This window comes from Epinephelus lanceolatus, chromosome 5, assembly GCF_041903045.1.
Source record: "Epinephelus lanceolatus isolate andai-2023 chromosome 5, ASM4190304v1, whole genome shotgun sequence".
NCBI classification, from domain to species: Eukaryota; Metazoa; Chordata; class Actinopteri; order Perciformes; family Serranidae; genus Epinephelus; species Epinephelus lanceolatus.
Genome location: NC_135738.1, coordinates 41,305,962 through 41,378,050, shown reverse-complemented (window position 1 = coordinate 41,378,050; position 72,089 = coordinate 41,305,962). Strand labels below are relative to the sequence as shown.

The 72,089-nt window shown below is 40.2% G+C and overlaps 1 protein-coding gene across 1 annotated transcript; it reads left to right on the top strand.

Moving 5' to 3' along the window:
* The first annotated feature begins 32,209 nt into the window (after positions 1–32,209).
* Positions 32,210–67,724, top strand: sf3b3 (splicing factor 3b, subunit 3). Its single transcript, XM_033635337.2, has 27 exons — positions 32,210–32,333; positions 33,009–33,149; positions 33,680–33,835; positions 34,109–34,279; positions 34,544–34,716; positions 35,596–35,737; positions 36,916–37,028; positions 37,403–37,540; positions 37,829–37,932; positions 39,405–39,570; positions 39,725–39,820; positions 40,396–40,468; positions 41,033–41,184; positions 41,329–41,484; positions 41,966–42,121; positions 44,394–44,537; positions 45,071–45,193; positions 45,414–45,568; positions 46,995–47,169; positions 49,483–49,688; positions 52,707–52,863; positions 54,905–55,030; positions 56,310–56,522; positions 56,811–56,909; positions 64,851–64,994; positions 65,129–65,233; positions 66,250–67,724. The coding sequence occupies exons 2-27, from the start codon at positions 33,080–33,082 to the stop codon at positions 66,388–66,390; spliced, it is 3,654 nt and encodes a 1,217-aa protein (XP_033491228.1). The 5' UTR covers positions 32,210–32,333; positions 33,009–33,079; the 3' UTR covers positions 66,391–67,724.
* The last annotated feature ends 4,365 nt before the right edge of the window (positions 67,725–72,089 follow it).

Here is a 72,089-nt window from a genome sequence, read left to right as displayed (position 1 = left end):
TCATCCTGTTTGCCTCGTCAAAGGTAACAAAACACAACAAACAACAAATTAACCTAATGAGAACCCAACCAGCCACTTATGGTCTGTTCTTTATTTTGCAGTTCATCAGTTTTTATTACTCAGGCAATATTATACAGTCGAGACCATTATTAAAATAGTAATGAGCGAGAGGCTAAAATCAGCAGAGCTAATGGGGCTTCTCTGCACAGGAAAGACACCTTGCCTTCATCATTTCTCTCCTTCTGTTTGTCTATTTCAAGTGTAATACCTGTTTTGCATATTGTATGCTAACATCTCACAGACATATGGCAATAACACCCCCAGCCTGCTTTTGATCAAGTTAGATTTAACTTTATACAAAGCATGTGAGACACAGTGAAGCCCAAATGAAGTGCAAACGTGTGCACTTTGTGTTTAACTTGTTTTCAGTTCCCACCCATAAGGTGACAGTTGATGATTCACTGTAGTATATAACATGCCCTAGTCTCTTTACAGAACAGTTAAATGCTCTAATATAAAAAGCCTTCATTAATGTATCAGTGCATTTATTATCAACAGGTTAGTTGTGTGATTGTGTATTGTGTGATTACATAATAATCCCACTCTAATAATTTCAAAAGTGACAGCAGCTACACTGGCCGGGGTGTATTACAGGGGTACCATATAAACACAAATACACAGTTACCCATATGCAGTGCAGTTTGTGAACCACAGAGAAATTCAAGAAAAGCCATTGGTGCTTGACATACTGCTGTGTAAGTAAAAGGAAGTGGCACTGGAAGGATTGGACAGGTATGGACAGGTTGAAGTATGTCTATATATTCCATAAGGGCTCTGTTTGTACTGTAATTTTGCCAAAACCCCGTAAGCATTTTTCTGGTGATTCGCTGGTGAAAAACCTATTAAGCATTTAGGCTAAAACCAGGACCTTCTTACAAAAAGGTTAGATTATTGGGTCCTAGCAGGACTACATGGGACTTTTGTTTTAACAGCAGTGTAATTAAAAGGAAACTTTGCAGATTTTCAACCACCTCAGTGTCATCACAGTGTGTGCAGTGTGTGCAGAAGAACGACGACACCACCTGTCATTAAAGTCCACTAGGAAATGTGCGTGCAGCTCTGGACTCTCGTGGCACAAGGGGAACAAACACCGCTCATCAGCACACACTGTGATGACACAGTGCTGGTTGAAAATTGGCAAACTTACTCTTTGAGTCTAAGTTTGACAAGACTAGTTAAAGTTAGGATTTTTGCTTTAAAACAGTGCTTAACAATGTTTCTCACAAAGCTGCCAAGGAGCTTGAAATGCAGCATTAATTAGTACAATTTAACGGTAACCTGCAGTTATCTTGTAAACAAACAAAGAGAATGTTTACATTTACATCCTTGTTTGCTGGCTAGCAGTCTTCTTTTTTGAAGCATTGCTAAAGTTTGCACATCACCACAATCAATTGTCAGTGGTTAAGCTTGAAACCGGTGGCATCACCCGTGTCATAGATTTGTCCAGTGTGAGCAAAACAGGAACCAACTTGCAAAAGACATTGCTCCATAGCGCTCCTAGTGAATAATCACTTGACAAACCACCAAAAACAAGAGCTAGACAAATCACACAAATAAAGTATGAAGACAGGCAAACAATATCTCAGAAAATTGGCATGGCCACAGGTGAGTAGCAAGAAATTTCAGACATAGCTAGTTAGGTTAACTGGACTAGCTTACCAAAAAGTTCCTGGATTCCTAATCAATACACACATTCTAGGCAAGATTAAGATCTTTGTATGCTGGTTAAGTTGCACATAATTTTTCATGTTACTAAATGTGTCATGCTATGCTGCTAAAATGTGAGGTTTGTTGTTAATAAATCTATATTCGGGGATGAAGATAAAAAAAGCCCTATTTCTTGAAGCAATCAAATCCCCAGAAAAAAATTTGGCATTGTCCATTTCTTCAAACCTAGGATATGTTACATTTGCACGTTATTATGTAACAGATGCGTTGAAACTTTGTTTCAATAACACTGTGGTTAATGTGTGGTTGGATTTGGGCACAAAAACATAAAAGCTGCTGGAAACACAGCAATAACTCGCTAAAACACAGCAGTTTTGTTGTTTGTTGCTGTCAAACAGAGGTCTGCAGCTCTGCAGTGTGTCTCACACGTCTACCACCATCACCTCCACCTCCCAACGACCAAGTCAGCTCATATATACTATGTCACTTTCGAAATGTTGATATGAAACATACAAATTTGACATTCCCCGAGGTTTTCAGAAATGTACAATGCCAAAATTTTCTTCAGGCGACTGGGCTTTTTTTTTTGCAGCATGTTGTGCAAGCAGTGGTTAAAAGGCTGTCCATTTTCTGACAGCAGCATTCTGCTCTGCAACCTCACTTCAACTTTTGGAATTAAACAGAGTCCACCAGCTAACTGGGAAATGCCAGCCTGTGTGCTCTCATTGTAAAGCAACCCAAACCCCTGAATAGTGGGAGTGTACAGCAGAGCTGGTAATGAAACATAATGAAGAGAAGAAGAGAAATGTGGCAGAGAGTTCAGCTACGGCCAAACGAATGGAAATCCTGTTACTTGTTAATTACTTCTCACGGGATACCATTTAAATTAATTCATGAAACAATACTGATGTACCGAGTTCTTAAAAACAGATTAAGTAAAACAAGGCTGTGATTTCAGCAGCCTATGGACTTACTAAATTAGATGTACACTAATGCGTTCTTGTCTTCCTTTAATACTAAAAAACTGTCTCTATGTCCATTTGTTTAACTGTACAGTGCTCACATCCTCCCCTCTCCTTCTTATTCCACAGTCTGCCTTCTCTCGTCACCAGTGATCAATAATTATCCTAAAAGTTTCCAGCTAAGTGTAATTTGTGTGACTGCCTCGCTTCCTCTTTCTCATTCTGGTCCTCCCCTGAGTATTTGTCCTTTAATTCATTTCCATTTGTCCCTCCTCCCTCTCAGTGCTACTTTACTGTCTTAAATCTGGCAGCACAGATATATACTTGACCACCGTGTCATTACTTTGAAGCAAAAGGACAGGGTTTCCTCTCTTCAGTTGTTCACTCACCTTTCTTTCTCTGGATTTATGAGTCGTTACGCCCTGTATCTGAATTAGATAGCATTGCATTTGTCCAATCACTGGAAAAAATGGGCGCACTTAAAGAGCACTTATAATATTTCTTTCCCGACAGCTGAATAAAAGGTAGCGGTGGCTTATCACCAAAAACAATCACCTCTTTCTCCGGCTTTCATATCGCAGCTCGATTTTTCCTGCCTGATCTTTTTCTTCATCCACCTTCTATCATCTTTCCCTACTTTGCACACTTTCAGCCCTTTCTGTCCTCTCATAACCTCTTTGTATTGTCTTTCATTTTACAGACATGCTATGTGGAAAAGCTTTAAAAAAATCAAATCCTCCAAAAATGGGATTTTCATCCCTTCATTCAAGTTCATGCTTACTTTGGATTTGTAGCACTTCTTGCCTCTCTCTCTCTCTCTCTCTCTGTCACTTTCATTTCTGTCACATGTTTCTGTGGATGTCAGCTATTTGTTTTTAACACTGCTCATATTCACACGCTACTGTCACACACACACACACACACACACACACGTGTCTTATGCCAAGACTTTCTCACACACACACACACACACACAGTCAAACGCTCCCTTGTTATATCTGCCATACCGCCTAACATTTAAGTCTCGTTTGCTCTCTGCATCTCAACACCTCCTCTTCTCTCCCTCACTTTCTCTTCAGGCTTCTTATCATTCAAACCCCTGCTGTCACACGCAGATTTTTTCTCACACGCCCTCCCCGCTCGCTTTTTAATCTTTGCTCCGTGCTGTAATTTTCCCTGTAATTTGCATTTAGGTGAGTGCTGCGTGACCTATATGCAACTTACAACACAGCCGATCATTTCCATTCCTTTTAAACTGGCCTGTTCACGGCTTTCATGCTGTCATGAACTAGTTCTGCTACACTGGCAGAAACTGTGAGCGTGAAATCCCAGTTGGTGATATTATATGACTGTTAAGCAACTGGGACATTTAGTGCTTAACATCCCTGATGTCCAACAGAAATTGCTGTTAACAAATTTGAGATGAAAAACAGTTTTTGGCTATTTAGAAAATGGGAACAGCCCTTACAGTTGCTGTGTTGTGTGTGTGAAATAGTGCAGCATCTGAAGATTGAAAATTTTCAGAAAAAGCTGCAATCACCCGAACAGGCCTCTAACTAGGACTGGTTTAACAAAAAATATTATAAGGCCTATGGAGGACAACTGACTGTTCGCTAAACTCCTGACCTAAACCACAATAGTCCAATCATAGCTTAGTAACCATAACTCAACATGTGAAAACAGCATGCATGGAGCTGTGGCAATGCACAGCTGCGCTCATTAGTATGTCTAGTTAACCAGCTTAGAACACACAGTAGTAACCAAGTGTTACTTAAAGGGATACTTTGTCAATTTTCAATTAGCTTTCTGTCATAATGTGGATAGTATGTGTGAACGAATTTTGCTAAACTTCCCTCTATCTTGCCAGCGCCCAGATCTCCCTGCTCATTGGGCTGTTGCTCAAACTACAGATTGTACTTCTTCATTTTTGTATGCCCACCATCAACAGGGACCAAGCCCCCAGGAACAGTGGCCAAACACGGAATTACAATGTCTGGGTCCGTCCCATGATGCAATGGGGCCCAGAAAGACTTTTTGCCATAGCCTTACGCTGTAAAAAATGTCATGTAAATCAGTGGATACATTTTTTGAGCATCACAATCCCCACAAAATGACTCATATCACTATCAGGATTTGAGCGATTTGGTCATTTCTAAAGTCTAGAAGAGCCACATGTTAAAATCATTTTTATTCCCATTCAAGTTAGCAAGCTAAACTGGAGGTTAGCCACTCAGCCGCTGGAAGTCTACTGTGCACTTGCTCTATGGGCCTCATGCCGAAGATCTGGGTAATTTCATACCACAAAAATCAAGATTTTTTTGGCTTCCAACTTTCATAACAATAAACAGGGGGCGGCAGTAGCTCAGTCCATAGGGATTTGGGCTGGGAACCGGGCACTGCCGAGGTGCCCTTGAGCAAGGCACCGAACCCCCCAACCGCTCGGGGCGCCTCACCAAGGGCAGCCCCCTCACTCTGACATCTCTCCACTTTGTGCATGTATAGGTCCTGTTTGTGCATGTGTGTGTGTCTTTCGGACCTGTGTGTAATTGACAAGCAAGAGTGAAAACATTGAATTTCCCCACAGGGAGATTAATAAAGTAAATAAACTTAAACTTAAACAGCGCCCTGCCTCAGACGTACTGTCCAGGTCTCTTTATACATTCATGCCGCGGCAACAAAGAGTATTGAAGCAGATTGAAAGAGAAAGCAAAACCAATCTCTCTCTCAAACTCAAACTAACTCTGATCAGTTAATAACACTAGGCCATGCCGATCAAATATGAACAAAGATTCTGTTACTGTATTGTTGATTTCTTGCCTTAAATGTTTTCATAAACATATTTTAGTGTACTCTTTAGTAAAACGACATTGTTCGTTACCAGCTGGCCACCAAATTGTTTTTCAGACATGCCACTTGCATTATGTTACCGATCAGCGGGAGCATCTATTGGTCTGGTACGGTGCACTGCATTCTGGAAGTTATAGGTTTTCTATCTCCTGAGCAAAAGCAAAAGTCACAGTCATTTTTCTCTGTTTTCTCTGGTCATGTAGCACCAATTTCAAAAGTATTTGCTTCTTTCTACTGACTATACAGGCCAGTTCAATGAAAAGACCATCTTTCGAGCAGTGAAACACTTCTTTAAAGCCAAGGAGCATATCATCAACTAACAAATTAAGTTTGTGGGGTTGCAGGTTGCCACTGTGTAGAATCTACTCTGTGTGTGGAAGTTAGACCTGATGCTATCAGAGTTTAGAAGCAAAGTGTTAGCAACTCTGTCCTGCTCTTTATTGGATTTGGGCACGTTTACACTCCAGCAACCCCAGCTAAGTTACCCGAGATCACATTGCTGGTTTTCATCCTAAAAGCCTTTCCCTTGTAAAAGTGGAAACATGCTATGTCCACATTACAAATACCTAAGCAGGCAAACACAGACATGTGCAAGCGAAACAGAAGTCTAATGTGCAAGCGAAACAGAAGTCTAATCTTAGCAGTTACATTTTTCCTTGTCATACTACTAGGACAAGCTAGCTCTTCCCTGCAATACAAGAATAATGCTGTGTCTTAAGCTGCATGTATTCTAAATGGATCATTAACCGGTGAGGTTTTTTTTTTTTTTTTTGGCATGGGACACGTAGCTTTAGCCTCAAGTCTTTTAGTACAATTAGCCATCAAATGCATATTTAAGACCCATTAGACAGGATTCTCATTTTAAAAGGCGTCAGCTGAAAAAGTTATAAAGCTGCCGACAGCATTTTCAACCAATTTATGGGGCTAACGCTAGCTTAATTAGCTTGCTAGCTATTGCCATTAAAATTATTTAGCAACAGTTGTCATTTCAGCTGGCAAAATTGGCAGTCGTCAGCTAGAAATGTGGAGCCTGCTGTTGTTTAGCATTGCTTTCAAAAATTACTACAAATTTAGAGGGTAAATTTGCCACCATTATCACAGTAAACTGAATATGTGTGCTTTGAGAATGAGCTTGACAGTCATGGCAGCAGTATTTATAAGAGGGGTGAGGATCAGCAAACGGTCAGTTCTAGGAGATTTTTCTTACGTACTATGAACGTTTTCAGGTACTCGATCATCAATCATGGGAGGTGCAAGAACAAAGACTGCCAAAGTACACAGATGGCATGTCTGCATTCGTATGGTGCTCTGTCATTTTTAGCTGCACAGAAAGAATGAACCAACCACTTGTCTCTCTTCCCTCGCGTCTCCCTGCCAGCCCTGCTAGTGTCTCTGGGCTTTTCCTTCACTCCCCTCCCTCCCTTTTCTTTCCATTAGTCTTCAGTCCTAAAGAGAGAAGCGAGAGGAATACAAAAGGGAAGACGAGAAGGAGAGTCCTCCGTCCTGAGGCCCAGTGCCAGCTGCTACCGCTGCAGAGACTATCCATCCAAATGCAGGCAGGCAGGGATGACACTGCTTTGGAATTCAACCCTTGATGCAAACTCTGGTTGCTGTGTGACTCTCTGCCCTAATGGTGATAACAGAAGATACCCCGGTCTACGCTCTATAAACTATGTTACCATTACAAGTTTGTCTATCCCTTATCTGTCTCGTACACAGATGGTAAAAAGTCTTTATCTTTTGTTCTACACATCCACATTACTGTGTACAGAAGAAGTAATCAAACACCTGTATGTATGCTCAACTGTTTTTGGTGCTGCCACTTAGTGCAATCATTTCTCCATGTAACATACCTCTGTGTATAAATGGACAATAAAAGGTTTTTTAGCACTATATTGGAAGGCCTCTGCAATTCTTGTCACTGTGCTACAACAATGAGATAAACTTGAGTCAGCAGCACATCTGTTGTGTCACATTCATCACAACGCTTGCCCACAACTCACATGAGAAAAACTGTGCACATAAATGTGTTTATTAAGGAGACAACATGGCAAATCTTGTCCAAACAACAACGAAACAGTGGGTATCCAACTTTCTTCCATTTCAAACAGACAAAAGACATTCAAGTAACATGTATGAACTAAAATGACTTGTCTATCATTAATCAGCTTTCCTATCAGCCCGCCACAACATAAAAGCTGCACTTGTTAACAGAAAACTGCTGTATCAGTTCGATCTGAAGTAAATAGATGCGGGAAGAGAAAAGCAGCTTTAGATTAACAGCTGTAATTACCAAGAATGAGCTCTGTGAGCCAGGAACAGTGTCAGCAACTGAGAGAATATATTTCACCATAAGATGAAGGAGTATAGTCAACATTTTGTGGTATGGACTCTGAACAATGAACAGTTTACAAAGCAACTTCTGCACTTCAGGCAAATTGCAATAATATACACTGAGGCATGCCTGACATTATTTTGTAATGGCTTATTTAAAGAAAACCACCACCATTATGTCCCAACAGGCATATTGTTCTTATTAACAATTCTGCTTAGCCAAACAATTAGAAATAAATTTACGACGTCACATTTATTGCACAACGGGGGTTTAATGTGTCAAAGCCATATGCTATAATTGCTATAATAAAATCAGTATTGGCTATTACTCTATAATACAGTTTATGATTTAATTTGCCTCAAATCTTTTGTGAACAGCAAAAAGCTGCATTCTGGCAACTGTATGTGTTACACTCAGATATACTACCATTTTTCAATCAGAATTCAGGGTTGCCATGACGATAAGTAATCCTTACACTGTGTCCGAAATCACATACTACAAACCACAGATGGGACCAAGTTATTGTTTTGCAAGTCACAAGTAAGTCTCAAGTCTTCAAGTCCCAAATCTTGAACTTAAAAGTTTTAAGACCTAAATGAGTTATAGTGCACTGTTGAGCTGTGATTGAGTCATAATGCACTCCTCACTAAATGTAATGCCTTTTAACAGCAGATTAATTATCTAATAAATTTACAAGAATTGTTAATGCTTTTTTTAAAATTGGTCCTTACAAATTTGCCTGAAGTTGTTGTGTCTCCATCTGTAATTTTTGACACGTTTTGCATAATGCAATTTATTTTAGTTGACCATTGTGTAGTTTTTGTACACCAAAAAAATGATCTTTGGTCTGATTTTTTTCCAGCTGTCACCCCGTAACATTACATTACCTCTTTTTGATTCTCTCCTGCAACTTGACTAGATGCTGCTGGATTGATTCAAACAAAGTGGATCTGGAGAATAAAGTTTTGACTTCCCGGCAGTGAAAATGTTACTGTGGTTACTTCTTTTTTACATCTTTTACCTTGTCAATCTCTCTTTCAAACTTGCTGCAGACTAAATTTGAAACAATCTCAGAGTGCTGCTTGGACAGAGACAGGCAGAATTCTGTGGCAACCCTTTAAGTCAGTGTGCCAGTGAAGGGGCTAAAATTGGATTGTCCAGGATATTGCATTTCCTTCACTGCCTATCGAAGCTGATCAATGCTGATCGGAGCCGTAGCCGATAAATACCCGCGACTGCTACAGGGGCATTTGTTCTGGGAATGAATGCCGATGTAACATTTCCCATTTCATATAAAATTTTTTGTCTAATGGGAAAGGGGCTTTAGTAGATTCAGGAGATGAAGGGAAATTAATTTATGGCACACTTTTTCAATAACATACTCTTTGGGCTTGGGGGAAGGTATTAAGTACTTTCAAGTCATAAGGCTCAAGTCCAAGTGAAGTCCCAAGACACTGGTGTTAAAGTCCTAGTCAAGTTGCAAGTCTTTTTGTCAAGTCTAAAATCATCAAATTTGTGATTCAAGTCTGACTCGAGTCCAAGTCGCGTGACTCAAGTGCGCACCTCTTTTACCTTCTACATACCTCATATGTATACTATCCTTCAACATACTTTTGTGTGAATGAACAGTAGTATGTATCTTTTTGGACACACAGAGCTGTAATTACCACGTCACTTCCTGAGAGTCTCCTTATTGGTTGGAGACCCATAACCATGGTAACTCCTGCCAACCTCAGCTCTAGCTGGAATTTTTTAAATAATTTCAAAAATATATTACCCGGACCAAAGTGAAATCTTACACTTACACTTAAATAGGAGCATTATCAAGATTACTGAGGTGTCTTGGTCACGGTCAAATATGAATGTTGTTGTCATTGCATTGTGGGATATTTTGTGTGGCACAGTGTCCAGTGTGTGTAAACTGTAATATTTTATATGAAAATAACAATTCACGTACAAATGTTTCAGCATATTAGCATGGGATTTGGGAAACTGCCTCAGATCATCTGTCAGCTGTTCTGGTTTTGATCAATTCTTTTAGAGGAGGGGGGAACCTGGTTGCCACAGTGTTGCAAGAATTGAAACAGTTGCACTGGTAACTGAGTGTCAGGAAAGTCACATCCAGTTATATGAACTAGAGGGGGTATAAATCCAACCTGTCTCCATACACATAAAACATGGTTGAAATTGCTGCAGCTTTCATGTCATACGTGCTCTCTCACAGAAATCTAATGAGTACATCTTAAATTCAAGTCAGGTGGGTGCTCAGAGCAAGCAGAGTCTCTCTGGTTTTAGGGGGAAGTCAATTAACTAGGCCTCGGCCCTGCACATTTCTTGAAAAGAGGGCAGGAGGGATCCCTTTGCTCTTCCTCATTTTCTCCCCTGGGTGCTCTTTCTTACTCCGTACTGGGATGTGAGGGTGAGAGGAGACAGAGATGAAAAGGTTTTTTGGGAGACAGATGAGATGAAGTGAACACTTGACAGACAGCAGCCCTGAGAACTGTTCCTGTCTGTGTTGCGGTACAACAGAGAGACAGACAGAAACGAAGCTCACTCTTTCGACACTTGGGGAACAGAGCTAGCAGCATATTCTTTACGAGTCGGATTAACTGAAAAATACTGTAGAGGAAGGCATGAAAATCAGTGACATGAGCATTTCTGGTGACAATATGTTCCTAAGTGATCTGGTCTCAGATCAGTGCCATGGTACCAGTAATGACTGCGACTGTAGGGCTGTGACCAAAATAGCAAGAGCTACGTCAACTGCCTGCTCACTGAAGCTCCAGGATGGGGCGTTTTCAAAGCTCTAAATCTGATAATCAGTGAAGTGAAAATGTTATGATGGCTGCCTGTACATGTGCTCCCAGGTGAGGACAGCTCATTTAAAGAAGGCACCATAATCCTGAGAGAACAAAGCCCTTAGATCACCAGTAAGCTGATGTGATGGACGGCTGTCTACCTTCTGGCTTCCACCCATCTGGAACAAACAGGAGGCTATAATAAGTGTGACATACAGTACAAACACACATGGGCTGACCTGAACCTGTAAACACGTATGTATACACAAATACTGGGAAAACACAGAGATGCTACTGTGAGTTATGTCGGACTGATGAGTAGATGTGCAAATTGACTGATTCATTTGTTCATACACGCACAAACACAAACAAACAAACACACACACAACTAATAAAGATATGCAAAGGCCTTTATAAGGAACAATAAAGTCGCATTTTCACACAGATGTAATTTCTCCAAGCAGTGGTATTTGATCTCTGGTACAGCCTTTCTTATTGAACAGACTATGTGGTTCCTGTTCAGGATAGGCATGAGATTCTTTTAACATATAGAGCATGTAGACTACCTTTTTTTTTGTGAGAAAATAGAAAACAAAATATATATACACCTGTATTCAACCTCTGTCTGAAAAGGCTCCATTTAGAAGAATATTTTTTAAAAGAAAAACAAAGATATGGGTGAGAATTCCTACTCTGCAGTTAAAAAGGTCTTCCCCTCTGTTCCTGAGATATGAAAGAACATTATGATGTCACAGTGAAGGTGACCTTTGGCCTTTGGGACATAAAATGTCATCACCTGATCATTTTATTCTTTTAGATATTTGTGGAAAATTTTGTCATAACTAGCAGAGGAATTTTTAAGTTATGGCTGAAAGCATGTTTTGTGGAGTCACACTGACCTAGACCTTTGACCTTCAACTACCAAATTCTAATCAGCTTATTCTTCAGTCCAAGCAGACGTTTGTGTTGAAAAAATTCCTTTAAGGTGTTCTTGAGATATCACGTTCACGGGAATGAGACAGATGCAAGGTCACAGTGACCTTTGACCACCAAAATCTAATCAGTTAATCATTGAGTCCAAGTGAACATTTGTGCAAAATTTGAAAAAAACAGACAGACTACCCGAAAACATAATGCCTCTGACTACGGCTATCGCTGGCATGAAGGCATAAAAAATCAATAATAAAAGTTTCCCAACAAAACCAGTCACATTCCTGCAGGAATATGATCCGAAACCTACATCCACAACTAAGATTACATGTTTCCCCTATGTTAGCATGTAGCTTCATATAGCAGTGTAGGCTACATAGTTGCAGTAGCAGGCCTGGAGCAGATGATCATAAGAAGTCTGGCACACTATGACGACATACAGTTGCAAGAGTAAAAAAAATAAATAAATAAAAGGTTAGAAACAGAGCATTTAGAATGGTAGGAATCCCGAGGTTTTTGCTCACAGGGATTACTTCTACATATGTTAACCTTATTACTTGAAACTCTGGCCATGTCTAATAATGACATCCTTCTTTGTAATACTCTATCTAAGACACAAAATATGGAAAAGCATAATAGGTCCCCTTTAAACTTGTATATCATAGCTGTTTTTTATAGTCTGTGCAGCACAGACAGGTGGTCTAACTCTAACCTCTACACACATTTTTGCTTGGGTGTTCATTCCTGACCCTATTCTTACATTACATCCTTTTTTTTTCTGAGAGCACTCGAGTACTTGATCATAATTTAATGCAAGTGCTCGAATACTGAAATGACTTAAAAATGCCCATCTCTAGTGCCTGTCACACCTAATCTCCCAAACTAATGCCTGAGCTTTCTAATACAACCACAGTGACACACTGTAAGGCACCTGCCTGATATTGCACCACATGAGATAAAATAACTAGATCCTTTGCAGCAGGTTGGAACATAGCTGGTAGTTGCTCTTGCTCAGGGGCTACTTGGGGGGATCTGAGACTGTCACCACAAGTGACTCAACAGCTACCTGGAGACATTCCTAATCATGCTGTCGAGTGGCATTTTCCTCTTCTTACCATGACGCGCCAGCAGATACAACTACACACAGATATGATCAGAGAGACAGAGAGAAAACACACCACACATCAGTGAACAAATGCCATTACCAATTTGTGGCAGCACTGAAAAGTCTACCATTTTCTTAATTAACTAGCACCCATGGCATCCCTACAGAGAAACACAAAGAGATCACTTTATAAGGTACACCTGTCAGACCTAATGCAATACAGAAGCTGATCCATGAATTCTACACATACAAAGATAATAATCTTCAGTTTGTATTGACACTGTTAGAGAGGTGTTGCTTTAACTACAGATTTGTAACTGAGGCTATAGTTTGCAGTGTTGAACTGGACCGCATTATACTGAGGTGTTTTCAGTTTTGCCCACCCCATGAATCCCCTCCAGCTACCTCCTACCTGCTTTACTTCTCTCAACTCTGCTCTCACACTTTATTGGAAAAATAGCCCAGAAGCAGCAAATGTATATTTATATTACTATTAGCAGTCAATTAAAAATTAAAAAGAAATGGATGACACCCAACCAATCAGACGCATCATGGATAAACACCAGGGGGAAGCCTAGAATAGGATTTCAGATTTTCTAGTAATTAGCCAAGCCATTACGAAACACTGCTGTTTTCAAAACATAAAGACCAAACTCACATCCCTTAAAGCATTATTGTCTCGCTATTAGTACCGATACTTACTTCCGAACTGCATCTCATTCAGTATGAGGTATTACATGGAACACGATATGATGGGACTTGAGAGATCAGACATGTGCACACACTGCTTACAAAACAAAGTAGATGCTTAACTACACGCCAACTGGCACTGTCTACCTATGAATCACTCTTGGCACCAAGTCACTGATTAACGTATGCACATACTTGGCTGCCACATCCTTCTTACCCCATAACTCTGAATACTAGGTACCTTATCAGCTTTTACAGTGAACCAATAGTACTATGAGAAATCTCCTCAATGCCTCTATAATCAGCAAGAAGACCACATTCCTAACAATAAATCGAAACAATTATAATTCCAGGGGCAATGCTGTAATGCTCAAACTTCTCCTACTGAGAGCTATATAAATATTTCATACTTACAATCATTAGGGTGCTCCAATTTATTGTCCGAATATTGGTATCAGCCGATATTTACCTTGTTGACTCCCACTGTCCTATCGGCAGTGGCCAATGTTTTACTGTTGATTTACATCAATTTTGCGCAGGCTAAAAAGAAGGGCTCGAGACTAACAGTGTACAGTGTAATCCAAGGGACAATAGATAATGTGTTTGGGACGAACAGAGATCTTCCCCGGGACTGATTTGGGACAAAAGGACACATTATGCTGCACTGTGATCTAAAAAATTTGAGTTAAAGCCATTAGAAGGAGAGCTAGTTAACGTTAGCTATCAGCAACCGATGGCCTGAGCTAACAGAAGCTGCACTGAGTTATATTATGATGTACTGAAGCTCTGTTCAGTAAAAACTGGTACTGAGTGAGGGAAAATTATAATGTTATCATGTTCAAATGTATCTTTGGTATCAGCTAACAGCCAAATTGTGATTTTAATCATCGGTACCAGATTATAGTAAACAAGTACCGCATCCCTAATAATCAAAAACAGACATTTCACCTGTTCAAGTATCTGATGCTTTTTTGGCTACCAATGACCTTTTGCATTGAAACTATCTCTGAAAAACAGCATTGGGGTGATTACAAGACTGAGATTAAAGTAAATAAATGGAAGGAGGAGAGTGTCTGTAACAGCACTAATGTCACATAATTTAGACTGTATGCAAAGACATTTTCCTGGAGCAAGGGTAACATACGAAAAATGCTGGGGACCGAGCCAACAGTGTGGCATTCTCACACCCTGTACTTTTTGGCTCCATCTCACCAGGTGTTTCTCTTAACATATAGGCCAGCACGCAGCTATTAGACCACACCTGTTCATTTATCAACATATCCAATGTTTGGTTTGCTTATTTCCATCCATGACCTGCGCATCTGTCACCAAGCTCATTACATCCAGCACGTCTGTCACCACGGCTCTCCTGTCACTGAGGGGAACATCAGTCTGACACCTCGATGCTGTGTGTCTACTTATTTATTCTGCAAACGATGCTTGTGAATGTCTTGTGCAATTGAGCTATCTCCAGTTGTGAGTCACAGCATGTGTCTGCATGTGGAGAGCGGCAGGCAGAGGGAGAGTGAGAATGAGACAGATGGAGAGAGAGAGAGAGAGAGAGAGAGAGAGAGAGAGAGTCACCTTTGTGAGGTTTGGCTTCATCAATAGGATGACCTGTGTGCCTTAACCCCGTTTAAAATCCCTCTGGAGCAGAAGTGACAGTAACTGTATCATCGAAAATTTCAGAGAGGAAAGATACAGAGGGGAGAGGAGAGGAGAGGAGAGGGAAAATGTGAAGAGGCGAGAAGAAAAAAGAGTAACCCAGTTAGGTTTGTGTGGCTCGATTAAACTTCTGCTCCCTAGGTATCAGATTAACCTAGTTGAAGCTTTTCCTGCTGAGTTAATTAGACAAGATTGGAGAGGGCTTCTGAGTCCCGCCACTGCAGATTTCTAATGATGTGATGAACATCAACAGCTCTGGCCTCAGAATTGGGCTTGTGAGCGAGACGGTGATCTATAATTATATTATTCGGCTGCGTTCGAATTACAAAGTACCCTCTGCAGTGCAAAGCATGTGACTGCCTGGAAATCTAATCTGGTATTTGGGCATTGATTTCATCAAGCGGGAAAACGCTGGAATGCTTATTGTATTTTGCTGAGTGTTTCAACGTTGTTTGGTCTTGAGGGGCAGCTGCAAACCGACTGAATTTTAATTGTATTTACTTCTGCTTTTGGTCCACTTGCTTTCCTTGACACCTTCATGAAATACATCAAAAGGCAAATATTTCAGTTGCCTCCAGTCTTCTTTTAAATAAGCACAGCGAGAGAGACAGAGGACCAGAGCAGACAATCATAAAAACCCACTTCACTTCTACAGTTCAGTTACACAATACTTAACAGAACCCAATAAACCTGTTCTCACCAGCATTTAAGACAGGAAATTACTTCATTTCAATGGAACTGCCGCTATATGTAGATTTGCTTGAAGGTGCAGGGGGAGTTCAACTCTGGGGAACTTTAATGTACGAATTTGCTCGACTGACCAAGAGCAAGCCATCTTGAAACAGCAAAGAAAAGAGAAAGAAGCTTGGGCAGCTATGGTGACCGGAGGTGTAAATCAAAAGTTTCATTGCAATACGATATTATATTGATTCTTTGGAAAAAAATAGGGATGGACAATTTTTTCTTCTTATGGTGATGGCCCACCAACAGATGGAGACATGAAATGCAATACTTTTCAGTGTATGCAATATTCATTCATTGTGCAAAATAAGAAAAAGCATGTAGGCCGATTCTGATGGTGTACCGATATTATCGTGCATCCCTACTTTTTAATGTTTTGGTGTATTTTCTTATCAGCATCTCTGTGTCTGCACTTCTCCAAATACAGACACACGCATACAGCACAGAGTGAGGTCAACAAACAGCAGAGCAGAAAGGTCACAGCAGAGACAAAGTAAAGATAACTTGATTATTACTTGAGCTGACCACAGTTGCGCTCCTTACTTAGTAAAAAGCCAAAACTTTCTCAATACGCCTGTTTAACCAGCATGAACATGCAGAAAGCAATATTTAAATCTGCTCTGTTTATATTCTCTCATCCATGCCATTATGTTACACACAAGCATAGCATGCTAGCTCAGCTGACAGCAAACTGTTACAAACAAGCTAAAACGAAAGCTGTCTGTATATAGTCTCACTGTTAAGCTTAGTCTGCCAATCTTAAAATTTAGCAGCAGTACCTGCAGGCAATAAATCACATCAGCAGCAGAGGGTGGAGGACAGAAGACAGGAGGGAGGACTGATACTGACTGATGTCTGTGTTCTTCATTCTTTCTAAACCTCACTCAGGAGTGTGATGGCAGGAATATGATTTATTTAACTGACGTTTATATTTAGTATAGATATTACTGAGTTTATATACTTAACTGTTGTAAACATTACTGTTGTTGAACTAGAAACATTCAGTTATATTAAAATATTCAGTTATAATCCAGTTTGTAATTTATTCTTTTTTTTTAAATATATTTTTAAAAAGCAAAGTACTAATAGGAGTATTGATGAAAGTGGTAGTATCGATAAAATCCTAAAAATACCCATCTCCACATGCTTACCATTATCGGCCTGGTGCTAGGGTGCTATCACAGTTGGTTAAGGAGGAGGTGCGCTTGGACAGAGATGGCACCAAAGATGTGCCATGGGAATTCCAAAATAAAGGCATATCTTAAAGATTACAATATGTACTGATGATTTCGAAACGGAGTATTGATAATAGAAGTATCGATTAATCTTAACGGTACCCGTCCCTACTACTTACCATCATCTGCCTGAAGCTGGGCTGCTAGCACTGTTTAACTGTTTAAGGAGGAGGTGTGCTTTGACAGAAATGGCGACAAAGACGTACCATGCAAATTTCAAAATAAAGGCATTTCTTAAAGATGATGACGTGTATAGATGTTTTCACTCTGCATCTATGATATTGGATCATTGATCATTGAATCATTATGTCAATCCAGATCAATGCACTGTTACAGCCCTAATGGTGACTGAGAGGCCCTTGCATTTTTCTGGCTGGTAAGTCACAGTAGTTCATCAACTAGCCCTGCGAGAAGTCACTTGTAGAATCAAAGTTTTGATGAAGATGAGCAGATAATTACTGCTGTGCCATTTTATGGTGCGACAAGGCCATAATAAGACAGACAGAAAGAGACAGAGTGGGGATATGAGAAGATTGTGGGTATGTTTGCTAATTATTATGTAATCAACATAACCAGAAAACCTTTATATTGAACACACTATTTGCAGTTTTCTTCCCTACAATATCTGTTCCTGTCAACTAAAGCATGATTAATGTTTGCACAGGTAAGGGCAAAGCACTAGGTTGATGTTAGAGATAGACTGTGGTCTTGGTTAAGAGCAGTATGGTTAAGATGTGATTGCTTAATGTCAGGCAAGGCTTTTTGTTAAGGTTAGAGAGGGACTGTGGCCTTGCTTAAATTAAAGTCAACACTGACTTAAGGCAGTTCTGGTTCCTGGTATCAAGGACGTGATTTGTTCTTTTATATGGTGCTCTATTTATCTCTGCCTCCTTAAGCTAACCAGCTTCATATTGAACAGACAAATATGTGAGTGTTATCGATGTTCTCATCTAATGCTCTCCTAGAAAGGGAATAAGTGTGTTTCCCAAAATGTCAAACTAATCCTTAAAGTGATAAAGGTCATACTGGAAATGTAGACACTGTTGTCTGGAGGGGGTTTTGCTTGAGTTTTATTTGCTAGATAATTCCAAGATGTAGGAGGTGTGTTAAAGCGGGCACCCAAAACAGTATTTGCATGACAAGATGAGTTAGTCTGAATTATCACAAAACATCATTTACTCAGCTGACCTTCCTCTTCAGCTCTGTTCTGATATTGATTTGATTTAAATGGCGTTTTCCTCTTTCCGCTCCGTGAGCACAAGTGGTGCAAAATTTTCCTGCCATTCATGGGTGATTGTGTGTGCTTTTATCAGCGGTAACATGAGCCATTGATTAGTAAACAGAGTGGAAATAAATGGACTGACATCGCCCGTGTTATCTAATCTGGAGGTCTGACTGTCTATTTGATTTCTACTGGAGGAATAATTAGAGATAAACAATAATACCGGGTAACCGTCGATGATGTGGCAGACAAATGAAGATTAGCACAAACAAAAGTCAGCCTGAATTGATTTCCACTAATTCATCTAAATAACTGTACAGTGTGCTGTGAAGTACAAGGCTTTCTTTGGTTTTACACTGAGTGGTTTTTAACGTTGATTCAAATACCTGTGTAAATAAAGGAGTTAGATGTGTGTGAGAAAGTTAAGTAGTTTACTGTGATAGGATAGAGTGTGTGTGCGTATGTCTGTGTGAGGGAGAGAATAAAGTACAGTTACTGTAAGTAGTTTAAAATGATAGGATTATGTGTGCTATTCCATGTGCGTGTTTGCGCATGCATGTGCAGAGAAAAGACTTTTTGTATTAACACCATGTTATCTGCATGATGTCATGTCTTGTTCATTTCCTTCCTATGCTACTGTGCAGTATGTGGTTTCACAATCTGAAAGGGTTATCGCATTATACCCTTCACAATGTGAAATCTGCCTGGTGCCTTTTTGCTATCACAAGTCTTTCATGAAAGCCCATAAACTTAACTTCACTGGGGGCCTTTTACCTCAAGGCAGTGTTTAAACTGGATGCACATCATACAATTTCTTCAGCTCATTAAGCGCTCAATTTGCTGCCACAGCCAAATTTGCACACACACAGTGCCCCGAGAAAGCTTTCATGAAGAAGTTTGGAAGTTCCAGATCTGTTTCTGATTTTTAAACTTCTAACCTTGACTATAAATTTGTTGTGCAAAGCATGAACTTAATTCCCGTCTTTTGGACAACCGCCCACAGACTTTCACCACAGAACCAAATTTCATTGCAGCCAAAGATTTTGGACTTTGGAGTTTTTGTCAGTGTTTTTTATTTTAGGATGCCTTGTTGCTGAGGGTACACACAGACGCACTATCAGAGTAAGGGTAGTAAATTAACGGCAGCCACCAGCAGCTGAATGCCGGGACATTTTTAGTAGCAGCTGGTTAGTTTGACTTTGTGTTCAGATGTGAAACACTTTCATTTTTGTAGTCAGCACATTAATAGTTAGCCTGCTGTGCACTGACTCTGTGGGCACTGCTGTGGTTGGTCAAAGACCCTGAGAAGACTCAAGGCGTTCAACAGAGGGGATTTACATTTCAAATCTGTTCTCAGTATTCTCAGACTGTGTGTGTGTGTGTGTGTGTGTGTGTTCGCACGCCCTCTCGCATGGTTTAAAGGTAAGAATCCTATTAGCAACCTCTTGGCTCAATGCTTAGTCTGTCAGCTGACATCAGATGTTCTGAGGTAGATGCTACAGCCTTGCCCCTCTGTGTGTGTATTACAGACTTGCAGGTTCTATTTGATTTCTAAACCATCAAAAAAATATGTTTGTGTTGTTGATTAGATTGTCAAAATATAGGCAATCGTCAATTCATAAAAAATTACAAGCTAGCCTTGCAACTTTAAAGCTGCTCTTAAATGCTAACATGACAATGCAGAGTTTAGCATGTACAATGTTTATCATATTAATTTAGTGCGTCAGCATGCTAACGTTTGCTTAACAGTGTAAAACACTAAGTACAGCTGAGACTGATGGGAATGTCATTAGTTCTGCAGGTATTTGGCCATACACCAAAGCATTGGAAAAAATACTATTTTGACCTGATGGTGGTGCCATAGACTGTATACTCCAGTTTTGAAGCCTCGAGTTTGGCATTTTGGCCGTTGCACTTTGGATTTTTGGAGCTAGAAGTGACTATGTTTAGATGAGAGGTGGAGACACCCCTAATGCTAGTGTCATACTAATTTTCACTAACGAAAAACAGACTGAAAACCATTAAAATAAAAAAGCAAAGATGCAGTCTGTGCAGCAGGTAAACCCTCACCTCATATTGGGGTTAATATACCTAATTTTGCTGATGAAGATGCACCCGAAAACTCAGGGGAAGCTAGTACGAGGACCTTGAGTTGAGATTATGTCCTTGAGTCCATGCACAATACTTCAATTAAATGGATTTTGTGGTTTTAAACAGAATTATTTTGAAATGTTTTGGGATCCAGAACAGAAAACATGTCTGAAACACGTGAAGTGGGTTTTGCCTTGAACAGTTTCCATTAAATGTCCCTTGCTCAGACCTCCAAGGTCGCTGTCGCATCTTAGTGTTTTATGGTGTGACACATTTATATTCAAACCTCTTCAAATTTTATTGTCATTGATACCTTAAAAGCATTGTTGCCTTGTAACAGTGGCTGGGTGTTCGCTTGTTACAGCTTGTTCTAACTGCATGAAATGTAGTCTGGTCTGAAGATAAATCATGTGGTGTGATTCATCAGTCATTTTAATGTACGAACATTTGATTTCATGTATTAAAACTACTCAGAAAACAGCACTCTCGTTAATAAAACAAATTCAACATTTTCAAACAATTATTCCTTTGTGATTACCATTTTAAATACATGGAAGACATTCAAATGAAAAAATGTAATAATCAAATACCTTTTGGTATATATGACTGTAGGAGACAACACTACAAATCCTTCATGAATAGTTTCTTTTTTTTTTTTAATCCTCCAATAGAAACTTCCTGCATACTGTATGTATTGGCACAAACTCATGCTGTGTTTGTTTTGTGCCTGTATGTATGTATGAACAAATATTAAAAATGTAAAATATTAAACATAAAGAATTATAAATGAGTCTACTTGGCACATCAGTTGTTTACATCTAGTTTTTTAAATCAGTGTGCAGATTTTTTCTGATTTACAATTCTCTAACATTATATATTATATATATCTTCACTGCAGAACAAAACATGACATAACAAATTGCTGTCTACCTGTGAGGAACTGAAGTTAAACGGAACAACAGGAACACTTTTTTTACTCGTCACTTAGTTACAAGCATTACTACATCGTTGCTTTAGTATGGCTTTCCAGTTTTGCTGTTAAGAATATAAGAAAGACAGAGAAAAAGAAAAGTTAGAGGTTGATAAAGTCCACCATGAGGACAAAGTTCCCTCTGGTTAAAGGGCTTTTCTCAGATTTTGGGTTTCACGCCAAAATGAAAACTTTTAGAGTTGATTTAAATAAGCACTGAATTCTGACAAATCGATGGGTCTGCAGTGATTAGTTAGCCAATGCTAAAAGAATGTGTCTATACAAGCACAAAATTAGAATAGAAGTGGTTTGGGTGATATATTAGCCAGGATCACAACACCAGGCCTGCTTTGTTGCTGCAGCATCTAAGCCTCTTTTAAAGCCAGGAAAAATCCAGAAGGGAAATTTGAGCATTGTGCTCAATGCATTAAATACACACAGTGTGTGGCATCTCTAAGGGACCTTATTAAAAACATGAAGTGCCTTTAAAACTGGGTCCTGAAAGTGAAAATATGTGGGGAAACAAGTACAAGATGGAGGCAGTTGTATTTAGCCTGAGGGACTTAGAGTGTGTGACCTGAGAGAGGCAGTTCATAGAAAGAGTGGAGGAGTGGAAGGGTGGAGGGGTGGAGGGGTGGAGGTGGGTCCTGTACAACTGTAACACACTGTTGAGATATTGAGGGTTGTTGTTGCTGGTGATTTTACTGCGCTGGGTGACAGTCTGCTGACGTTTCCGCTGATTTTTAACAGTTAGATGATTAAAGCAGAAGGCCGGGTTGAAGGTTATGACACTCAACGGATTGCTAAGCTAGCGTGAGAACGCCCCCGCTTACATTTAAGCCCCTGGGTTTTCTTAGAGGATGAAGCGCCGTTGTGCTCCTTTTAAAATGTGACCGCATGGGATGAGAGGAGATAAAGAATATTCTGACACTTAAGATAAGGTGGCTATTTAAAACTATTAGGGACACATTTAACGCACATGCTAGGGAGTGTTGTGTCATGTCATCAGCACAGTTATACAATAAGTTCTGGGGTTATTGGGAATAAAATAGAAATGTTAATCTTTAAGGCCTGAAAACTTATTTTCTCAATCAGCTTCTTCCTACATAGACACAATACTTTCTGCCAAAGTTAGAACAGTTTGGGATATTTCCCATGAGAGGTTTCTACATTTCTTTTATCTGTGTACTCATGATTTAGTCATTAATGTAATGTTGTAGAGTCATGCTTAAGATCTGAAGCTGAGTTTTCAGGGACTTTAAGATAGCTCTGATTCCAGCGTACCTTTCTGCTGTATCGTTGATTATTCTTTCATTTCAAGCACCTATTCCACTGAGGTTTTGTGGATGTGCACATGACTATTCCAGCCTATTATCACTCGTTTACCATATTATTTCATTTGTGTAAGGAAAGACAGACCATTGATAAGGTAAAGCACGTGGCATACTGGCATGAATATAAGCCTGTCAAATAAAAACTAGAATTACCACCTCGTGGTTGTACGCCTCTATCAACCATTTAAATTGTATTTTACATCCACGTCTGTCCGAATTCATACGTAGCCATCACAGTAGACATTGCCTCAAATATGGATGTTGCTGCAAAGAAGCTACATATTCTTAAACATTGTTACTTCAGACATATCGTCCCCCTGGTTGCACAGAAGATATATTCAATCAGCACAGTTTCAAGGTAGATACCCGAGATTAATGTCACTAATTCAGTATGTGACCAAATGTCTCCCCTTCTGTTCCTGAGTTATGATGTTGAATAATGGCTAGAAAAGTGTTTATGCAGAACATTATGATGTCACAGTGGAGCTGACCTTTGACCTTTTGAATATGTCATCACTTCATTATTTTATCTTAATAGATGCAAGTGTGAGCATATGAATTCTTGAGTTATGGCCATAAATGTGTTTTTTGAAGTCACAGTGACCTTTGACCTCCAAAATCTAATCATTTTATTCTTTAGTCGGAGTGGATGTTTGTGCCAAATGTAATGAGATGAAATTCCCTTCAGATATTCCTAAAATGTAGCATTTATGAGACTGAGACCAGTGTGAGGTCACAGATACTTTGACCTTTGAACACCAAAATCTAATTTGTTCAGTCTTGAGTCAAAGTGGGCATTTGTGCCAAATTTGAGGAAATTCCCTTAAAGGGATAGTGCACCCAAACATGAAAATTCACCGTGATGCAAACACAGATGTACAGGTAAGCAAGCGTGCGCACGTGAACACGGTGCCCAAAGAGGCAGTTAGAGCTACAGGCTACAATGAGGCTAAAAACAGAGCTCAAATGACGTTTTTCCAAACAACTTTTTATGTCGGGGCTTCAGGACACCTGGATCACTACGGACGAGCAGTATGGAGATATTTTGTGGTTTCAATTATGTGTTTTTGGACGTTTGAATCTGGGGCTCCATAAGCCTCCATTAGGTGGAGTTTTGTTGCTACCTCCTCTCCCCTTGGATTTCCGCAGGTGTTGTGAGGACTCTAAAACTTCACCTGATCCTCCATCGTCATGAGGGTGAGTAGATAATGGGTGAATTTTCATGTTTGGGTGCACTATCCCTTTAAGGCAATGTGTTAGACAGCGAGGCGACCCAAAAACATAATGCCTCTGGCCACAGCTTGCACCAACACGGAGGCATAAAATCAACTTTGATTTTGGCATGTTGTAGCCTATTACAAAGAAATTAAATCCATATCAATGGATACCAATGAACTGGTGGGAACGATCACAGAGGAGCTGTAATCACATTTCAGGGCGCACTGTGTTAAAGGGAGAGGAACACCGGTTAATGTATCTAAGTGCATGAGACTTGCATCCTTCATCCTCTGTTTTATCTGGAGTATCTTCGATGGTAAAGGATGCGTAGCTACAGGGCTGAAACTATTAGTCAAACAGTTGATTAGTCAATAACAAAATCAATCAACAATAATTTTGATAATGAATATCTTTGGATTTTTACTGTTGGTCATTTTCCACTATTTTTCCACTTTACATAGTAATCAATTACTAAATCCTAGAAATAACTGACAGATCAATGGATGATTAAATGAGTCATTAGTTGCAGCCATATTTAACTATAAAAGACCACGGACTCAAACTGTTTTTTTAGTCTCTGTTTTTTTTTCTGTTTGTTTTAGTTACAACTTCCCTGCACTGCTAACCAACATTGTTTGATGTACAGGAGGAGCAGACATGGGCATAACATGTGATTCTCGGTTTGTGTGCAACAACTTCTTTGTGAGCTACAGTTACCCAGAATCCCTTTCTCTGTATACCGGTGCAAAGTTGTCTCCGTGTATTTTGCAAATGCATGTTTCAGCACAATCTCTCCACCCTTTCCTTTCCTACAGTACAGATAGTTCTCCACCAAAGCAGATGGGAAGATGGTTGACTGGTCTTATCTGCATCTGCTTGACATTAAAATGTTAGGTAGCCACTGATTTTATGTCCATTTGTGAAGAGAAGAGAAGAGAAGAGAAGAGAATCTCCCCTTACAATCTTCACCTTTTACTGAGCAGACGAAGCTGCCCCTCCATCTACTCTATCCTTCACGGCACTCAGACTGGTGTTGTCTCTTAGCAACGCCGCCAGGCAAATCGATGGAGGGGAAAAGAGAGCGACAGAGAGATGAATGAAGGGGGGGCGAGAGGACAAAAGGCGAGAAAGAAGTGGAAAGAAGTGGGGAGAAGGGCAAATGGGTGTCAAGTGTACAAAGAAGGGGACAAGAGAAGGGGAATGCAGTTGAGAGGTAGGGAGGGAGGAGAGGTTAAAAAAAGCACAGCAAGGGAAGGAAAGGTAACTAAAGGAAGACGGGGGAAAGAGGAGAGGAAAAATGGGGAAGAGGGGAGGGAGAAAGAGGAGGGAGAAACAGTGGGAAAGAAACTAGGGAGGGACGCTTAAATGTCAAGCCCTCACCAAGTTGCTGCATTTAATGTCATTTGGGACCAAAATGTCAAAACGATAAAGCAGACTACATTTTGACTACATTTCTAGGAAAATACTTCACTAAGAAATTGGTTATAAAATATACAGAGGGCTCATTTGCCCGGAGAACTCTCCGACTTCAAAGTAGATGTCACACATTTTTATAGCAACTTTTCCCCCTGATATTATAATAAAAACTGCAAGATTAAATGTGGGAGACGGCTTGGGTAAGACAGAGCCCACAGTTTGTCAAAGTGCCCATACTTTGTGTTGCTAAACTGACGCCCATAGGACGGTAAAGGGTTTTTAGCCCTGTCAGGCAGGTCAAGGACTACAATACATCTCCAGCCGGGCAGAGGGAGATGTAAAGAGCCGATGGCCTCCGACACCAGCAGCACACACAGGAGGAAGAGAATGATGCCTGCCTCTTCATCATTATACCACAATGCACGATTCACCGAGCTGTGTTGGTTTCCCACTGAAGCACCCTGTGTAGAGACAATTTGGCTGCACATAAATGATATTCCCACAGGCTCACCTTGCTGTGCCGGTTGTATTTCTGGGTGAAGTCCCAAATCAGCGTTCAGCCACCGGGTCCTTTTCAGCCGTGCTCGCTGCTCTTGCTGCTGCTGCTTATTTCAAGCATCTAGCGGCTCGTCGTACACAGCAAGCAGTCACGTTGTCTGGACCTGAATGTGTTTGCTTTTCCTCCACTCTCTCAGGATGCAAAGTCAAACGAGCAACGGAATTTAAATGGACCTCGGATAACGAAGACAAAAAGATGCTAGCCGTTACTACCTAGCTGTGCAAAGGCAACGACAGACAGATGTTGGAGAGGCTAACACCTGCTAACCCGCTCGCTGAATAGTAATTAGTAATGAGGCAGCGTCCAACGCTAGAAGAAGACCGCGGACTGTGGTCCAGGACGGCCCTCAGCGACCAGGCAGGAGGAGCAGGAGGCGGTGTCGGTTGGTGTCTTCCTGGGAGGGACGGTCCTCGTAAACCCCGTGGCCACCGCTGTCATGCTAACTAGCATAAATCTACAACTTCCTGTTTTACCTTTTCACAATTAAAATATTAATGCGTGTGTTTTAATCATAAAACCGTGTCACTAAGAGAATGCATATGGTATATCATTTTTTATTTATTTATATTATGTTCTGCTCCTTCATTGTCTCTTTTACCTTTATTTTTTTACGTGTGTGTGTGTGTAATAGAGATGCGCATGCAAATACATACACTGCTTCAGGCTATTGAAGCACATACGTGCTATGAACTGATGTATTGCCGCAAAGAAAATATAACATACGGCAAGTAGAGCATTGTATATATATCAAGTTAAAATTAAATCAAAATTAAATTAATAAAATACTTTCAAACCATGTAGACTAATGCATGCGGAGTAACTTTTTTAGTTTCATTTTTTTTGTCTCTTTTACCTTTATTTATTTTTTTATCAAATTGTGTTGTTTAAATCAAGTGCAAATCACACACACACACACACACACACACACACACACACACACACTAAATGAATAAGTATATTTAGTATATATACTAAATGCATAAATACAGAAATTAATAAATACATTAAATAGAGATTCATGCATACATAAGGTTCTGCGCAGTATCTTAGCTGTTCCTAGGACTTCACCCTTCTGGACTGGGCTTCAGATGTTGTTCCTGGAATCTGCTGGAGCCACTCCCAGTTTGGAGGTCACAGCCCCTAATGCTCAAATTGCCACTGGGACCACTTTAGACCTCACCTTCCACATCTGTTCCAGTTGTCCTTTCAGCCCCTGGTACTCAGTCATTTTATGCTCCTTCTTCTTTGTCAACAACCACTATGTCTGGTTGGTTTACTTGCAGCTGCTTGTCAGTCTGAAACGTAGTCCTGCAGGATCACAGGATCCTATTGTTCTCAAGTACTTTGGATGGTTTGTCCCTCAGGACTTGAGGACTTCTAGTCCATACGTCCGTGCTGCTTGGTGGACGCTGTTCCAGCTCACTGTTTACTGCTGGTTGCCCAGCCTGAACCAGGGATACATACATACATATACATATATATTCCTACATATACATATGGTTAAGTTATTTAGCCTATACATTGTCCTTTTTGTCCTACATTCTGTTTTGTTGTAGCAACACATAAGTTCCAGCCCCTTGACAAAAACCTGTTTTCCCACCAGAATGCAAAAATGGATCATCTCTGAAGCCCCACAGTCCCCTAAAATAAGTGGTTTACCTAATATATACAGTTTAGGAGTGAAATCAAAATTATAACTTCAAAAATCATATATACATTCATGGATATGCATAAATGTTTCTTTGGTTCCTTGACATTTCCAACAATCCTCATTATCTCTGAGCCTTAGTCTAAACATTTTGGATCATAATCACTAAAAACTATTTGCTATCTTAACTAAAATCGAACTAATCTAATCTTTATTAGACTTTATTAGAACCAGTTGTTTAGCCTATAAATAGGCTAAAATTTTGAGTACAAGAGGGGGAAAAAATGCAATTCTGATATTAAACAGACCAAAATATAGTAAGATAGAAAGATGTTGAGGGGATCTGTTCACATTTAGTAAATATATTCTGATGTTGCCAATACCCATTAGCACAATGTTGCCGCTTTTACTTTGAAAACAAACTCACAGGTAGCCTCCTAATCAAGTGAACTCCCCAGCTTTATGCTGACAGTTGAATGAATCCCACAAAGAAGATATTCAGAAGAGCAAAACTACCACAATTACATTGCTCTGACACTACAGCTGCACAAACAGGCTCAAAACTTACCTTTAAATATTTGAGTATTGATTATAAATCATTCATATTTATTGTTTTCCTATCATATCCACACACTGTAATAGATGCACTAATTATGGGTTGCACCCATGTGGCTGACAAACTAACTCCTGCCTCCCTCATCCAAATCAATCATGAGAATATGAACCCACTTTTACTCACTTCATGCTCTTTATATTTTCAGGACAGAGTTCACTCATCTCTGGGCTGTGTTGTGGCATGCTGTCCCCCCCCTCTCTGCATTCCTGATGCATGCAAAGCATTTTGGAATTTGTAGTTTTTACACACACACACTGAAGGTTCTTACATTTTCAGGGACTGATTGAGAAGTCAATATCCTCTTGAAATATAATACAAAGACATTTTCACCCACAGATCACACTGAAGAATGAGTAAAAAAAATAATGTCCATGCTCTGCTCCAAACATTAAACTGAGAAGAAATCAATATCCAGAATGAGGAATAAGGTCGGCTACTCTTTCTTCATATGTCACATATGGCCGACTACTTCCCTATGATTAAATCATAAATATTCATTATACACTGGCACTAAAATTAGTTCCTAAATAAGAAACCAAGTTCAACATGGCACTGCTGAGGTGATTTTTCAGTGTGATGGCACCACCACTCACCAGACTGCTAAAAACAATTGGCTCAGTTGTCATTTTCTGGTCCACTCAGCACATTAAATGGACCAAGGAGCTGTGAATCCATCTGGGCTGATATTATGTATTGTCAGAAAGACTGGTAGTGTTCTTAGAGTGTGTCCAGTCCAAACATAAGTGAGGCCAGCATGGCAGGGAAAAGTCAAAGAAGTGTTTCCATAGTCCACCTGACTACTAATGACCTCTTTCGTGTGTGTGTGTGTGTGTGTGTGTGTGAGAGAAAGAGAGAGAGGGCCAGACAGAGACAGCATGCGCAGTGACTGTGCTTATTTCCAGACATCAGTGTCAGCTGTGGTTTTGCACCATCATGTCCACCACACCACCCTGAGGACACCTGATAGTCAAGATGGGAAAAAATGCTGCTGCTGCACAGACAGACACACACACACACACGCACACACACACACACACACACACTTCTGGTGTAAATTACATCTGACCACTGACTCGATGCATTTAAGCTCCCACAGTATGTTGTTCAAATACAACTTAAGAAAAACAATGCACAAATGTATTCAAGCCTTAAACACTTAACTTTTATCTTAAGTTTCTTTTCATGGCATTAGATGAAAAAGGAAAATCCACACTATCAGACAAAAACAAATGTCCTGTATCTTCTTGTCCCAACATTTCCATAAATCTATAGTGATGCTTACCCTGCTACTGTAAATACTGTAGCCTATTGTGTAGATGTAATTTTGTGATTGACGTAATTGTATTTACTGTGTACATAATTATCAATGAGTGGGATTTTACAAAAAAAGTTTCTTATTTTCCCTTCTTTTTCTCCTTCTTCTTCTTTATCTTCTTTACTTGTGTTAGACTGCATGACATGAGTTTGTTCAGATGGCGTCACTGGTGGACCTGTCGGACTTTAGCCGACAGCATTAGCATTGAGCTAATATTTATTGAAATTGACTATATACCATGAATAACATCACTTTTGATCATTCGATGTTGTTAAATGATACATTAAATGTCATCCAACATACATATGATGAAATAATTTTGTAAGTGTGTTCTTTTTTAGTATCTAAAAGCCTGCTCAACCAGTTGAACTGTCCTTTTATGGTAAAGGTAGTGATGCTAAGATTTTTTTTTTTACAATATTTCTAAAATGAAACAGGATGCATATTCACTGTTGTTAATACCATGTATTCAATGTTATTCTATTATATATTTGATGAAAAAAAATTACATCAGTATGATTTTTGACCATTTCCAAGATGTTTTCAATGTACTGTAATGCTAAATATCGAGATTTAAAAAGTGGAAAATAGTACTAGCACTGGTAATACTACTTATTCCATGGTAACAGATTGATATACAGTACAGGCCAAAAGTTTGGACACACCTTCTCATTCAATGCGTTTTCTTTATTTTCATGACTATTTACATTGTAGATTCTCACTGAAGGCATCAAAACTATGAATGAACACATGTGGAGTTATGTACTTAACAAAAAAAGGTTAAATAACTGAAAATATGTTTTATATTCTAGTTTCTTCAAAATAGCCACCCTTTGCTCTGATTACTGCTTTGCACACTCTTGGCATTCTCTCAATGAGCTTCAAGAGGTAGTCACCTGAAATGGTTTCCACTTCACAGGTGTGCCTTATCAGGGTTAATTAGTGGAATTTCTTGCTTTATCAATGGGGTTGGGACCATCAGTTGTGTTGTGCAGAAGTCAGGTTAATACACAGCCGACAGCCCTATTGGACAACTGTTAAAATTCATATTATGGCAAGAACCAATCAGCTAACTAAAGAAAAACGAGTGGCCATCATTACTTTAAGAAATGAAGGTCAGTCAGTCCGGAAAATTGCAAAAACTTTAAATGTGTCCCCAAGTGGAGTCGCAAAAACCATCAAGCGCTACAACGAAACTGGCACACATGAGGACCGACCCAGGAAAGGAAGACCAAGAGTCACCTCTGCTTCTGAGGATAAGTTCATCCAAGTCACCAGCCTCAGAAATGGCAAGTTAACAGCAGCTCAGATCAGAGACCAGATGAATGCCACACAGAGTTCTAGCAGCAGACCCATCTCTAGAACAACTGTTAAGAGGAGACTGCGCCAATCAGGCCTTCATGGTCAAATAGCTGCTAGGAAACCACTGCTAAGGAGAGGCAACAAGCAGAAGAGATTTGTTTGGGCCAAGAAACACAAGGAATGGACATTAGACCAGTGGAAATCTGTGCTTTGGTCTGATGAGTCCAAATTTGAGATCTTTGGTTCCAACCGCCGTGTCTTTGTGAGACGCAGAAAAGGTGAACGGATGGATTCCACATGCCTGGTTCCCACTGTGAAGCATGGAGGAGGAGGTGTGATGGTGTGGGGGTGTTTTGCTGGTGACACTGTTGGGGATTTATTCAAAATTGAAGGCACACTGAACCAGCATGGCTACCACAGCATCCTGCAGCGACATGCCATCCCATCCGGTTTGCGTTTAGTTGGACGATCATTTATTTTTCAACAGGACAATGACCCCAAACACACCTCCAGGCTGTGTAAGGGCTATTTGACCAAGAAGGAGAGTGATGGAGTGCTGCGGCAGATGACCTGGCCTCCACAGTCACCGGACCTGAACCCAATCGAGATGGTTTGGGGTGAGCTGGACCGCAGAGTGAAGGCAAAGGGGCCAACAAGTGCTAAACACCTCTGGGAACTCCTTCAAGACTGTTGGAAAACCATTTCAGGTGACTACCTCTTGAAGCTCATGGAGAGAATGCCAAGAGTGTGCAAAGCAGTAATCAGAGCAAAGGGTGGCTATTTTGAAGAAACTAGAATATAAAACATGTTTTCAGTTATTTCACCTTTTTTTGTTAAGTATATAACTCCACATGTGTTCATTCATAGTTTTGATGCCTTCAGTGAGAATCTACAATGTAAATAGTCATGAAAATAAAGAAAACGCATTGAATGAGAAGGTGTGTCCAAACTTTTGGCCTGTACTGTATGTTGGTATATTTTTTTCTTTGTTTTGCAAATACCATGAAGTGACTACACAATCGTTTGATAGAGGCTTATATTTTTAAAAAAACTGTCACATCTGTTAAAACGTAAATAAATAAATACATTTTTGTTATTATTGCCCCAAGGAAATGACAAAGCAATGCTTTTTTCTTAGTCTGGACAGAGTGTATGTAGGCTATTCATTTTGCTGCCATATTAGTCAGTCAGCGGGCTTTGTTTTTAGAGTTAAGCAGCGTAATGTTAATGAATGTGAAATAATATCCATCACAAGATCACTTATTGCGCATGGATGAAGTGCATAAAAAGGGGGGGGGGCAAGATATCTAAACAATGACTGTAACTGTACAACACTGAACATACCCTCCACCCTGTCCGCGTGTTTCATTATATTTAGGTCCGTTATTAAGGTCTTTGTTGGCATCTGCTGGAGATTCAGCGCTACTACCGCATGTGTCAGGTTTCTGTCAGGCACTGTGTGGGCCACCTCACGTGACGTCATTTTGGCTGACGAAGGACCCACTAACGGCGGCTCATCGTCGGCTTCCCACAGTTTCATGGAGACTATTTAGTTTATATGAAACTTTATCCGTCTGAAATCAGAATCATCCTAACTAAGACGCCGGTAAATATTTTATTGTACAAATATATAGCTTGTTAGTAATCAAATGGACGTGATATGCATGTGAAGTGCGCACCGTCTGAAGTAATATAGCATGAAAAATGGGGGATAGCGGCAGGCAAAAGTGGCGCTTTGTATGAATGGGAACTCAGTCTGCTGAATTCAAGTTGATAAGTCAGCGGTGTAGGCTCACTGTGTGCGCTGTTGTGGCCAAGCTGAATTATTAAGGCTAAAGATAGGTAGCTTTGTGCTTCTATGGTTTTATAACAAAGGAGCTAACTTTGCAAACAAACCTACTTGATAGTTATTTAGACTTGCTAAGCGTGAAGTCCGTCTTCCTGCTTGCTAAGCTAACATTAGCATTGCTCTCCGGGTAATGACATGTAACTAACTTCAGTCACTGTGTCCAACAAGCATGCTAACCCTCTGCTAACTCTAAATGGTTATACTGCCATGAGATTATTTCGTCTCTGGAAGGTAAATCACTTTTACCACAGTGCTGCTTCCTCAACAGTGCAGCTCAGTTCAGTTTGAATACGTTACTCTGAAACAGCCAACACACCAAAACAACGACACATTTAAAAGACTGGTCATTGAAAATAAACTGGTCTTAGCATAAACACAGATACTAATGTTCACACTTAAACATCTCTCTTTGTTTTTCTCTGTGTCCCACAGTTCTAGGCCGAGCTAAGTGCTCTGTCTGCAGCCCCTGAAGAACCTTGTGGGGAAGCCAGAGAAAAGGAGCCATGTTTCTGTACAACATCACCCTGCAGCGTGCCACGGGCATCACTCATGCCATCCATGGAAACTTCTCAGGTGAGACTACTGCCCGCCTTCTTCTCCTGTGTGGCTGTGTTATCATTTTTCACTTCTGTTGTCAAATTTATTAAAAGCTACAGTAGGAAGACTACCGCTCGATGGTCAGAGAAGTTTGTATAGCAGCTGTAACTCAGTTGTCAGAGGCGGATTCTCATTCATTTTAGGGTTGGTGTAACAATACCCAGCTTCTCTTTTCCACATGGCAACGTGTCCTTGAGGAAACACCAAGCCCCAGTTTGCTCCTGATGTGTGTGAAAAAAGTTAACTTGTACAGAGTTGTAATTAATCTTCTTCTGTCTGTTGAAATTTCTGTCTTTTAAAATGCATACTTTTGTGTTTCTGTGTTGGGATCTATTTATCAAATGCTCATGCATTACTTTTTAAGTGCTGGTGGTGAGTTTTCAACGTGTCATTTTCCCCATGTATTTTCTCTAAGAGAATGCAACACCTCTGAATGTTTTTCTGCAGTTGATAGCTGAAATGTGACAAATGCTGAATGCTGAAAAGAGATGTTTTTGTCTTTGTAGGAACCAAGATGCAGGAGATTGTTGTTTCCAGGGGAAAAATCTTGGAATTATTGCGGCCAGATGCCAACACAGGAAAGGTGCACACTTTGCTCACAGTGGAGGTGTTTGGCATCGTTAGATCCCTGATGGCCTTCAGACTAACTGGAGGAACCAAAGGTACGTAGCCAAGGGTGCATGCACTACTAACATGGATTATAAAAGAAACTACTCTAAATGTGTTTTTTTCCCTCGGATGGATTTTCATGAAATAGATTTCCATATGTGCAGAGTTATACATTGGTTTGACATTCCTCTGTGGAAGGGAAAGGGTTTCCCTCTTCAACCAGAATTTTATTACCTCAGTGATTTAAAAAATGATAAAGTGTAAGGGGGAAAAAGTGTATTTACTACCTTTGTGTTTTATATTTATCTATGTTCTTGTGTTTGTAGACTACATTGTTGTTGGGAGTGACAGTGGTCGTATTGTCATCCTGGAATATCACCCATCGAAAAACCAGTTTGAGAAGATCCATCAGGAAACATTTGGGAAGAGTGGCTGCCGGCGCATCGTCCCTGGACAGTTCCTGGCTGTCGACCCAAAAGGCAGAGCTGTTATGATAGGTACAAACTAATATCCAAGAGTTAAAATGTTTGTATAAATCTAATGGTTGAACCAAACAAGCTAAATTACAGTATGTGCTTGTGGTGATGTTACACAGACAGATGAGGTTAGTATACCTCTACAACACAGTAAAATGTGTCAGTATTATACTGTAATCTTTTATCGAACACCTCTTACATACATATGTTAGAAAGGATTTATTAGTGCAGTTCAATAAAACATTAAGTTAAGCGTTTTGGATGCCTTGTCTTTTTCCTGTTTAGGAGCTATAGAGAAGCAGAAGCTGGTTTATATTCTGAACAGAGACGCAGCTGCCAGACTGACCATCTCCTCTCCACTGGAAGCCCATAAAGCAAACACACTGGTCTACCATGTAGTGGGAGTCGATGTCGGCTTTGAAAATCCCATGTTTGCCTGTCTGGAGATGGACTATGAGGTAAGGTCAAGAAAAGAACATTAAGCCTTTAACATAATGCAGCATTCTCACTCCCAGCTCGTCACATATTGCAGCCTGGTCAGCGGACTTTCACATCTACATATTACCTGCTAGGTATCTTGGGTGTGTCAGTTGTTGATGACCTGGAGCGCCATGTCAAGTTACATGCATTGTGTTTTTAAAAATACACGTTTATTTTCCCAGGAAATGTACAGTTTCTGTTTGTTAGATACATACAGTCTTTTTCAAAATAAACTTACTTAGATACAACACAGAGTATTAACGTTTATTTCCCTGTGTTACAAACGCACGTGGCTAGCTTTAGGCAAACAAAAGCACGTGGTTAGAAAAAAACGCCATGGTTTGGCTCTACATTCGTACAGGAAGCAAACACCAGGCTCCTGGGTGAAAGTCTGGTGTTGTGGGACCTGCCCAGACTTTCCAGCTTCTTAAATTACAGTGTTGTCCTGTGGCGTTATAAATGGACACCGCCTGATGGTGTAACATACCGCATCTGTGTATGACATAGAAATCCATGACCGAGTGGATTTTACTACGTCTGAATGAGAATGGGTTGGATAATGCAAACTGTTGGTGTTGTTGATGTGATGAGTTTGTCATGTCTCTTCTCTGACAGTCACTGGAGAAAGATTTAACACCTCTGATCTCAGCACATATATTTGATTTTCAAGCACCATTGGTAACAAACATTGTTGCCCACCCTGATGCTTTTTTCAAAAAACATTTTTACTCTTTTGTTATTTAATGTTATAAGCCGCCACCACTCACATAGTGTCTGGGAGTGGGGCTATACTGCATCTAACATAGGACTCATTTTGAAAACCTCTGATCCTTTTTGCTGATATTTGCTCTTTACAGGAAGCTGACAATGACCCGACAGGAGAGGCTGCCGCCAACACGCAGCAGACACTCACCTTTTACGAGCTGGATCTCGGCTTGAATCATGTGGTGCGCAAGTACAGTGAAGCATTAGAAGAGCATGGAAATTTCCTCATCACCGGTAAGCATTTGTGCACATGAGGTTGCACACTCCAGTAATCAGTTGCTACAATAGTTGTCAGGAAGGAAAGCATACACCCAGCTGACAGTCATGGTTGGAGACTGTTAAAAATGGAGCCAGGGACAGGCAGGTGTGTCAAAACACACTAAGAGGAGACAGTAGAAACAAAACTTAGAAACATTTAGAGTCTGCAAGGTTTTAGTAGGGATGGACCGATTGTGAAATTCTGGGCAAATATCAGTATTGATGTTTAAAATAACAATTTGACCGATATCGGATGCCAGTGTTTTATTGTTGAGTTTGGAATTTCTTCCACCTTTTGTGCCAAGGAACCAGCAGTAGCTCGTGGCGAAATTGGGTGGGAGGGCTAAGCATTAGGCCTATGGCCTATACTGATCAATAGTTCAGCTGCAGCAACAGTAACATCACACCCAGATACAGTACCAGGCTACAGCAACAATGCACTACAACAAAACTAGAGAATTAGGCTAACTACAAAAATGTTCTGATGCCAAAAGCTCTCTCTGTCTCGCTCTTGCTGGCTTGTTGGCTCGCTCACACACACACACACACACACACACATACACACACACTGACTATTTTCGGCTGTACACACAGATAAGAAAGGTAAGGAAAGGAGTAATGCTCCTTCAATAAGAGGTTAGGGCTTGGGCCTACCTTATTTGAAGAGAAGCTCACATCGACGGCCTTTCTGTGATGCAAACAGGTTAATCACCAAGTCATTTAAGTCTGATGATGTATGGATGAGGTCCTGCTCGATAGACAGCATTTAAAATAATCCACCTCGTTCAGCATGATGCTAACGCAGTTCGCAGAATTTGATTTGTTTTCATAAGAACCAGTATACGGGCATTGCTGTTAGATAATGTACATTGTTGGTTTACAAAGTATTATAAGTACCCACATTGAAGTGTTGTTGGTGTGATGAGTTTGTCATGTCTCTTCTCTGACTAACACTGGAGAAAGATTTTACACCTCTGATCTCAGCACGAGTTGACCAATGCAGTAACCCGCATTTAAGAGTGAGGCAAAGTAGTAAAGGGAAACCTTAGATTGGAAAACAGAGCCCATCCTGCTTTTGGATTCCAGCTGTTTTCACTGTAGTCGTCATCATTTTGAAAAGAAACTTATTCCACTGAACGCTCCTCTCTGTCTAGTTCCTGGTGGTTCAGACGGGCCCAGTGGAGTTCTGATCTGCTCTGAAAACTACATCACTTACAAGAATTTTGGAGACCAGCCCGACATTCGCTGTCCCATCCCACGACGCAGGGTGAGTCCTAAATACAGAAATATGTCATGAAAAACAGCTATATCTTTGCTACACAGTCAACTGTAAGGCACTTTGCCATGTGGACTCTCTGAGTGTCTTTACGACAGCTTCCTACGAACATAGCATGAAAATGTTGACTGTTAGGATTTCAGCTATAATTAATGACTTGTGATGTTGTAATCCAGTACTAATATTTCAAATGGAAGGATGTTTATTCATGTATATTTGGAAGCTGTGCTATAATTCAAGTCACTACACCCACTTTAATTATTTTTCTATGCATCTGTGTCAGGTCACGTTTTGTCTCTGCATGCACATTTATTTATAATCTGCTCCCCTTCCCTCCTCCTTTCCTCATCTGTCTCTTCCTGCAGAATGACCTAGATGACCCGGAGCGCGGCATGATATTTGTTTGCTCAGCCACCCACAAGACAAAGTCCATGTTCTTCTTCCTGGCCCAGACAGAGCAGGGAGACATCTTTAAGGTTACCCTGGAAACAGATGAAGAAATGGTGAGCAGATTTGAAGGACAGATAGAGGGTCCTACCTCTGTAGTGTTGTCTTTTTCACTTCTTCATGTGACATGACAATTATAAATCAGTTTTACAGTAAAACAAACTGTGAAGCCAAATCCGTTTTCAACAGGTGCTGCATACCCCCCATCTGTAATGTAAAGCAGAAAACCAACAACAATCACGTAGTTACAAGTAGTCATTAAGTGGTTATCTGTGGATTTATTCATCAGGTAAATGTTTGGCACTAAGGTGTGTGTTTTAAAGGGGTCTGTTTTTTTTCCTCAGGTCACAGAAATCAGGCTGAAATACTTTGACACAATCCCTGTGGCAACAGCCATGTGTGTACTGAAGACCGGCTTCTTGTTTGTGTCTTCAGAGTTTGGAAACCAGTAAGTCATTTTTTCAACTTCAGTTCCTCTTCTCCCCTCTTCATGTTAATTTGAATTACCTTTTAATGGAATATAGCTTTCAATTAGAGATGCTGGGTTTAACCAGTTTTGCCATAACCACGGTCACATTATGCCACTGTTCCATAATGGTATAATTTATAATGTACAGGTTACATGTCCTGATTCCCAAAGCGTTCCCCTATAAAAACAAATCTTGGGAGCCAAGTTGTTTGTGTTTGTAGTGAAATCCCTTCTCACAAGTCCGGAACGTGTGTGTGTGTGTGTTTGCTGGTTTGTTGCGTGTGTGAGAGAGTTGTACCACTCACCTGAAGTTGAGAAAAGAGCTGTCAAACTGTCACATTAAACTGACATTCCAGCGTCATATCCACCAAACAAAAAAGCCTCAAATCAGTAGTGTGGGAGCATTTTGGATATCTACAAAATGACCAGGGAGTTTTAGAAGATGAATACTAATTAGCAAAATGTGCCTTCGAAAAGTGACTTCAAAGGGGTCCCACATCTTTAAGATAATCCTGCACCACCATTTACCCAAGTCAATATATACAACATAGCGAGCTAATGTACCAAGCTGGACCCAAAAAAGTTAAAATAACCCCAGGAGTAGTTAACTATGTGTTACTGTTCACTATAGTTTTCTTGCAGGGATATCATATTTCCTGTGGGGGCCTGTAGAAGGGTCTATCATTTGTGAAACTGGGATATTTCCTCTGACAATAATCAAAATGTCATATTGTGACATCAAGAGCTTAAATGTGGCCTGCTCTTAAATGACGGGACACAGAATAAAATAATTTCATGTGGCACTTTATTCCCCGACTGAACTAGAACAGTGTAAGGACAGCATTAAAATTGTAACTGAGCAAAGCATGAGCATGACCTGAGCGCCACTGAACAGCCTTGCGGTTAAATCAGATGTTCCTCAGGACGAAATCACATTCTGTGTCACCAGAAAAAATGCGGGGATAATTGCTTTGTGAGAAAATTATATCTGATGCACAGGGAAAGAATTGATTAAAAGTTTGTTGTGCATTTATGCCCGGAGCACACTGAGTGCTGCTCCCTCCTGGTCTCAAAGTCATTATGAATTAATAGTTTTTTAGATTGTCAAAATTTAATTTCACACACAATGCTAGTACTAGGCTTGCTAGCAAAACAGAGAAAGCACATAATGCTATTCTATAATCAGCAACCTTATAATGCCCCTGATAAAGAAGTTAGGCGGTCCTACATCAGTTAACTTTCATTTAAATCAGTCAATTTTCAATTAAATCATCCTGATGTAAAGCATACATTACCTTGACTTTACATGCGGGGTACTCCGTGCAGAAGGCTTTTGGCTGTACCCAGGAAAATATCCTCAAAGCTTGGCCCAGAATTCCTGTCTGTTTAACTTTTGCTTTATATCTCTTGCTCTGTTTTTTCTCTCAAAACCCCTTCGCTTGTTTCCTCAGTTACCTTTACCAGATTGCCCACTTGGGTGATGATGATGAGGAGCCTGAGTTCTCCTCTGCGATGCCACTGGAGGAGGGAGACACCTTCTTCTTTCAACCCCGCCCTCTCAAGAACCTGGTGCTGGTGGATGAACAGGAGAACTTGTCACCCATCATGTCCTGCCAGGTCAGTGGGTGTGAGTGTGTCTTTGCTGGCACTTGTTATACACCTGGGCCTCACATATACCTGGGGGCTGTATTGCTGTAATAAAATGTCTTATTTGAATAGATTTGAACAGCGCCTTTTGTCTGTGGCTCACTGTGTGCTCCCTACCCGACAGATTGCTGATTTGGCCAATGAAGATACACCACAGTTGTACGTCGCCTGTGGACGAGGACCCCGGTCTACTCTGAGGGTCCTTAGACATGGACTGGAGGTATACAGACACACACTTAACAACACAACATGTAACATGCATGCAGGCAAGGACAGATGTACGCACACTGCTGACTGAAAAGTGATGAGTTTGTTCATGTCTCTTCTCTGAATAAAAGCTGAAGAGTCTGTCAAATGCTCTGATTTTAGCTCAAACAAAATCTGGTGTTTTTATATCATCCACCCTCAACATGTCAGCTTTCGTCACTTGCTGCTTACAAATGTATCATCAAACAATCACTGGTTGTATGCTGCTTGCTGGTTGGCAGCCATTTCTAGCTTTGTATCTGACAACATCCCACCTGTGAGTAAACACACAAAGCTCTGCAGCAGGGCTTTCAGAGATGGTGTGTTTCTCCAATTACATGTGTCCTGTGCTCAGTACATATCAATGAGTGGAACATGTACAGTCAAGTGTATTTTGTGAAAAACTAGATGAGATGTAATTCATATATATTTTCTGTGTAGTGAAGCAGACCTCAGAACATGCTTGGATCAAGCTCTTACATTATCATGATATATCATGTGGTCTTGAACTTTAAATCCTCTTGTTCCCTCCTTATCTTTCTCTATCAGGTATCAGAGATGGCTGTGTCTGAGCTGCCCGGTAACCCCAACGCTGTGTGGACAGTACGCAGACATGTGGACGGTAATAATTATTACAGACACCTTTTTTCCAACTTGACTATTGGCTGTGTGAACGTTCCAAAGCCCTACTGAAGGAGCATTTTACCTGCACAAAATGAGCACCAACCATTAGCTACAGAGCAATCACCTTTATAAATAGGAGAATACAGTAAGTGCAAGGTGTTAAGCAGATGTGTAAGACCTCATCTGCCTGTGGGAAACATTTTGAATGCATTTTTAGAACACAAATGTTACTAGGGGTGTAAATCACAAGCTTCTTTACGATACGATGGAATATCCATTCTTTGGACACGGGAAAGTTAATGATATTTATTCATGTTTCATTTTGCATTGATCATCAGTGTGTATTACAAGTCTTTATGAATGTGGTATTCTTTGAATGGCCAGTGCTAATTACCTCTCAGATCACTCAGATGTGTGACTGTTTTTTTCTCATGTGTTTGTGTCTTTGCAGTTTCCAGATCTTTCCTGGCATTTATTCATCATATTTAGCCTCAGCACAGCTCCATCAGCATGATTTTTTTTTAATCATTACCTCTTTGTCTTTATTTCCTTTTTCCATCAGATGAGTTCGATGCCTACATCATAGTGTCTTTCGTGAATGCTACTCTGGTTCTGTCCATCGGTGAGACTGTAGAGGAAGTGACAGACTCTGGATTTCTGGGAACAACACCCACTCTCTCCTGCTCCCTGCTCGGTGAAGACGCCCTGGTGCAGGTGTGTGTAATCATCCTCATTTGTACCTGTTGTGATACTGAACAATGGTAAATACGGACGTGATTTCAACAATGGAGTCAACCCACCACTTACTTTCTTTCCATCTTATTTCCTCTTCTCGTTCCCTCCCTGTTATCCATACAGGTGTACCCAGACGGTATTCGCCACATCCGAGCAGACAAGCGTGTGAATGAGTGGAAGACTCCCGGTAAAAAGACCATTGTCCGCTGTGCTGTGAACCAGCGACAGGTCGTTATCGCACTCACTGGAGGAGAGCTGGTCTACTTTGAGATGGACCCGGTAAGAAAATAAATGTTTTTTTCCCAGCATTTCATATCTCGTGCTACTTTAACCCCATATTTAAAAAGTCACAGATTTCAGCGGAATGTCAGAAGGATTTAAAGGGCACACCTATCACGGCAGGCCTCAAACCAAAGATCAGTTCATTTTCATTTTTTAGCTCAACATTTTTTACAAAATGCTAATGCATTTCATTTCTTTGACACCAGTTAACAGAATGTTACTGACACTGTCATTGTCACATGTAGTGACTCACTCAAAACTTGCTACTATAACCATACTCTGACATTCTCTGTAAAAATCAAACATTATGAGCTGCACCTACTTTGTATTTACTCAAATGTGACTGAAACAGACATTGAAAACTAAAACTAAGTCAGTCACTGGTACCATATTAAACACGGGAAAGAACTGAAATGACTGACAATCTGTGTAGTAATACTGTTTTCTCTCTTTGTCTCCTTCTTTTTCCTCTCTCCAGTCGGGCCAGCTGAATGAGTACACCGAGCGGAAGGAGATGTCTGCAGATGTGGTTTGTATGAGCTTGGCCAATGTTCCACCTGGTGAACAACGTTCGCGATTCCTGGCCGTGGGACTTGTTGACAACACTGTCCGAATCATTTCCCTGGACCCTTCGGTATGAACAAAAACACACCCTGACACATTAAAATGAAATGTTCTGTGATGCTAATCCAGTCTAAGGTGTAAAAAAATCAATTGTTGTCAGTTGAGTGAAGTAGTAAATCATTTTTGATCTGCATTAGAATAAGTGATAATGGAAATGATAAATAGACTGCGCCTTTTATAAGTCATCCGACCACTCAAAGGGATTTTTACACTACGATTCACATTCACTCATTGACACACACATTCATACACTGGTGGCTGAGGCTACCATACAACGTGCCACCTGCACACTCACACACAGATGGAACAGCCATCGGGAGCAGTTGGGGGTTTAGTATCTTGATTAAAGATATTTTGACATCCGGGGAGGGTTAGGGTTAGAGCCGGGGACCAACCCGCTGATCTTCTGATTAGTTGACGCCCTGCTCTACCTCCTGAACCACAGCTTTCCCAGGTGTTATAACACACCAGCCTCTTGTTTGAAATAATGTGTTCAAAATTACGTAGGAAAGAAGCAAGCATTCTCAAAATAAATCCCTTCGAAAGGTGCACGGCCAAAAACAGCGAAAAAGGGAAAAATGCCAGCACTCGCAAATGTCCTTTTGGTAAATTTAATAAACCAACTTGGGTGGCAGTACCAGAAACACAGATGTTTCGACAGAAAGTCTTCTTCAGTGTGAATCCCCCACAGCCCAAACTGCTTGGTTGGTTTCTTCCCAGGTCAGTAGCAAGTGATATCCATGCTGGTTAAAATAACAGTGACACCATGCTCCGGGGAAACGCTTGGCTCAACGGGCACTCTCAGGGACTCTCCCTGCTCCTAATGGTGACCAGTGAAGCAGCCTTTGCCCTTTAAGTGATTGCTTTTAGGTTCATTAGAGAGACTTGCTTCAGGGTCAGACACAGACAGAATAATAATAATAGTTGACCAGTCTGACCTTTCAACCCAAGAAATGATTAAACTATTACCTTAACTTCTAACACACAAGGCTGAAAGAGCTGAGCAGCCACACATGTTGCTAATACTCCGTGCTCAGTATTACCCATTTACCTTTCTTAGTTAAGTAGCACTCTGTGTTAGTGAGAGTTTTTGGGGGCTAAGACTGATGAATATTCCGAAGAAGAAAAGGTTTTTATTTGTCCATTCAAGTGTAAAATTACAGAATTAATTGAATGATAAAATAGACTTATTTTCAAAATATATGGTACACTTTTAAGTATTAAAACAAGTATGACTTGTGAGGTGCAGCTTAATATTTCAGTGAGAATGTGGTGCATGCTTAGGGCTGTCATGATAACTTCTTCTGTTGGACAATATATATATTGCACTGATACAATGATAATGTATAAGCATAGTAATACAAGCAGCAAAAACACACTTAGGCACTGTTTACAAGTCTTATAATGGTTGGGAAATCCCTGCTGTTTATTCTGGGATCGTGTTGGCCAAAATGTTGGTGACATTGTTATGTAAACAAATGTGCATGTAAACAAAACTGGCAATATTGTATCCTACGTGTATATATGTGCACGTGACTTCGATCATTTTTGCTTGCCTCGATAAGTTAGAATAGAATAGAAGACTTTATTGTCATTGTGGCAGAGCAAACAACGAAATTGGAGATGCAACTCCGCTTGGTGCATAGAGAGCCAAAAGCAGCTGCGCCCATGCACGCCGCCAATAACATAATTAATAAGATTTCCTTGATACCAAGGCCTTTATCAATTCTGCCTATCGGCCAGATTATTTCAGTTCCCTTATTGGGTACTATCAATTTGTGATATTTTTAGTGTCTTTCCTCTGAGTGTGAACGCAGTGTGTGGTGTGTATACATTTAAAAATTTAAAAAAACAAGTACATTTTTCTTTCATTCAGAAACAGAATTGTTTCTTTTGTATGTATGAATTTATAACTATACTATTACATTTTGTATTTTACAAGGAGCTGTTTTTGTATTATAAGCTGCTAAAGAGACACCCAAGAAAATGTCATTCAGATGTAGCTCTACCCTTTTTTTTTTTTTTAAAGTTAAAAAGGTCATATTTTACGATGTTAGTTTTAAAAAATGAAATATTTTGAGAATCAAGGAAGTTTCTCTTGCATTTGTATTTGTGCTGTATCAAAAACGTACTGGACCATGACAGCACTGTCGTATCAAACCAAATTATTATGAATTTTGTCACCCAGTACATCCCTTCTACATATTTATGTGTTAACACTGAATGTTGGCACCCTTTGTGTGTTGAAAGAGTTTAACCCTTTGCGTCTCTGTGGTGTTCAGGACTGCCTGCAGCCGCTGAGTATGCAGGCTCTGCCCGCCCAGCCAGAGAGTCTCTGTATTGTTGAGATGGGAGGCGTCGAGAAACAGGATGAACTTGGAGAAAAGGGAACCATCGGCTTTCTCTACCTCAACATAGGGCTTCAGGTAAATGTTGTTTTTAATTCGCAGACAGAAGAGGCACAGATAAGACAGTCCTTTAATTCAATGCATTTTATTTACAGTGCCCAATATTACAAATCACAGTTTGCCTCAGGGAGCTTTACAACATAAGGTGGTCATATCTACATTAGCATCGGCTCAGATGGATCTTGTACTTAGTGATCCAAGAGGAAAACTCTGAATAAAACTCTCTGTCATGAAGGTCATCCAGCAAGAATATTATGGCTGGATTTTGCACTTTTCAATAAGTTAATATTCTGAATCCCCAGTTATTGTTCTAAGAATATTTGCAGAAGCCCATGATATCTAATCAGAAGTTCAAGCAAACAGTTACTCACAATCCAGAGCAGAGGTCTGGAGGAATACCATGCACTTATGTTAATTGACATAGAAAATATTGTTTATTGACATTTATTTTTCAATTGTTCATTTATTATTAGTGAGGGCTTATGTGACAATATGAATATGTTAGGATACAGATTGTAAATTGTGTGTTTGTGTTTGATCCCCTTCCTCAGAACGGTGTGCTGCTGAGGACTGTGCTGGACCCAGTGACTGGTGACCTGTCAGATACCAGAACACGCTACCTGGGTTCACGACCTGTCAAACTCTTCAGAGTCAGGATGCAGGGACAGGAAGCTGTATGTGACTTAAACATTTACATATAATCAATACACACAAAAAAGGCTGATATAACTACAACCTAATTACAAAATGATACATCAGTTTGCGCTCAAACAAGTATGAAATTGAAACTCTTTTTGCTGCTGATTAGCCAAAATGTTGATGAGTTTTTGTCATGTTGAATGTCGGACAATCATGTGATGAATCTGAATTGGCTGCACCTCTTCTCTGTGACAGGTGCTGGCAATGTCCAGTCGCTCCTGGCTCAGCTACTCGTACCAGTCTCGCTTCCATCTGACCCCTCTGTCATATGAGACCCTGGAGTATGCCTCTGGCTTTGCCTCCGAGCAGTGCCCTGAAGGTATCGTGGCCATTTCCACCAACACACTGAGGTAAGGATACACACTGCAACAGCTACACATGTTTGCATAAACCTTTGGCAGTCTGAAGCCCCCTTTCCACTGCACATAAAAAAACCTGCTGACACCCGTCACAACATCTGGCTATTTAATGTAATGGTAAATGTTACTATCGTCATTCACACACTGGTCAAATGCATCTGCATTGATCAGCATTGATTGGAAAAAAAAAAAACCTGGGCAAACGCTAATATTAGCCCCTTTACCAGTGAAATGCAATAACATGCCACCAGAAAATACCATCCGTCTCCATCTAAGCAGTGCTCAAACATCAATCCAAATTAGTCTGCACCGAAAGAGAGACTGAGATATATAGAGATATATAAAAGGAAGCAAACCACAAAGGGCTCCATGCTGCTTTCTACTGTTTACCTTCATGTGTTTGGGCCTGTACATGACATCAAACATGACAAGTCAAAAAGGTCTGGTTTACTAGCAATGGGAAAGGAGTCTATGACCTTTTTTTATCGAGTCAACTGGTGTTTAAAAAAAAAAAACAAACAATAAATTTCTCAAGTTTCTTTCTTAAGATTTTCCCTTTTGATCAATTCAAAGTCCTTGTGACTGACAGCAGTGTGAATGCATGTGTTTTCTGTGAATTGATGTTCTTTCCTATGCTGATGTCTTTGTCTTCTTTGGATTCTTCTATTGTTGGGAACTTGTTGATGTATACTGTAACTTCATTGTGCTTTTATTGTTTTCTGTGTACTGTAATCATGGCGTCCTTGTAAAAGAGAGCTTGCTCTCAATAATTATTATTGGTTGAAATTGCTAGTAGTGAAGACAAAAGAAACAGGTTGAAGACGAGCTATTGCTTTCAGTTTTTGTGATAGAGCGCTAAAATCCTGGTGAAATTATAGTGAAAAATGTAACTATTACAATAGTTGCACATAGAGTTGGGCAATATATTGATGTTATATCTATATCATGATATGAGACTGGATATTGTGTTAGATTTAGAATATTTTAATATCTTAAGTGTAATTTTCTGAACTTCCCAGACTGTGCAAGCTGTTTAATTACTTGCTTTACCCACTTAGCAATTATACTGATGATTATTAATCCAAACACTAATTTTGTAAAAGCACCAATAGTCAACTCTACAATATTGTTGCACTATAAAAAATCAAGGAATTTCACAAAAAACATAGTGATATTTGATTTTCTCCATATCACCCAGCCCTAGTTGTATCGGTGATCATGGCAGTAAAGCTGTCTTAGAGGTTGAACCATTCTGCCTTTGCTCTGTATCACAGATTGAATAAAAAGAACTATATTTATATTTATATATATATATATATATATATATATACATCAATCTGAGGTTGACCTGTGAGTGAAATGATTTGTAACCTTCTCTCCCTTTTTCCCTTCTTTTCTCTTATCATCTGTCTGTCAGAATCTTGGCTTTGGAGAAATTAGGAGCTGTCTTCAACCAGGTGGCCTTTCCTCTGCAGTACACTCCCAGGAAATTTGTCATCCACCCTGAGACCAACAACCTGATTTTGATCGAGACTGACCACAATGCCTACACCGAGGCAACCAAAGCTCAGAGAAAGCAACAAATGGCTGAGGTATGAATTACAGTGTCAGTAAAATGATGGTGTTATGACCTTAACAGCAAACTAAACTCTGCTCCTGGTCCCCTGACAGTAACAGTTATTTGAGCAGAGAGTTGGTCTATTGGTTATAGATCTGTAATTATTTTTCCAAGTTAAGGCCTAAAAAGAAAGACACTGTAACAGACACTTCGCTCTACTTTTCTTGTGTCCCCTTGAAGAGTCATCCACTATCACCATCCTTCAGGTTTCTTGTGCATCATGTTTGGTCCTGTCTATGTCAGACTACAGACCTTGTGCCCAAAAACACTCCTTTAACAGAGACAGACTACAGCAAGGCACAATGACAAATGACTGAGTATCTCTTGCAGGGGTCTGACATAGATAGATGTGATGATCCAGAGCTTTTAGCAGGGTGTCCACCAGTGTATTGCAAGCCTGACCCCCCGCCCGGCTTAAGCATTGGGGAATTCTTTTAAAATGAAAAAAATAATTAAATAAATTCAAGATTTTGCTAACTACAGGAGCCTAGAGAATGAAGAAAAACACACTGTTAATATTACAATGAATAGTGTTGAAAATAAAGCTGACTGCAGACATAAGCACAAGCGCACACAGACTAACACACAGCACAGGGCCGCCAGGCTCTGACCTCATGACAGTTGCAGCTGTGACAGACAATGCTAGCTAACGAGACAGCAGCTGACATTTGCATTTTCAGTGATTGAGCTGATGATAACGTTACATGAACTATGAGGAGTCACATCTCTGCAACAGCTCAAATCATGTTACGAATGTTAACCACTTACTTACTCCCTCTCATCCTCTGTGGGACATGAGGTTGCAATGAAATCTCCTCATTGCATTTAGGCCTTGGCAACACACTGCTCCTCTCCCTACAACAGCTGCATCTCTTCCAGTAAACACACCAGCTAGCAGGGCCGTTTTTAGCTCTGTGAGGGCCCTATGCAAAATCTTTTGCCCCCCTATTTCAGTCACCCATAAATACACACCAAAGTACCAAAGCTGCATTACATTCCTTATGCATATTAGACCAAATGGTGCTTTTTACACAGAAAAAAACTTATTTTAATTTAACTTAGCTGCATTGGTAACTTAGAAATCATAAAGAAAGTCTGTTGTTGGCCCCTGTCAGAAAGACACTGGCCACCTGGCCCAACAGCTTTTCTGGGGGAAACCCTGCTTTACAATGCAGAGACCACCCAGGCTGAGCATCAAGTCCTCCTTTTGGCATCTCAAGTATTGTAAGCCAAGGCCTGATAGGAGCTCAGTGTTTCCTTTATGCGTAAGCAGCTAGCTGTGGCTAAGGGCCAGTTTACTGGAGCAGAGAAGAGACACTGAGCCTATGTGTTTAGATTTGTTTGGGATGTTCAGCCATTTTATTTGTAAATGGACCCAAAAATTTCAGTATTATGAGACTGCTTTGTTGATTCTTTTTGGTTCCAGTCATAGTTTCAGTGTGAGTCATGGTCAGTGCAGTGGCCCAGGCTGCAGGAAAAGCCATCATCTCTCAGTAGAAAAAAATGTCTTGTTCGAAACCAAAGAACAGGTTATTGTAAAAGAAAAATGGACAAAGAAATGTGCGTTTGTTTTACCATTATTCATATCAAAACACATCTCCTCTCTCCATTTTTTATTTATTTTTACACATATTTATTTCACTCTGCATATACATGATCAAAGTTAAGAAGGTACGCCACACGAGGCAAAAAACAAGCCAGACATGACCTTGTGGGAAGCAGCACCCTTTAATTTCATCAATATCACAACACACATGGATACATCAAGACTTCAATTAACAATTATTTTCATTATCTGTTCATCTGCTAATTATTTCAGCGGGAAAATGCTCATCACAGTTTCATCTTCAGATCGCTCAATTGATTGCAAAAACATTTTTTATTTAAATTTAATTTAAAATGATACACTGAGAATAGAGGAGAATTCATCATTTTCGCTTGATAAAGGACTGGACCCATCGTCAAAATAGTTGCTGACTAATTTAAGGTTGAATGACCAACTGTTTCAGCTGTAGTATACATGTCAATAGGCAAGAGTCCACCAATCAGAGGACACCAAAAAATATCACTGCAGCCTGCATGAGGTGGAATCAGGTGAAAGGACGGGTATTTACATTAAACACAGACAAACTGACAATGTTAATTACTTCTAAGGTTATGAAGGAACTAAGGCAGTGGACTTTGATTCAGTGTGTCCCATTGAATGTGTCAGTCACCTAGTAATGGGGGGAAAAGATCCTGTGGTATCCCTTCAGCTGACCTGCTTTGTTCTGTGTTGCCTTTACAGGAGATGGTGGAGGCTGCTGGTGAGGATGAAAGAGAACTGGCTGCTGAAATGGCTGCTGCTTTCCTCAATGAGAATCTCCCAGAAGCCATTTTTGGCGCACCTAAAGCTGGAGCAGGACAGTGGGCCTCACTGGTGCGTCTTGTCAACCCCATACAGGGTACAACACTGGACCAGGTGCAGCTAGAACAGAACGAAGCTGCATTCAGGTGAGCAGGTTTAATTTGATTTCTTCATACAAATGGAAAAATATAAAATTGTATTGAGATGAGAAATGGATGAACAGACAGACTGACAGCAAAAAAAGAACTTATGTAAATATAACCAAAAACAAGACTTAGTGCCATAGTGTAGAGTTTCGGTCGAGGAAGGAACCCAGAGTAGATTTACCAAGATGCTTGCTCAACAAGAACTACCATTTTATTAATCCCTTTTGGGAAACCATTTTTTTTCACTCTGTTATTTTTACCTTATACACACATTGGTCTGAAATACACATACATACACACTCAGAGCCTATAGACATGCATAATTATTTGTTGTCATAGTGATGGGGCTGCTGTGTAGTCAAACGCAGAGTCCTGAACGTGTCTAATTTTTAAGTCCTGCTCCGGAATTGGCACTGCGACATGCAATATCATATCCACTCTGCCACCCCTCACACATGACCGCTTAGTTCTGCAACCCAACTCCATCTGTCGATTCAAGATTGTGTAATAATCATGCGCTGTTCAAACGATCAGGTAAGGGCAGCACAGTTAAAGTGATCATTTTGGGGCATTTCATCATGTGAATCAAAGATAGAAATTTTATATTGACTTTTAAAACATCTGCTGCCACATTCCGACTTTCTATTTGTGGAGCTGGATGGTTCATTAGGAGCACTGTTAGAGAGAGAGTTAATTAAAGGCTCAGTGTTGGATGTGAGCCGCCTCTGCTGTGTTAGCTCATGCTAATGCTCCAGAGACAGTCTTTCAGTGCTGCATCTAATCTGTTTATCCGCAGCAGAAAGTTTGCTAATCTGACGCAGAGTTGGACTGGTGGGGCTCAGCTTCTCAGTGCATCGCATCGTCTTGGTCTGAAACTGTGAAAAACGGTGACATGTTTGGCTCTCTAGTCAGCGTGCTGCGCTTGTTCTTCCTCTCTGTGTTTATTTGCATCCGGCAAACCAACTTCAAAGGTGTCCAGCACCACTTACTTTATCAGGATGTGTAGAAGCTGCCCTTATTAAGTCAATAAAAGCAATTTGGCTTCATTTATTGGCTATAATTTCATCATTTATCGGCCCAGTATATATTGTGCATCCCAGGTAGTAATATCAATAAATGTAAATTCTGAGATATCTGAAGGAGAACACTTGAGATGAACAAAAGACAAAAGAAGCAAGTTTTTGGAATGGCAAGATACAACTGAGCCAGAGTTCAGCCTTCTGTTTAATAAGTGGGTTGTTTGTTTACAGATAGTTGTAGTGAAGCTGTAAGTGTCATGAAATGATTCCCTAAACAGAACGATTGGGAACTGAAGTGAGTGGGAGGCTGGGTAGAGATCCTGTTGTAAAATAAAAAGTGAAACTCTGGACTGTTCACAGTGTGAAACATAAGCACTTAATGCTGAAGAAAAGGTTTTGCATGATATTGTGTCACAGCCTGAAGTTCTAAGTGGTGTGTGCATGCAGTGGTGATGACGTCCAGAGTCTGACCTTGGGCTGTTTCCCGATTATTATGCCTTTCACATTGATGGAGAGTCTCAAAAACTGCCAGCATCTCATAAATTGTTTCCTTATTATCTCAATTTGACCAGCAGCCATAAAGAAATCTTTTGGGCTGCAAAAACGGAACAGATGTGCTTTAAAATTTAATGTCTTTCATAATCTGATGACTGACGGGTGAGGAGAGAGAGTTGGTTTTGTCCCTAGTTTTAAGAAAGAGAGGCTGTTAAGTGCCAGAGAATCAATGATTGCAATTTTTTGGCTTATTCCGATTTTTTTACAAGTCTGACCTTTCGATTTTGGCCAGTCCTGATTTTCTTTCTTTCTCTAAACTATAATTGACTGTCATTGAAAGCTTGGCTTAAAATAGTAAAAATGCATGTATGATATCAAAGATGGGTATCTTATTAAGCATCTACCAAAATCTGAGACAAAGTAAATGTTCATAACAATTTGAAAAACTAAGAAATTGGGTGCATCCCCTAGTGAGTCGATTTTGACTTTACTGCACCCTTTTATCCCAAAGGTGTCCTAAAGAAGATCTGTGTTTATCCCAAAGACAGTTTATATTGTGCCCTCAACAATGAGACGTTAGTCTTGAGCCCTGCTTTTTAGGCTGCACAAACTGATGTGACACAACAGAAAAGCATCGGCCACTGCCGTCGGTGGATGTCATCTTATTTGCCGAAAGGCTGATGGCAGTCAACAATGGGAATATCGGCCAATACTGATGTTTGACCGATAAATCGGAGCATCCCTTTGCTGTGTTGCATTATCATCTTTCTTTTCCGCAGGAACTGCTTCTCTGCACTGACAGCAAGCACAGTTAGCATAGGTGCAACAGTAATAGTGAATTAATTAATAGCAGCTTTTTGGTTTCACTCATAATAGTTATATAGTATTTATTTATGTATTTATTTTTACATTTTTTCTACATTTTATCAATTTAATTTAATTGAAATACTTGAACCTAAAAGTCTGTCTTCTTTGTAGCACATTGATTTAAACATTGCTGACAAGTTCAGTCAAGTTTTATTCTACATAATATTGTTAGATATAGAATATTTTAGATTCAGAACAATTGTAAATAGTAAGTAGTCACCTTTCAGCAACATAAATGTGCATGTTATTATCTTATTAGCTAAATGCATGTGGAGTCTATAGGAAGCATGACGGGTCTGTGTTTTAAAGGCACAGATGAATCTTTTCTGTAGCATAGATTAATACATTTATAGTCACCAGCAAGTATTTCTCAGCAAACTCAAAAATCTGACAAACAGAATTTGTTTTGATATTTCGTCAGAGCTTTGCATGAAGTATTGCAGTCTCCGTGGTGTTAGCTTGGTTAATGAACAGGTTACTTACATAGAAATCTGTCAATGTCTGTAGTTTTATTTCTGTGTTGGATGTTGTGTATTATTTGATTTTAATTTTCCATCTTGTTTAATTCTTTGTCAAAAAACAGCACGAGAGCCCATATCTGACACCTTTCCCTCTCCCTGTGTTTGATACATTTCAGCGTTGCAGTGTGTCGTTTCCCCAACACAGGAGATGATTGGTATGTTCTGGTGGGCGTTGCCAGAGACATGATTCTCAACCCCAGATCAGTGGGCGGTGGCTTTATCTACACCTATCGGCTCATCAGCGGAGGGGAGAAACTGGAGTTTGTGCACAAGGTGGGTTTGACACTTCACTGAATTCAATTGAAATTATGTTTATATTGCTACAGGAAAGCCAATTCTTTTTTTTTTGTCTTGGATACTTGTTTATACATGCAAAGCAGTTCAAGGAACTGGACTGCAACTGTCAAAGTCATCCATTCACATACAGCAGACAACAGAAAGGGAAAACTGCAACATTTATTTACTGCAGATGGCACCGCTGCTGCCCTGTCTTTGCCTGTAGGTGGTGACATCAGAACGTTTACGCAGTGTGTAGGTCTAGACTACAACGTCTATTAAGTTTCCTTGCAAATAGGTGGTGCATGCTGTACTTAAGCAACAGACCAAGAACATGTAGATCTGCAGCTGGGTGATTTTGGCTCAGTCTGGTTTCAAAGTTAAAGTGACAATTTTGTGATTAAAGCCTAAGTAAAAAAACAAAATGCACAGGAAGTGAATATGGAATGCAGCCAGTGTGACTGACATGATACTCATTCGACCTTGGGGGAAGAGGAATTATATCACATGACCATTTAGGTTGAGGCAAAGCGCAAAACTGTGCTCTATTATTGAAATGCAAGTTAGCAGGTTGCGTCTTGAGAGGTCCGAGGTATGGACGAGAGAGAAGGGTCATCAGAGTGCAACAGGTGGGACAGCAATGATTAGAATTTTAAAGACAGATGTTAATGCCTCTGGCGCCGTGCACTTCTCTCCGGGCAATTCCCCAAAAACTCAAGCAGGGTGGAGGCCATCAGGGTGAATCAGCCCACATGCATTTGTTACCTGATGTGGATTAAGAAGGGAAATGAGTCAGGAGTGTTGTATTACACAGTGGTGTTCACATTGGAGGAATTTCCCAACCACTTAACCAGATCAGATATTTTAGATGGGTCTATCTGGTCGAAACACACACTTTCTTTTTTACTGGTGCAGATGACACATGCAAATACACACACAGATAGAAGATTATTCAGCTGCGGCCGGAAGCATTATGTCTTCGGGTTTTCCATACAACCATCTGTTCATCCCATTTTCGTTAACATCAGGAACTTAAAGGTCACTGTGACCTCACAAAACACAATTTTTGGTCATAACTCAAGTATTCATATGCCAGTTATGACAAAAAATTCACACGAATATCTAGCAGGATACAAGGATGAATTGATGCTTTTTTAAATCAAAAGATCAAAGATCAACGTCACTGTGACATCATAAAGTTGCGTGAAAACACTTTTCTTGCCATTACTCAGTGTCATAATTTAGGAACAGAAGTAGAGACATTTGGTCAGATAAGGAATTGGTGACACAAATGAGACTGAGCTGATTGTATAGATCTTCTATGCTGCGCGGTTGAAGATTTCTGTGAAGCACCCACGCTCTAATATTTGTAGCCTTTTTTTTTTTGCAGTAACTTCGATATATGAAGCATTGTCTGTTGTCATGACTACATATGAGTCTGGACAGACAGGGATGTAAACTGCAACTTGACCTGTTGGTGGAAGCATACAACCATGAGGCAGTAATTCTAGTTTCAGCTGAATCTGCCTTTTTGACTTTGCAACACTGAAGTTTTTTGGAAATGTTTGGATCACATGAGTCAAAAACAAACCTATGCAGCCACCACTTTAATGTAATTTTACAATTAGTATAATGCTAGTAATATTAGCATGGCCTAATCTTAACTGCAACTGTGCAGAAATACAAGGTTTAAACAGAATGATTATTTGTGCAAAACCAAAAAAGCAGCTCAGCATTCGAATGTTGAGTTAGAATTCAAATACCAATGTTACAAATGAAGTTTCATATTATTAGGTACAGCCCTGCTCTTTATCTTCACACCTTCAATCACAGTTATAATCGAAAGAGTGAGTTGGGTCACACTGTTTTTCATTAGACAGTGGGTACATCTTCAAAAAGGAGGTTTTCTATCTCTCAAATAATATGAGCTGTTTCTGCTCAAACAAACATGCTGCATCTCAACCTAACTTCTCCTGAGCGTTGCATAAAAGAATGTAATGAGCTGCATTTTAATAATTCATTGTGTTTTGATTGGCAGACCCCAGTCGAGGACGTGCCTTTGGCCATTGCTCCGTTCCAGGGACGAGTCCTGGTGGGAGTTGGGAAACTTCTAAGAATCTACGACTTGGGCAAGAAGAAGCTGCTTCGCAAGTGTGAAAACAAGGTAAAGCAAGGACCCAAACACTCAACCTTTCTTTGAGCTGTTGATGTGAGTATGTCCAACAGTCACACTGTGTACTAGGCAAAGCAGTTCAAAAGTCAGTATGGTTTAAATCCAACTTCTCCTCATGACTTAATGTGATAAATGAAGCTTGAGTAGAGGTTTGTCCAGAATAATAGAACTGAAGCTGTATTATCTTTACCGTTTTAGAAACTAAATAAGCCATTGACTCACCCGTCTGTGGGTAACCTCAAATAATTTGTTGGTAAATGTCAGTAGAGATAAACCTGGGACGCTGGCTTTTCCCTCAAAGATGTTATTTTTATCCAACAGTGCATGACAGCACTGGTTTAAATGAGTTTAATTGTTTGATTCAATTATGAGTCTCCTGCTCTTCCGTTTCTTCCTTTGTAGATCAAATGTAATTCTGAAGCAGTTTAAAATGAATCACAGCAAAGGTGCACAGGCTTGTAAGGACAGAAGTTATCATCTGTCTGTCACAGTGCTGTTCTACAAAGAATAAACAACCTTCAGGCAGAGGACTTCTCTAAGTATCAGTGTGATAACTGACTGGGGTCAACGTGGTCACATTCATGTGCTTGAGTTTGCAGAGACTGTTTATTTTAGTATTTATGTCACTTTCCGAAAGATACCCATCAGAGTTTCTGAGCACTGGTGGCACTGAGGAGTAATGTTTTGATCAGTTTTGAATGAGTGCACAGTGGGTTCCTGTGTCATTTGCATCTTGTCTCGTGTGTATACACAGTTTTTAGCCTGTTAAATAGCCGATCTGAAATAAAAACAAGCTTTGCAAATCTTTTATGAGGCACGAAATGCATTTGCCATGTTTGTGAGGTTGTGAGACACAAACACACAGAACAGTTTTTGTTTGTAATGAAGCTGCACAGAGTACAAAGGCACAGTGATGCATTTGAATGAAGACCACATACACACAACTGAATGTGCTGCAGTTGGACCTATGTGTACTCGGATTGTTGGGCGCTGTACGCCAGGCGATCATTGTGCTTGTAATATTTCTTTCCTACCTGTTTGGTCCCTCCCTTATTTATTTTGTACTCCAAAAAAGTCTGTAACTGAATCAGTTTTAACGAATAACCAGCGGGAACAATGAACAGTGCTGCACATCAAGCTGCTCACAGAACAGGGCTTCATCTCATCATGTTTCCCTTGTGCAAAAAAAGGAGATATTCTTCCACATAATATACATGTCATGTCTTTTGAGTGTACTTTATTGAGTGTATTTTATGTCTCTTCTGTTTAGCATGTTCCCAACTTGGTGACTGGCATCCATACGATAGGCCAGCGTGTGATCGTCTCTGACGTGCAGGAGAGCCTGTTCTGGGTGCGCTACCGACGCAATGAGAACCAGCTCATCATCTTTGCTGATGACACATATCCTCGCTGGGTAACCACAGCCTGTCTGCTCGACTATGACACCATGGCCTCCGCTGACAAGTTTGGCAACATCAGCATTGTAAGTTTGGGGTTGGGGAGTGTTGGCTGTCTGAATCTGTGATTGGACTGTCATATAGCAGAGAAGGAATACGCTGGAATACAATATGAATTATAAAGTATATGGTGTATTAGATTTGGCACAATTGTACAATTTTTTCCCCTCCATGTCCCTTCCTGAGCAGCTACAGTTTCCTCTCATTAGGCTCAAAAACATCAGCAGTGATCGGACCCCAAAAAACCCATGGAACCCAGTAGGACTGACAAGCTAAATAAAAACATGTCTTCATTCTCTATTTAATTTTTTCAGGTGCGTCTACCCCCCAACACCAGCGATGATGTGGATGAAGACCCCACAGGGAACAAAGCTTTATGGGACAGAGGCCTCCTTAATGGGGCATCACAGAAGGTAAAGCCATTATTTTCCAAACCTTTGACTTCTGAAATTTTACTAACGTGTCACTGTTACATTTGTTAACATTTCTTTTTTTGCATTTTGTTTGTATTTCCTTTTTTTTTTTTGTAATTTTGGGTGTGTGTCTGCAGGGACAAAGTCACAGGTTGAATGAGCTAAATGGTGTCAGCCCTTGACTGACCACATTTTGTTTTGCATCGGCTCTGGCAAAATGCAGTGTATGACCGTCAATAATTGTATCGCAGCTCTGTGATTGACCCTTGCTGTCTACTATCACTCTAGTTCAGCTTCCTTTTTCTAGCTCGCTACTCGGCTCAATTACCAGTAGTACTGGTCAGGTACCACAGAGAAGAATTTGCTATTGCAGCAAAGAGTCTGCAAGTATGTGGTGGCACATTGCTGAAGTAGATCAGCACAGATGAAGTAGAGTTAAAAGAAAATGTACTGAGAAGTGGAGCTTCACATATAACAGAGTGAGGAGAGAGTGACAGTAATGCCAGCACAATGAGCTGCCAGAGGTAGGTGGAGGAACTATTTAAATCCTTTACTGCGGTAAAGGTACTAATAACACCACACTGTAAAAATACTCCATTATAAGTAAAAGTCCTTGTTTCAAAACTTAAATTAAGGACAGAAAGTCTGTAAGTTGTATCATCACAATGTCTTAAATATCTTCTGACAACACTGACAAAACTGCAGTCTGAAAAGTAACTAAAGATGTCAGACAAATGAAGACAGAACAAGTCAGCTTTGCCTTTTTGGTCCAGGCTCAAGCCTGTTTTTCTGGCTGGTGCTGATGGTCACAATCTGAAATAGAAAAATTACCATCAGAGTTATGTAAGGGATTACAAAACATACAGATGAAAAGCAGACGCAATTCAGTGCTTGATCATAACGGAAAAGCCAATAAAACCTGAGAGCAGGACACCAGTGTCTTAATTACAGAGCTGACCTTTCATGTGTGCATTTTTTAGAGTCTGACCAGTCCACTCCTCAGCATTTATATGTAAGACAGAGAGTAAAAGAAATGTAGAGAGCAAAAGTGAGTTCTAATGTTTGAACAGTCGCTTCAGGATTTGAGTTGTTCAAGGAAGAAACATCAGGTTTCTGTTGAGCCCATGCTGCACAAGTTTGAATGATTCAGGCTGGGTGCTGCTCACGGTCTGAATGTCCAGCCTGCGCACTAATCTGCCTCCTCCACTCTTCTGACCTCCAACCGCCAACACACAGAGACATGACACACATACACATACACATACTGCATAACATCGTCAACCACAAGCTTAACCTTCTCACAGATGCAAGTGTGTACACACACACTTGCGCAGTTTGAAAAAACACAGTTTCACTCATCCCATATTTAAATTCTGGTCAAAACTGTTTAGGTAGCAGATGGACTGGGAAAGTCCCTCAGATTTAGACATTGTGAGCTGGTCCCAGTTGTCTTTGTGACACAGTGTTTGTCAGCTATTTCTGTCTCCGTGCACATTGATTGAGAATTTCATTTGAGTTTGGAAATGTACCATGTCTGTATTTAGATGTGGGTGTGGAAGCCTGGATTTGTCCGTATCCAGAAAGCCTTGTGTGTTCGCATCTGGCTGGATGAACCTAATTATCCATACATGGCTCAGCTAAATGCTGTCTTACATTAAATTAGATGCATTCCATTTCTATTTGATTATTGTATCTGAAAAGATCAAGGTCAGGGAGACACAGCTGTCTGTTGAACAAAATGAAAGGATTGACTGTCTTAACCCCAAATGTCTTGTAGTGTGTGAGGGCCATTTTTGTCTTGTTGTTTCTAACCGTCTCCTGGGGAGTCCTCTGCTTCCACAAGCCTGCACAACCCTGTTCTGACTTCCTTTCCTCAGCTCCTCAACACTTCAGAAACAAAAACATCATTTGAGTTTTCCTGCTTAGTCTTTGTTGGCCTAAGGTGACATTTCCACTCTGTTGGAGTCTCCCACAGCAGCAAAGATGTGCCTCATTTATTCTCAACATACCCGAGAGCGGCTTAAGGCTGCTGTTTGTGACCAGGACGAGGTGAGACTGTGTGTGTAATGACAGCCTCACAGAGATGCGTGCATGGCAAGAGAATCTTAGTGTTGTTTTTCAGGAATAACTTTGATTCAAAATGCTGATGTTAGTTATTTAGTTTATATGTACAAATAAGTGTCTCGTTACATAAGGTCCAAATGATGCACATCTTATTTTTTTTTTGTAGTTTATCAATAGTGTTTGAGAGCTTACAGGTTTGACCCTGACTGATGCCTTTGATATTAACAGAAGCAACGTTTTGACCCAAAGCTCCTGGGACTTTAAGTCCCAGAGGCAACTTCTCAAGAAACTAAATGTTTCCTTCAGCCAAGTGTTATCTGTGTTTGCACCACAGTTTAAAGACCCCTGAAGATTAGGCAAATGAGTCCTCTGAGGCATGAAAAAGCAACATGATGGGACAAGGGCTGCTGGTGGTTGCAGGGTTGAACACACTCTACAGCCTGCAGTTCACTTTGACCGCCTTTTCAATCTAAAAAAAAAACCATGAAAAAAATACACTTCAGGTTTTGTCTCACTGTGGTGAGATTTACTGCTGCATAGTTTTGCTGCAAGTTGGATGCACTAAATGAAATGCAGAGGAGGAAAATAAATCTAAGCATCTGTCTCCACAGTAAATCATCTGTTGAGTACTTGATGGTTATTTACTTGTTTTGAAAGGTAGACACTGGGAGGAAATATATAAAGATTATGTCTTATTTCTCTCATTCCCTGGTTTTCTCACATCATGGCAGCTCTGTCTCTGTCGCTCTCAGCTCGCTTACCCATGCTGTGCTCTCAGCTCAAAGCCACCATCTCCCTCTCTCTCTTTTTTTCTCTCTTCGTCCTTTTATCCCTCCGCACTGGCGACAGCAATGGTGCGGAGACATAATGTTTTTGGGTTCTCTGTCTGTCCGTCTGTCCCATTCTCCTGATTGCGATTTCTCAAGAAGGCCTTAAGGGAACTTCTCAACATTTGGCATAGGCGTCCACTTGGACTCAACAGTGAACTGATTAGAATTTGGAGGTTAAAGGTCATTGTGACTTCACAAAACACATTTTTGGCTGTAACTCAAGAATTCATATGCTTATTGTGACAACATTTCACACAAATGTCTAAGAGGATAAAAAAGTGATGTGATGACATTTTATATCCAAAAGCTCAGAGGTCAACTTCACTGTGACATCATAACGTTCTGTAAAAACACTTTTCTGGGGCAGAAGTGTCGATATTTGGTCAGATACTGAATTAGTGACACTAATCTTAGGTTTCCATTTTGACACTGTGCTAATTGTATGGATCTGTGCTGCCAGGTTGAAAATATGTGTGAATCATCCACGTTTTAGAATTTGTAGCTTCTTTGCAGCAGCATCCAATATTTGAAATGTTGTCTACTGACAGCTATATATGAGTCTGGACTAGGGTTGTCACGATACTAAAATTTCAAACTCGATATCGATACCCAGGAAAATATTCAATACTCGATACCATTTTCGATACAGCAGCAAAAAATTAAGAGGCATGTCATTTTTTAAATAAAGATCAGAACAGTAACATCAATGATAACAACAAAAAATCCCCCCCAAAATAAATAACAACCAGAAACAAGATCTGACCATACAAATGTATTTATCTACAGCCCTGTTTATTTTCTGTGCTTCTGGTGAATTGGCACCATATTTTCGTTGCTGATCAAATAGAGTTGGTAGTTTAGGCTCAGTATGCTCCTGTTTCTACCTCACTATGTGATCAGAGAACCAGAGGTTACGGGAGAAACCAAACGTTTTTTCAGCTTCAATCTGTAACTTTACAGTTAACATAACTTTTCAGACACACATAATTGTGTTGTCCTGTTAAATTAACATTGTCTATTAATGTTACAGATGGGCATGACTGATAAAGTTTTCTGCTTAGCTCCCACATTAATGTTAGAAGTTATATTTTAGTTTGATGCAGGCGACACCAGCTGCTCAGCTGCTAGTGAGGGGAGGGGCTGTACCTGCCGTCTGCAGCGTGCTGTGTTCACTTCACTAAATATTTCCAAAGAGCTCTTTTTCCTTTATCATTTTTGACCAAAACTGGCTGCTCTGATCCTCCTGCAGCCGCGCTGGCCATATTACAGCAACAGAAATGTGTGCATGCATGCACAGCGACGACAAAAAGCCGGGTTGCAGCGAGGGCTCTGTGCCTGCCAGACGCTGCCTGCACAGCGGGTGTCCGTCAGACCCGCTGCGCGCACCTGACAGGCGCTGAGGTGGCGTGCACTGTTAGTATCGATACTTTTGTAAATTAGTATTGTATCCAAATACAGCGTTTGAGTATCGATACTTTTCAGAGTATCGATACTTTTGACAACCCTAGTCTGGACAGACATGGATATCAACTCTAACTACATCTTGACTGGTTGGTGGATGCACACATGCCTCACAACTTAACTAATGTCATCAAACAAAGAGAAATGTCCTCCCCTTGTCCTCAATGGTCCTAAATCAGTACTGAAGCACTTTGTTATTTTATGATTGAAGCTGTTCTGGAGTTGAAGTTGCTGTGTGTGTGTGTGTGTGTGTGTGTTGGACCAATCAGCGACGGTCATCCCTGCAAGCCCCACCTCAAAGGTTCCTGTACTTTCAGAAACCACCAACCCTGATCAGGGACTTTTGGGGGGGCGGGGGGTAAGAGATTGTCCCTCAAACCTAATTTAGACCCTGATCCATGCGGTCGAAATGCAATGAAAAGGTTTCTAGTCATTTGAGAAAGTTTCTACGGTCAGAAATGGGTTAGAGTGTGTCAAAGATGCCCTGAGGAAAAGAAGAAATCAATGATGGCTTGTGTAAGTTTTTTTTTTTTTTTTAAATCCAATCAATTTTTGGCCAAAGTGATCAAAAACAGATTGTGTTCCTATTTCAGGGCTCTGGAGTAGGGATAGGAATAAAGAAGCAGGTCCACATTGTACGATCTATTGGAATCATATGCCTCAGAGCTTATCAGTTCCTTTAATTAACGCCGGCATGTTTTTCTGACCACATAACAAAACAATGACGTCAAACTTGTGTGTATGCCACTGAGTCATGGCAGTCATGGCATGGAGAAACGGACCAAAGCGTGACTTCATTTGAAGAAAAAAGATGACGAGTGCTGTAATGCCTGTAAAACGATCGTTTGAAGTAAGGGTGGTAACACCAGCAATACTCTGAAACATCTTTCTAGGCAACATGGGCTTAACTTCCAGGAATGCCGTGTTTTTCACTCAGTACACACGAGGGCCACTGCTTCCCACGAGGGGTGGGCCAGTGGACGATGCCATCGTCCCAGAGTACATATCCTATCATATAATAAACTTAGCGCCATGGAGGCAAGCTTAGCCGATTTTCTCTTTGATAAAGAAAACCTAAATGAAAACAAATGTTGCACAAATGTTCTCTCATTTTAACCACACTGTGTTCAGACTCAGAGAAACTGTTGCGTTGATATTGAAAACCCATGTGAGCCTACGTTTTTTCCCCCCACACAGATAATTGATCAAGAACCCATAAGGGAATCATATAAAGTGGGATCGATAAGCAAACTCAATAATGACATTGGTATCAATAATAATCCAATAATAATCAAAACTTCTGCACATTTCGGTCTCATTTGTGTCTGTCTTATGTGCTTTCTTGGTCCCATGGTGTCAGCGTAACATATGCCCTGTATGCAGTTTGCTCAAACTAATACTGAGGTTTTATTGCTCCTGAATGCTGCCTGTGTATCCAGGGTACATCCTGATTATTACCTTTAATTATTGGCAAAGTGGTTTTTTGATGGTTATTGGATTAGATCTGACCATCCGGACCAATTTCCTCTAAGAGGAGAATGACAGTGTGTGTCTCCTATGTGACCTTGGCACAGAGTCCACTAGTCATGTACTTTATTGTATATTTGCAGCTGTCAGGACGGATGATCTTGGGACCTTCAGTGACATATCAGACATGATATCATATGATCAGATTTTTCATGGTTTAACGCAGCTCCTTGTAATTCCATTAGTCTGGACAGATGTAAGTTACAAGTTAGTCAATCAGAGTCACTGACAGGAGGTCAAGAGGTCATTAAAATATCATTCTCAACTGTCTGCACCATCAAATTAATAATCACAGTTGCTCTAATTGTTCTTTTTTTAATTATAAAGCAGATGTTTTCCAAAACTGTCAAGACAAAAACCACATTGTACCATTTACATTGTGTTGAGAGAAACAAGATTATTTCATTCATAGCATGTGTTTCTGTTCAGTGTCACAAAATCCCCATTATGTCCCCAATGATTTAGTGTGGCAGAAAACAACAGGATAACGAGGTGCGGGCCAATTTGGCTTTTGCTGATAGAAGCTGATTTCGGGGATCATAGTGATTGCCAGAAGCCAATGACTTTGCCATTGTCAAAGCAATATGTGGCTCATTTTCCCATGTATGTATTAGATTATTATTTTTTAGTATTGTTAGTACTAGTAGTAAAATAATATTAATTAATTAATATTTAATTTGCCATCATAGTGTCACATTGGCATCCCCTGCTGATAAAGACACTTGCAACACTGACACATAAAAGTGCACACACTCCAACCAAGTGACAGCGTGGTGCCGTTTCCTGTACTGAATGTAGCTGAGGAGAGAAAGAGTGAACATGTCATTTCTGTTCAGCTGCTTGCAAGGGAGAGAGCAGCCCCTTTTACACTGCCTGTCCAAAGCGGGAATGTTGCGCAGCTGTTCTGCCTCCCCAGGCGGTATAAAAGGTACGATCGCAGAGTGCGGCGGGACAGAGTTGTCTCGCCTTAAAGCTGGTAGTGGAAGTAGTAACGGGGCAGAGTCGCTGTCTGTGTAAAGTATGAGCTGTACGTGATATCTCAAGAACACCTTGAGGGAATTTCTTCAGATGTGGCACAAACGTCCCCATGGACTAAACAATGAACTGATCAGGTTTTGGTGGTCAAAGGACAGCGTCACTGTGACCTTGCATCCATCTCATTCTTGTGAACGTGACGGCTCATGAACATCTTAAGGGAATTTCGTTAAATTTGACACAAACGTTCACTCTGACTGAGGAATAAACTGATCAGAATTTGGCCGTCAAAGGTAAAAACACACAAATGTCCAATAGGATAAAATAATGAAGTGATGGAATTTTATATCCAAAAGATCAAAGGTCACCTTCACCGTGACATCATAATGTTGTGCCTAAAAACACTTCTCTGGCCAATGCTTGCTGCATACCTCAGGAACAGAAGGGGAGACATTTGGTCAGATACTGAATTGGTGAGACTAATCTTAGGTGTCCACCTTGAAACTGTGCTGATTGTATAGATGATCTGTGCTGTCGGAAAAATGTGTGTGAAGCATCCATGTTTTCACAGACATGAATGCATGAATGTAAACTGTAAGAGAAACTTGACAAGTGTGCTGAGACACAATCTATTTTATTTTTATTTTTTAACTAAATGCCTGTGATGCTGCTGGCTGTTATTTTGTTGATTTTAGCATTCATCTCTCAGTGGTTAAAAACCATTCATAAATATAATAATTTTGTATCCTCTAATATCTAATATTAACAACAGAATAGACTGCATTTTTTATTTCCCCAAGCGATTGGATCTGATATTGACAATCTTACAGGGTGACAATAGAAAATGTGACAGTGGAGTAGATCACCCAACACGAAGGCCAATACTGCTTAAACAATACACTTCAGGTCACATGGAGTGTCACTCAAAATGAAAACACTTTTGTTCCACATCAAATCAGGTAGCAAAAAGCCACGAGGGGTCAGAAAAGAATGATTGCCGTCTGTTGATGAAGTGATCCCAAGAATGAATTCTACCAGACAAGAAAAACACAACTGTCTTTCTCTGCCTCCATTGTCTGTCCAGGCTGAGGTGATAATGAACTACCACGTAGGAGAGACGGTGCTGTCCCTCCAGAAAACCACTCTGATCCCCGGAGGTTCCGAGTCCATGGTCTACACCACACTGTCTGGAGGCATCGGCATACTGGTTCCATTCACCTCACACGAGGTATAACACAAACATCCACACACTGTGTCTCACAAGAGGCTAATGCATCATCGTGGCCTGCAAAATACACACTGTCACTATCTCCGTCTCATTCGATTTGTATCCAATCTTCTTTTATTCTTTCTTTTCTTCAGGACCATGACTTCTTCCAGCATTTAGAGATGCATATGCGCTCTGAGTTTCCTCCCCTGTGTGGCAGAGACCATCTCAGTTTTAGATCCTACTACTTCCCAGTCAAGGTTGGTTTTGTTTTTATATGTCTGTGTGTGTTTAGTTGGAATGAACCAATTGTGAAATTCTGGACCAATACTGATACAAATGTTTAAAACAATGATCAGGCCAGTGGCTCATTATACTGTTTTTTTGTTTGTTTTGTTTTTGGTGTTTATTTTGTTTTTTTTTTTGTTTTTTTGCTATTTCCCCTGTTGTGCAAGGGAAACAACAAAATCTTAATTATAAAAAATGTTTTACTGTGAAAGAATTTTAATGGTTATTTCATATTTATATGATTGTGCTCATTCAAACATAGTGTAATGAAGGATTGAATGACTTTAAAACTATGTATATCATAATTCCCTCTCTTTTTTATATTGCTGTGAATACATCAACAAATTTCTCCTTTAGACAGCTGTATTTATTCAAATATTTTGCCAAAAACTAAATTCCACAAAGCTACATTTGAGCGCATCATAATAATGCTATAATGTTCCTTTGCCAAATTTCCAGTTTTACTAAATAGAGATTGAATGCATCATAATGTAACTTATTGCAACCTTAGCCATTAGTTGTGGCTGAGGGCTGGTAACAGCTAATGTTACCTAGCACACAGATGTGTTGTTCACAATGTAGAATTATCAGGAAAAAAAGGGTGCAATCTCTCGTGTCAGTCATGAATTTACTACGTCCTTTTGTCCCAAATACGGCCCAGGGAAGATCTCTGTTTGTCCCAAAGAGGTTTTCTGTCCTCAGGATGTTGGGACGCTGTTAGTCTTGAGTCCTGTTTTTTAGGCTGCACAAAATTGATTTGACAAAACAGAAAAAAATTGCCATCGCAGCTGGCATCTTATATAGGCCCAAAGTAGTCAACAAGATGAATCACGTCTGATACCAATGTTCGGCCGATAAATCAGTGCACCTTTACTATCTTCTGTAAAGATCTCATATCATCTGATCTGTTTGTCTGCTTCAGCATCACAGACTATCAGAAGCCAACTTGCCCTGAGTCATTTTTTGTCGTCTTGGTTTTTCTCTCCAGAATGTGATTGACGGAGATCTGTGTGAGCAGTTTAACAGTATGGACCCTCACAAGCAGAAAAGTGTGGCTGAAGAGCTGGACAGAACGCCCCCTGAGGTCTCTAAGAAACTGGAGGACATTCGCACTCGCTACGCCTTCTAATCATACAAATTTATGCAGCAGCAGTGGACAGAGACACACTCATTAGGACCATTACACACACATCCTGCTCTGCCACAGTATGCTCCTGTTAAGGACACAAATGAGCAAACACGTAGGGGATTGTTAGACGGTTGACTGTGGGCATGCCTTAGGACATGGAACAACATCACAAGATGTCACAATCTTGTAATTCCCGTACATCGTTCCGTCATTATGCAACTCACACGCACCTCTTCCTTTCCGACGCAAATACCTGTGTTTGAAACTACGTGTGTGAACATTCAGTTTTGCCATCACCCCACACGTACATATATGCTGACTCAATTACTGAGAATTTTCTCAAGTTTTTCACACCTCCCCTGTGCTGATGTCAGCAGAAACCAAACGCAGTTCAGCAACACCATTACATGGAAACATGGCAGGAAGTCTCGGCCACTTCAGCTCTTTTACATTGCTTAACTGTGTTGCCACAATTACCTGCATTCACACATAGAGCTGTGTGAACAGCATTCTCAAACAGACGACTGTCATGAGCGTTATTCACACACACACAAACACAATTGTGTGAACAGAATTCACACACAACCAATTACGTGACAAGCAACTGTCCCACTGTCATCTGCAGACCTAACAGTACATACATGCTGACCCCATATCATCTGTGGGCAAGTGAAGCCATTTTATTTAAAGGCTTTTTATCTCACGCCAAGCGGAGGAGTCTTGTTATATACACAGTGTAGAGACGAGTGTCACACTGCCTGGACAGAGGGCCGTTGAAAGCTGAGAATACTTTTAGTGTCTGTAAATTAAGGAGGTGTGTTTCAGTTGTGTCCTTATTTTTGATCTCAGCTAATTGAAACAAATGTGTTTTTGTATGGTATGATTTTTTTAAACGTGTATTGATTAGAATGACCTGTTATGATGCATATACCATAGTCCAAGATGGTATTATGAAATCTTTGGTAGCCCTTTGCCCCACCTGTCTGTCCGTGACATGTTGACCCCAGGCTCATTCAAGCATATTGCTTACTTGCAATTGGGAACCAAGCAGAAGCCAACGTCCAACCCAGTTGAAGCCTCAGGCCACACGGTTCAACAATTGTTGCCATACTGTGGCATTAGACAACGGCTGAACTCAGACTAAATAAGTGGGTGGAAGCACACTGAAGGTTTGCACTGGGTGTTGTTCTTCTCAGTCCTGTAAATTCCCAACCTCAGCCACAGGCACAGACATAGCATTCCTCAGTAGTCACTGAATTTAGGGGTTTGTGGGATGGGGGCAGTGGTCTGTTTTTGTAAATAAAGTTGTTGTTTTTTTTTTGTGTGCTTTATAATACTGTCTGTTTGTGTCATTTCCTGCCACCGTGTGTGTGTGGAGAACCATCACTCTGCCAAAGCATTCATGACTGATTTGTCTCGATCATTAGCACATCAGATATTAAGTTTTGTCATTTTACGATGACGTCAGCATAGGAACAGTGCTCATGCTGTGTTTTGAATGAAAGTCAAATTGCTTAAATTTGATGAATTTGAGTTAGACCCTGCAGATAAAACAGTCATGGTATTGTGCGCTAACTGGCTGGAGACACCAACTCTTCTAAAGTCGTGTTAAGGAGGACCTAATATGTTCATTTTCAGGTTCATACGTGTATGTAAGGTTTCCACTAGGTAATGGTAACATGCTGTAATGTTCCAAAACTATTTACCTCATACTGTCTGTGCTAGAACACCTGTATTCACTCTCTGAGTCGTTCTGTTTAAGCACCCGTCTTTTAAACCCTCTCTCAAAAGTCTGCTCTGATTGGTCTGAATTTTCTTGTCTTCTGCATCTTTGCAGCTGGGAATGATTGTTACAGAATATAGCTGCACATTCCACTGTGAAAATCACCAAGAGAAGCTTTAAAACCAAAATCTTCATAACCGGACATATTGTATTGTCTAATAATCCGTCCCTCATTCCAAGAATATTATTCCCCTGCCCTTGGTTCTAGAAATATTATTCAAAATCGGAGAGAAATTAACATAGATAACCAAGATTTTATGCTTCCCTTGAGGTACGCTTGAGATAACCATTGGAGCAAATGACCATAGAAAAAAATCAATTGCAAGCTGACGTCAACTTGCCTGTAAAAAGATGTAAATGTGCTGAACAAGACGTCAACTTGTCTATAAAAAGATGTAAATGTGCTGGACGAGACGTCAACTTGCCTTATAAAAAGATGTAAATGTGCTGAACAAGACAGATGCTTCAGAGAGGTTAGCCAACCCAGACCAGCTGTGATGTGTTCATTTGAGTTCATATGAAACCACCTTTAAAATATAATAGAATTGGCTTTAGCTATTTTAAATATCTGTCCGTATGAAATCAGTTGTGTCTGTTTTCTGGTGACGTAGATCACAAACAGGGTTCCCAACAGTACAGGAGCCTTCCCCTCAGGATCTGCGCAGCTAACAGTGCTACACTTTCAAACCAGACAGCAGCAACTTCTCACCTCTGTGTATTAATTAAAGGAATAGTACACCATTTTGGAAAACATGCCTCATTTTCCTGCATAGAAGTATACTCTGTGTGTACAATAACTATGAATAATATATATATATATTTTTTTTTACCTTTGCCCAACATTACCCTATGCTTAGCTAAGCTAACTGTCTCCTGGCTCCTGCTTCATATGTAACATGCAGTGTGAGAGTGGTGTCACCCTTTGATATAACTCGGATCAAAGAAACAAATAAGCATATTTTCCACAGTTGGTGATGTGGAAAGGTTGACTTCTTACAGCTTCTCCTTCTAAGTAACAAGTTTGATGATTTGTCTCACAGTAGAAACACAAACACTAAAACAACATTCTCACATGTGGCTCGGTGCTTCTGCACATGTGATGGGTTTTGCCGCTCTGGGAGAATAGCTAAGAAATTGGCCAGACTAAACTTTCCCTCTTAGAACAATGGCACTCCAGAGTTTTATAGAACTATAACCACATGGGCAGCTTTTTTAAATATGTAAAGGACAACAAAACTGCCCTGCAGTGAATGTTATCCAGAGGACATGTGTTCCTAATTTGAGGTGAAAAGTATACAAGGCACAGGAGAGAAACATCTGGATCTATAAGAATGCCCATCCAGGGAAATGACTGGTTTCACACGCTACTTTACCAATTAATTTTAAGTGACGGAGGGTCTGATGGTCCTTAAAATGGCAGCAGTGTTCAACCTTGGGATGCGAGGGATTAAGTAGATGGATTGTGTTTTTTATTTACTTATTATTTCCAGTTGCACAACTTTGAAAAAACAAAACAACAAAAGCCAGCTAAAACCACTGAGCTTGAAAATATGCATGCATGAAAAATTCAGCATAACTTGTGCACCTATTCCACCCAACTGATAGGATATCAACATTAAAGGTGCTGTTGCAGCTCTGATATAGGCTAAATTCATTACGATGAAAACATTCATTGTTATCTTTAGATTAAGCCATTACGTGATAAAGCCATTGCTTAGGAATTATTGTTTTTGTCATTTTAGACTATTCTTACAATCGTCACTAGTGAATGCTGCCCGAAAACAAAGGAAATAGTGTCTGCTTACTTCAGGTTTTCATATAAAGATGTCCAGTGAAAATCATGTATTTCCATATTAGTGATTTTTAAGTTTTCAGACAAACAGAAGGATTAAATGTTCCTTTACAGGTTTATCCTTTATCTCATGTCTTAGGCTAAAAAACCATTGAAAACTAACTGAACTACAGAAATATTAATCATTAAATTCAAGCTTAAAACAAGTCTGTGAATTTATAAATACCTGATTTTCCCTGGACACCAGCAATATAAAGTTAAGGCACCAAAACATCAGTAAAAGTGGCCTATGTTGTTGCACTAACGACAAATACGGGAGAGCGGGGTTGGATGGGACACCCTTACATTACTCAAAGACTGCTTGAACAGTAGTGAAAATAATTTAATCCTCTAGATACAGGTGTCTGCAAACAATTTATGAATTTTTTTAGAGCCCAACCCAAATGTGAAAGGCACTATTTTGTTTAATATACATGCACACCCAAAGGATAGTGATCATGGGCCACAGTTTAAACCAAGCAAAATAAACCATTCAGTAGGGAAAAATATTTCTAAGGTAGGAGCTATGAACAATACTGTCCCAGCTGCACCCAGTAACTGTCCAAACTGCCACAGGGCAAGCAGGCATACTTTTGACTCCTGTATTAGCTACCAACAAAATTCAGACTAATTAGCTAACACTAGCATCAACTGTTAATCCAAAAAATCAGCTTTCCAACAATATTATTTTTGTATATGGCATAACAAAAACAGTATGATAGAATAAACATAATAAAAGAGCCAGAAATGTGTTGCTAGATTTCAAAACTGTGAATAAAATGTGAGGAATAGTTAGAGGGTCACCATTTTGAGTTTGAAAGTGAAGAGGGTGTGTCTGAGTATCAGCATGGTGAATGGGCATAGTTGCTTTCTAAAGGCGGATATATACTTGCGCGCTGCCTCTACACAGAGCCTATAGCCTACGCACATGGGCTATGCAGTTGTGGGCATTTGTTATATATAATTAAACCTCCAAAATGCCAGTTAGCAGTGCGATTTCTGTTAGGTGATTTAATGTTCGATTGATTCAAAATATATCTGAAACACACATTAAACATGGCTAAACAGCAATAATCTAAAACACAAGTACACAAATCGGCTTCATAATAACTGGCAAGATTCACACACAAAACACTTGTCTTTTGCAGGACACATTTTCCCCACAAACACATCATGCTAACATTATTAGCCAGGAACAACAGCGACATTTCACAACGGTAACGTTTCAAAACTCGGCTCCCTTACAGCTTACAAGGGTCATCGATAAACAACTGTCTTATACTAAACACATTTTCCCCACAAATACAACATGCTAATGTTATTAGCATAAACTTACGACATTTTAGGCTATATATTGTATAAATTAGCTTAGCAGCTAGCAGAGTTTTTCTCTACTCAAACGAAGCCAGGATAAATCACACACAGGGCTTCAGATGCCATTTTGTGTGCACTTTATTGTCTTTGCAATTTAGTGCTTCTTATCTGTAAAAGAAATATAAATAAAAGTTTTGTTTCCACCGAGAGAAATGGTTTTTAGTTCACAAGAATAGACAGGAGGTCTGTGTCGCTGCAACGTGCAGTTTTATTTCTGGGGTGGTACACATCAGGTTATGGCGTAGGCTATACATCTATGCAGAGCCTACACTATAGGTATGGTGTCAATTTGACGCAGAAGTATAAATCCTGCTGACATGCAGCAAATGGTTGCAAGGCGGAGTCGAATCTACGACCGCTGCAGCGAGGCATCGCCTCTGTACATGGGGCACCGACACTACTACGCTACCGACGCCCCAAAAAAACAATTTTTTTCATCAATATTTCTCGATCAATTTCAAATAACATTTGGCATTGGGAACGTGCCACTGTGTTTGTTATACGTTCCCCTTTTTATTCCATCTGTCTCCATAAGCATTAAAGGGGAACAACACTCATTTTTACAATTCATATATGTTATTTCTATGGATTTAGATGGTCCAAAACTGTTGGTAAACATGAACATCTCTCTCCTAAATTCAAATACTAGAGTGCTAAAAATCAAATTTGTGATGTCATAGGGTATAAATAGTCCAGAGCTGCTCCATAGAC

Coding starts and splice junctions, on each gene's coding strand:
- sf3b3 (XM_033635337.2), top strand. CDS start 33,080: ATGTTTCTGTACAACATCACCCTGCAGCGTGCCACGGGCATCACTCAT. Junction 34,280..34,543: donor AGGCAGAGCTGTTATGATAG/GTACAAACTAAT, acceptor TTTCCTGTTTAG/GAGCTATAGAGAAGCAGAAG. Junction 47,170..49,482: donor GAAAGCAACAAATGGCTGAG/GTATGAATTACA, acceptor TTGCCTTTACAG/GAGATGGTGGAGGCTGCTGG.